General features: G+C 35.5%; 3 protein-coding genes across 7 annotated transcripts; all 3 read right to left on the reverse strand.

Annotated features, from left to right (window-relative positions):
• Positions 1–27,988: 27,988 nt before the first annotated feature.
• Positions 27,989–28,884, reverse strand: LOC127083043 (protein NOI4). The gene is made up of 3 exons (XM_051023271.1): positions 28,740–28,884; positions 28,380–28,589; positions 27,989–28,302 (listed from the first exon to the last, which is right to left on the reverse strand). The coding sequence occupies exons 1-3, from the start codon at positions 28,746–28,748 to the stop codon at positions 28,276–28,278; spliced, it is 246 nt and encodes an 81-aa protein (XP_050879228.1). The 5' UTR covers positions 28,749–28,884; the 3' UTR covers positions 27,989–28,275.
• Positions 28,885–29,193: 309 nt separating this feature from the next.
• On the reverse strand, positions 29,194–37,068 carry LOC127083044 (trans-Golgi network-localized SYP41-interacting protein 1). Of its 5 annotated transcripts, none has more exons than XM_051023276.1 (10): positions 36,902–37,068; positions 36,650–36,780; positions 36,244–36,555; positions 33,345–36,143; positions 32,397–32,882; positions 31,252–32,077; positions 30,502–31,145; positions 30,033–30,180; positions 29,876–29,957; positions 29,194–29,639 (listed from the first exon to the last, which is right to left on the reverse strand). In XM_051023276.1, exons 2-10 carry the CDS (start codon positions 36,755–36,757, stop codon positions 29,537–29,539), a joined length of 5,508 nt encoding a protein of 1,835 aa, XP_050879233.1. In that variant the 5' UTR covers positions 36,758–36,780; positions 36,902–37,068; the 3' UTR covers positions 29,194–29,536. The 5 variants fall into 5 exon arrangements, with proteins under 5 accessions (XP_050879233.1, XP_050879231.1, XP_050879232.1 ...); XM_051023274.1 differs by having other exon boundaries at positions 32,397–33,113; XM_051023275.1 differs by having other exon boundaries at positions 32,397–32,870; positions 33,102–36,143.
• Positions 37,069–45,266: 8,198 nt separating this feature from the next.
• Positions 45,267–47,503, reverse strand: LOC127083046 (E3 ubiquitin-protein ligase AIRP2). The gene is made up of 5 exons (XM_051023277.1): positions 47,008–47,503; positions 46,760–46,922; positions 46,350–46,416; positions 45,964–46,207; positions 45,267–45,842 (listed from the first exon to the last, which is right to left on the reverse strand). Exons 1-5 carry the CDS (start codon positions 47,094–47,096, stop codon positions 45,632–45,634), a joined length of 774 nt encoding a protein of 257 aa, XP_050879234.1. The 5' UTR covers positions 47,097–47,503; the 3' UTR covers positions 45,267–45,631.
• Positions 47,504–72,089: the final 24,586 nt, after the last annotated feature.

Genomic DNA, 72,089 nt, shown 5'->3' on the forward strand with positions numbered 1-72,089 from the left:
TCATGCGTTATTTTCTTGTTGATAAAATCAAGATCCCCAAGAGTCGTCAGTAAACGTCTTGTCTGATTCCATTACAAATATATCTTTGCCCCCCAAGTAGACACCATCGGTAAATGGTCCCGTTTGCTTCGATATCGGTAAATATCGAGTTCCCAGTTTTATCCGCCATCGGTAAATGGCCCCGTTTTCTTCGATATCGGTAAATATCGAGTTCCCAGTAGAGCAGCCATCGGTAAATGGTTTTGTTGAAGTTGATATCGGTAAATGTCAAGTTTCTTTGAAAGCCACCATCGGTAAATGGTCTTGCTTCCTTTTAATATCAAGATGTTTCCCAGCAGCCATCGGTAAATGGTCTCGCTGAAATTGATATCGGTAAATATCAAGTTTCCAGTATCTAGCCATCGGTAAATGGTTTTGCTTGCCTGAAGTTGTCGTGCAGCCGTCATCAGTAAATGACTTGGTTTTTCTTGTATCATATCCAGCAGAGTGCAAATTTCTACGGTTCTTTGGTATTAAATCCCTGTGTACCCTGAAAGTCTGACAGTCGTTGCTCTCATCCGTTCAGGTTCCCAGCTGATTGAATAGGGGCAGCTGTAGCACCTCAAATTTGCACCTACCATTTTGTACATACATTCTCATATTAGGTCATTAACATAACATAGTCCACTGCATAGCATTGCATTGTCCTTGGCCCAAGTGCAAGTTCAACTGATAAATTAGGTCAAACTGGTCAGGAAATCAGTCAATCAAGCAAGCAAGTACAATTTCCATTGAGACAAGGCCCCAGGGTTGGTCCAACATGTTCACATTACCTAGGGGTCCTTTTGAAGTGATTTGGTCAAAGATTGGGTGCTCAGAAGTCATCAGTCATTGTTCAGTCCATCAGAAGCCCTAGAAAGTCAACTATGGTCAACTATGGTCAACTGTGCTTGATTTTATGGATTTGAAGGTGGGAGATGGTTTGAAAGTCTTCATTCATGTCCATACAAGTCTCATTTGACATTTCAAAGATCAAGATTGGAGAAAATAAAGTCAGACAAGAAGTTTCCTAAAATAGCAGGTGACTTGTAATTGGAAATTGCCAAAAATAGAAAGTTTTTCTCCTCCAATTTACGTCATCATACAAGCTTCAAATGAAATTTTGTCCAACATGAAAGTTGAAGATCTTGTTCTCACCTTTCCAAAAAGTCCAAGAACACTCATTTCTCATTTATGGTTGGCAAGTTATGATCAAATCATTTTCAGAAATTTGTGAACTTCAAAGTGGCATATCTTCCAAACCATTTGGCCAAATTGAGTGAGGTTTTTTGCTACAAGTCACATTTGACATGCTCTATCCAAATCCTTCATCACATTTCACCAATAATCATCCATTCAAAATGGCATTTTTTAGTTGACTTGAATTAAAAAAGGAAAGGTAAAAAAGTTGACTTTCAAAATAGCCATTTGCTACACTTTCTACCAATTGAACTTGACTAAAAACCACATTTGGAGTGTGCCTAAGCCCATTTTCATGCACTGTAGCTGCACCCCCATGCATAATGATTGGTTTTAGCAATTTGTCAAAAATATCTCTTTTCACTAATTAACAAGGTTTGGCTTAAGGATGATTAGTGGAATGCATTAACAGATGGTATATATTTGAAACCCTAACAGAAAATACGGAGGGCACTCACACAAAACTCAGATCTAGACCAAAAAGCAAAACTCTCTCATTTCTTCATCTTGATTTTTCTGCGAATTCCTCCCAAAGCAGCACCATTTCTTCTTTGGATCATCATCTACTATCACATTGGAGTTGGATTAAAGCTGGAACTCGCCACTGTTGCAGCTAAATCGTGACTGTTACTTCCAAGCATCTCACATGGCAGTTGGACTGTTGAGCACAATCGAGCAAGAGTGAGCTAGGAGCATCCTTCCATTCATCATCTGAAACCTCAAGGCGCTTCTGTTTCGCACTTACACGGCCAAAGAACTCCAGAATCAGCTCTGTTCTTCAAATCAAGTAAACTTTCGAACCTCTTTATTCTTGAAATCATGCTATGTTTATCATAGAGCTTGCCATGCTGATTGTAATGAACTTTGAATCGTGAACTTTAGTTGAGTATTAAGAGAGAAATATTGATTTGAAGTCTGTTGGTCAAATGTTATCTTGCTCGTTTCTCCCATTTTAGCATGAATTAGGGTTATTGAATGCTGGATCGTGGATGTACATGATTAGATGAACACGAGGATATGTCATTTGTCCGTTTTCATGAAACTCTGTTCTTGACCTGGGTTCCATGGATGAACATGATGACTGTTGCCCAGAAACCCTAGTTTTCCAACCCAGAATTCGTGTTTGGTCTTCGTTTGCATGAGTTTACTATTCCATTGCCCATGTGACCAATCGTTGCTCTCCACACCCTTAAGTGAAACGCATAGTTTCACTTAAGGGACCGGGTTATTACGAAATTGCCACTGCCGGTTTTCATTTTATTTAAATCATTTCATTATTTTAATATTTATTTCATTTGATATGCCAATCTTCCAAAAATCATAAGTCACTCATTTTTAATCCAAATTTGGTGGGATTTTTTGTGAAATGCTCCTCATGATCTCTAGTTTTTTATGATGATTTTTCCAGATTTTTGCATGTGTGGATTCTAAAATGTGCTAGGGTTTGTTCATGTTGTCCATTTTGTGTATGCTTTGCCAAATTGCTTGTGAAATGATGATACATGATCCAATGCCTCTCAAATTTTTTGTGCTTAAACTAGACATGTTCATGGTGATTTTGGTATAGAGTTTGTAATTTTATCATTGCTGGTTGTGGAGATATGATTTTTTGAATAGGGGTGTGACAATTTGTGTCACACCATGCATGTCCAACTTCATGATTTTAATTACCCTGCTTATTGAACTCAAAATGGTCTGGATTTTTGCATGAAGACACTTGTGCATGTTGAGAATGTGTGTGAATTTTTCTGGAATTTTTGAATGCATTTCCTATTTGATTGACAATTTCTCCCCTGTTTGACCAAATTGTTGACTTTTATGACACATGATGCCATATGATTTGTGAAATTCTAATGCTTAATTGGATGGACTTGAAATTTGACATGTGGATTATAGACATCTTAAAGTTTATCATGGTTTTAGTTCCATTCATTTATCATGTGTTGTTTCTGTTTTATGATTAATTGAAGTTGGTGCATGTTTTGATGCTTTGTATGAGGATGTTTGAACTTGTTTTGACTTTCTGATTTTCATTGACCTACTTCCTTTGATCCAAATGAGCTGAAATTTGGTATGCCTATCATGTTGTGGATGATGTTTGATCATGATTTATTTGAGGATTTATTGAAATGTTTGTAATTGAATTTGAGTTGAGACATTCTGTTGACTTCTTTGAGGTTCTATATGCCATGCTTTGACCTAATTTGCTTGTAAAATGATAATGATGAATGATATGAATGTGAAACCACTTAGGTTTGCTTCTTGATTGATTTGTCTTGACTTTGGGCACTTGTCCCTTGCTGTTTTAAAGTTTTTATCTCCTTTTGACCCTAGGCTTGTCCTAGTGGTCTTGTCACTCATGTTTAAGCTTGGTTTTTCAGGTTAAGCAACAAATGCTTCAAAGAGATCAATACAAGTTGAATGAGTTTGATTGTTTATCATGAACTAACTTGTTTGTTTTGTAGGTTTCCTAGCTCACTTGTTATGAGCTTGTTGCTTTGCACATATGCTTGACTGTATTGTCTGTTGGCTTATGCTGTTTTGTTTTAACTTTGTGTCTGGTATACTAATTGTGCTTGACTGATTTCAGGTACTTTAGTTGCTATTAGTTCCTTGAGAACTTTGCTTTGCTTTGCTTGATAAGCAATTTGCATTGAGGTATAATTTCCTTACTCCATGTAGTCTGGAAGACTTGGCCTGTTACTTGGCCAGGCGCCTGTCTGAAGTCCTCCTTAAGAGGCAATGTTTGTGTTTGTTTACTTTTGTCCTTGCATTTATTCAAAGACCTCCTAAGTGAAGAGGCATTGGCAGATATAAGGGATGTGCAATCCATCCCCTGCTATTCTGTGTGTCATCTGCTTTGCTTACACCACTGTGTTGATGCATTGCAGATACTAACCCAAGATCTTGTACAGTTGTACAGTTTGAGTCAGTGTCAAATGTGTAGAAGGGTTCCCACTTTCTGAACCCACACATTCTTGTCTTAAGCTCTCCCAGGCCAGGGATAAGAGCTGTGAAGTCTCATCTTCACTCACCTTTCATCGGCTTCACCCTAACTCTCAATGTTAGGGTTAAGAGCTAACACTACCCAGTTACAGTGGTTTGTTTGTTGAGGTTGATATGACCCCTCGACTAAAACTTAACCTTGATTGAGCCCATTGCTTGCATATAGTGTGTGCTACTTGTGCTTGTATGTTTGCTTTAGCTTGCTTCCTGTGCAAGATAGGTTTAGTTCGGCTTGCTTCCTGTGCAAGTCATGTTTAGGATAGGCTTGCTTCCTATGCAAGTTAGCTAGAAACCTTAACTTAGGGATGAATTTGCATGATAACACCTAGGCTCGAGTCGTAGTCTCCCTAGTTGTGTCTCCCTCTGTTATCTGGTTAGGCTAGTCTTGTGTCCCTCCGTAGGGGAACTACGTCGCCCTGATCCTCATACCAGATGAGGTACGTAGGCAGGAGATGAGCTGATCTCTCCGGGCGCCCTTTTTCTTTTTCAACCTTTGTGTTTCAACCCCCTTGGGTTGTATTTTGGTTCGGATGCTGATGTAAGCCCAGTGATTGGCATTCAGGCTCCATGTTCGCCTTTGCCTGTGCTTGTTTGTGTGCGTGTTAGTCGAGCTACGAATGCTCTGATTCTTCTTCGTCCAAGAAGATACGTATGCATAGGATGCGACATCCTAGCGAGCATGTGTTTCCCCCAGTCCGAACTACTTTGACTCTGATGTCTATGCTTGATAGACTAAGTAGGCCCAGGATGCGATATCCTGCCGAGTCAGTCTTGTTTGTTTTCTTGTGTCTCTTTCAGCCAGTGTGTGTGTGTGTGTGTTTGAGCAGTGTTTTAGCAACCATTTTCCTTCCTATTGTGCGTGGATCCCGTCGAGTACGACGGATGCGTAGGGGTGCTAATACCTTCCCTTCGCATAACCGACTCCCGATCCCATTCTCTTTGGTCGCGAGACCATACTTTTTCCAGGTTTACTCTGAGCGTTTCCTTTCCCTCTTTCGGGATAAATAACGCACGGTGGCGGCTCTGTTGTTCTTGTTTTCCCGCCGGTTTTTTGCGTAATGCGACACTTAGGCCAACCTTTCTCTCATACGTTATTTACCTTGTCAGACCTTGTGCTTAGGTAAATGCTCCCCACATGCATTGTTTGCCTTGTCATACCTATTGCTTAGTCAAGCATCCTATTTTTTTCTTTAGCCATACCAATTATTGGTTAATGCCACACTCTTTTTATTCAGACATACTTATCCTATGGATCCAACAACTCAATCATTAGATTCGTACAGACTAAGAGCTTGGAGAAGAATAAGAAGAGATCACAAAATGGAAGAAAGAAGATTGAAGCTTACCTAATTAATCTTTGGATTCCACTGTATTCTCATTTCGGGCTTCTCAACACTTGTCAGAGCAAGCCACCGCTCTGAAGGTAGGCTCGAGTTTTATTCCTCTTGATTTTCTCTCGAATCTTGTTAGCATCTTATGGTATTGATGTTAGGGAACCATGGACCTAAGGTCTTTAGTATGAATTAGGCGTATTTGATGTTTAATTTGAACTTGTGGAGATTAGGGTTCATACTTATTTCACTTCAATTTTCAAAGGCTGGTAGAATTTAGGTTGAATTGAGGAGTGGGAGAGATGGAGGAGGTTAAGAGCATCATTTTGGTGGTCGTGGATGTTATTATGGACCGCTCCGCCGCCTCCGGTGTGGCGGAGCAACTCATTTCGGCGAAGAAGTAGGAGAGGGATAGAGCTGAACGTGAGGGATGGAAACGAGAATGAATTAAAAATATTTTTACATCCCTCAGCCTTTGCAATCCACTTTGAGATTCTCTGAATCCCTGAGCCCACATATTTACTCCCAATACACCTCTTTTTTACATCACACACCTCCCTCTGGGCTTGTGGAAAAAGGATCTTGGGCTTGCCCCTATAGGCCCAATATTTTCTGCTTAGTGTAATGTATCGAGGCCTATACACCCCCTTCCTTGAAGCTATGACTTTTAATTGGGCTTCTTGTTAAGCCCAATCACCATTGCTTTACACACACCAATTGTTGGCTCCGCACCCTGCCTCTATTTTTTCTTTTTTTCTTTTTTTACTTTTTTTGTGTTTTGTTGTTTTTAATTTTGTGTACATGTTTAGTTCATTTTTAGCATGTTTTCACATCATATTTTAACATAAAAATACTTCAAAAATGATATTAATACTTAGAATTTAAATAGACTTTGATTATTTTTCTATTTAATTCACCATTTTATGGAAATAATAAAAATAATGGTACATGTAGTCTTAATTTAAATTTTAATTGAATTTGGTCTTAGAGTTAGCTCTTTTAATTCCCAATTGAGATAATTACAGATTAAATCATTCGTCTTTACTCTTGGTTGCATGCATGAATGGTGGTTGTGAATGATGCTTGAATTATTTTACCACTTGAATGATTCTCATGTGCTTGTGATTTAATCCTTGTATGGTTTATGAGCATCCCCCCATTATGGGTAAAATATTCTCAATCCCCATGAACATGTAATAGTATAGAATTTACTTTTCTTTATTACTTTCCTTTGAGTGTTAATAAACAAGATAAAACCAAAACGATAAAAAGAACTTTTTTTCAAAGAATGAAAGTAAACTTGATCCAATGTCAAGTGCTTTTCCAAATCAAATTCAATCAAGAGCAAAGTGAGTGCTTGATTCAACATCAAGTATGTCTTCCATTTCACTCTCATTATTCTCACACCTCAATTCCATTCTCACACTATTTACATTTCAAAAACTTCAAACACTTGATCCAACATCAAGTCATCATCAAAATAATTTTATAATAAATTGGAAGACAAATGATGTTGTGTACGTACTTGTACACACCATTTCTTAAGTTTGGGTTGTCGGTTGTACTTAGCTTGTGGCTCGATGCTTGTCTTCCATTCAAAAACACTTAACAATAAAACGAATTTAATTCGGTCCTCTTAGGGCGAAAAAGAGAGGTTAGGATGAATTGTCCTCTCAACTCCCGAGTATTTTGATTGTCGAATATACTTAGCCAGTGGTTAGATGTTTGTCTCCTTCTAGGTACCAATGATTAAACTCACCTCACAAATTTCACAAATAAAACTTTTGGGATGAAAAAGAGAGGATAGGATACCACTTCCCTTTCATCTCTCGAGTACTTGAATTGTAGGTCATACCTAGCTTGTGGTTTGATACTTGTCTCCCCCTTAAAATCAATCATAACCAATCAAATGCAATTCTTATGCCTTTGGGCAACATGCAAAGCTTTCACCCTCAACACTTCAACAACACATCAACAATACACTTCCTCTTTGGACCAAATAGTATACTCTTTGAACTTCCATACCCATTTCTAAATCAAGAACTTTTCTTTCTTGTTTGCCTTGTCAGACCTCGCGCTTAGGCAAACCTCTTTCTCATACATTGTTTGTCTTGTCAGATCTTGTGCTTAGACAAACCATTTTCATCCTTGTTTGCCTTATCCGACCTCGTGCTTAGGCAAATTCATTATTCATGCATTATTTACCTTGTCATACCTTATGCTTAGGTAAACGGTTTTTTCATGCATGTTTGTCTTGTCAGGCCTTGTGCTAAGACAAACTCTTTTCTTTATTGGTTGCCTTGTCAGACATCGTGTTTAGGTCAACCTTTTTCTCATACATTGTTTACCTTATCAGGCTTTATGCTTAGGTAAATTCTCCCCTCGTGCATTATTTTCCTTGTTAGACCTAGTGCTTAGGCAAGCACCCTCTTTCCTCTTTGGACATGCCAATTATTGGTTAATGCCACACTTTTTTGATTCAGATATACTTATTCTATGGATCCAACAACTCAATCATTGGTCCAAAACAATACCTTTTCACTTCACAACTCTCTGTAATGCAAACTCTTTTCTCTGTTAATGCAATTCAATCATCTCTTTCTTTTCTTCTTATCACTTAAATCTTTTCAAAACTTTTCTTTTCTTTTCTTTTCATAAAAAACTCTTATAATACATTTCTTAACAGTCAGACTAAAAGCTTGGAGTATCCGAACTATGATCAATTCAGCTAATGTCTACATACTTCTAGGATACGATTATAACTTCCATAAAATCAACCAATAAATCTGTATTTTCTACCACGAACTACGGAGCTCTGATTTCCTTATTGCATTATGAGGATACGTAGGCACGAGGGTCCGAATCCTTGGCAAGTACACTAACTATTTAACTTTTTTCCCTTTTTGCATTTCGCAAGTAGCCTTTAGATAGTAACACTCATTCGAGCAAAGAACAACCAAAATGGTTCTCGTTGAGTATAATGGATGTAAGGTGTTAATACCTTCCCCTTGCATAACCAACTTCCTTACCCATTTCTCTTCCCTTAAATTTTATCGATGTTTTCTCTTTCTTTCGAAAGTAAATAAAGTTCGATGACGACTCTCTTGTATTTTTGAGCGTGCGATGCACTCAGATATTTTTTACAACACAACATCTACCAAGCAATATTATATATTTATCCACTTTCTCATTGTTTATTCTGCAAAAACATCTTCTCTCATTATTTAAATTGCAAATTACAACTTCTATATCTACATTAGAAGACAAATATTATGTGATGAATTTGCTAGTAATAATTAAGATTGAGATTAAATATAAAACAAATCTATACACTAATTCTGATACAACTTGAACGGTAAAATTGATGTTATCCATAACTAAATTAAACAAACATATATGCTTTTTTTCTTTTATTCGCACTTACATATATATTTTAATATTAAAAGTGTTAAGAGTGTTTTATTTCATATTTATAAGTTATAATAGATTAAAGAATATGTATATAAACTTATATTATGTCTTTTTTAATTAAATATGTATATATTACAATTTTAAAATTTTAAAATTTAATATTTTTTGGATTTAAAATGTGTATCTTTAGTTATGTATATATAATAATAATAATAATAATAATAATAATAATAATAATAATAATAATAATAATAATAATGTAAGATAATTTAGGTCGTGTCTTTTTCATTGATCTGATAATCATGCATAAACACAATACAAATATGTGGTCATGATTATATTAATCATTTACAATCAATACTAATAATAATCTTTCTATATTTACATATCTAATACACCTCGCAGTCGAAATTAGAGGTGAACGAATATTGAGACTATCACGAAAGTCATCAAAGAGTTGCAACATAATTCCCTTTGTGAAAATGTCAGCAATCTGAAAACATGAGGGAATGTGTAGAACTTGTACTTGACCGTGAGAAGCTTTCTCATGCATAAATTCTATATCCATTTCGATATGTTTGGTGCGTTGATGTTGAATAGGATTGTTGAAAAGATAAATCGTGTTGATGTTGTCACAATATACCATAGTAGCTTTTGTGACAGGACAACACTGTTCCAAGAGTAAGTTGCGTAGCCAACATGATTCAAACACAACATTGGCTACTCTTTTGTATTCGGCTTCGAAACTTCAACAAGACAAGGTATGTTGGCATTTTGCAGACCATGAGATCAAGTTGTCACCGAGATAAACACAGTAGCCAGAGATAGATTTTCTTGTGTCTGGACATCCAGCCCAATCTGCATATGTGTAAGAAATGAGTTTATCGATGGATGAAGGGTACATATGGAGGCCAAAATTTATGGTACCATGAAGGTATCGAATAATGCATTTTAAGGCAGACATGTGTTGAGTTTTTGGATTATGCATAATAAACACACATGTTGAATTGTATATGAGATGTCTGGTTGAGTGAATGTCAAGTATTGCAATGCTCCGGCAAGGCTATGATATTCGGTTGGATCATGGTAAGGGTTACCGGATGAACCATTGAGTTTCGCTTTTGTGTCTACTTGTGTAGAGGATGGTTTGCAGAAGGACATACCGACTCATTCGATAATTCCTTCTGCATACTTCTTTTGAGAAAGAAACGGACCTTCGGAATGTCGGGTGACAAAAATATCCAGAAAATAACTTAGAGGCCTCAAATCCTTCATGGAGAATTCAGAATTCAGTTATGCCATAATAGATTCTGGAAGAGTGTCAGATGATGCAGCAAGAATAGTGCCATCCACGTGCAGAAGAATATAAGCTATGTCATTCCCATGATGATATATAAAAAGAGAGTGGACATAAAATACTATGAGATAAACCCATTGTAGATACATAATCAGTAAAGCGGTGGTACCAGGAGTGAGGTGCTTGTTTGAGACCATATAGAGATTTCTTCAGTAAACAGACATGACCAGGAAATTTAGGATTACGAAATCCAGAAGGTTGATGCATGTACAATTTCATGAAGGTTCCCATTCAAGAAAGCATTTTTAACATCTCATTAATGAAGACGCCATGATTTAAATAGAGTAACATTGAGAACCGTTCTAATGGTAGCCGGTTTGACCACAGGGCTGAATGTGTCACCACAATCAACATTAGTTTATTGATTTGCACCATTACCTACAAGGCAAGCTTTATACCTCTCAAAGGATCCATCTTATTTAATTTTATGCCTAAAAATCCATAAACTTTAAATAACATTAGCATCATATGGATGAGGAACTAAGTCTCGCGCCTTATTTTCAATAAGAGCATTATATTCGTATTTCATGACCATTTTCCAATTTTGATCATTTAATGCATCAATGGGATTTGTACGTATAGGGAATATGGAGGTTGAGCTTGATGTATGGAGATTGAAGAGTTTGCGAGGTTTGACAATATCGTGTTGGGCTTTGGTTGTCATTTGAGGGGAGATGGATGGTTTTTATTGTGAAGGTGTAGGAGTCGGATGTGATATAATGGATGGGGTTGAGTATATACTTGGTAATGATAGGTTCAGAGGTGATGTTGTGGATGGGGCTGATGCTATGGTTAGTGAGGTGTGATTGTGGTAGGGGTCAGAGGCGAATTAAAATAAGATGGTGGTGGTTGGTAAATGTTTGTTTAAACTGGTGTAGTTAGGGGTAGAGTACAATTTTGATGGTTAGAGGGTGGAGCAATATATGAATAGGATGGAAGGAAGGGTGTATCATCATCCAAAAGTTATAGTCAACCGTTGTATGAACATTTAGATTAGAAAAGGGGAGCTTGGTTTCATAAAAAATGACATGCGGAGAAATAAAAAATTTACGACTAGGTAACTCATATCATTTGTATCCTCTATGATTTAAAGGATATCCTAAGAAGACACATGGTGTAGACCGGGCTTGTAACTTATTCATATATGATGAAGGGATGAGAGGATAGCAAAGACATCCAAAGGCACGAAGTTGGGTATAGGTTAGATCTTTTTGGTAGAGTATTTTAGTGGGTGATTGGAGTGAAACCTTTTTATTTGGAAGGATATTATGTAGGTAAGTGGCCATGTGTAGTGCATGATGCCACATTGATGGAGGTAAAGAGGCATGGGCAAGAATGGGTACGGATGATGTTGTTTATGGTATGAATTTTTCTTTCGACTTTTCCATTTTGTGGGGAGGTGTAAGGACACAAAAATCTAAATTACATTCCATTTTGCTCACAAAATTTATGAAAGAGTGTTATCATATTCTTTACCGTTGTCACATTGGAAACATTTAATTTTTCTTTCAAATTGTGTTTCAATGTGAGTTCTAAATTAAAGAAAAATGGAATGAACTTGAGATTTTGTATGAATTATCAAAGTCCATAAAAAAGTTGTGTAATCGTCAAGAAATAACACATGGTAAAGATGACCTTATGAACTAAGAATTGGTAAAGTCCAGAGGTTACTGTGCATAATATAAAAAGGAATAAAGATATGAGACAAAGAGCTATAAAAAGATGATTCTATTTGTTCCCAAGAGGGCATGAATTACAAAAGTAATTATTCTGAGACTTATTACATTGGATAAAATAGTCTCGGTGTAAAGAACTTAAGATAGTAGCTCCTGGATGTCCTTAACGATTGTGCCATAATTCAGTGGATAACGCGACAAAGGTGGATGGTGGCAAGGATTTATTAGGTAGTTTTATGGCAATGGGATAGAGGTCATCATAAATGTTACATCTCATTAACAATATTCATGTCTGAAAATCCTTCAAGAAAAACCAAAAGGATCAAATTCAACAGACACATCATTATCTACGGTAAATTTATGAATAAGGATAAAAAAAATTATGAGTTTTTGTGCACGTAAAACATTTGGTAATTTTAGAGGATGAGGATAGTTTGGTAATGATGCATATCCATATCCAATTATAGGAATATTTTGACCACTACCAACAGTAATATTATTACTCATATTGAAGTAGGACGTGAGATTACCTCCATTGGCTGTCATATGTGAAGTTGCTCTGATGTCCATATACCACTGATCATCAGGAGGAGAAAGTGAGAGAATATGCATAGCATCTTGAATGTTTGTTGGTGCATATGAGGAGGTTGGCACTGCATTGGAGACATAAGCTTGGTGAGATGGCTAGGGGCCAAGGATGTCGAGTTGTTCCTTTGAATTTCTTGATGTTGGATACGAACAAGGTAGTGTAGCCCGTGGTTGCCATGGCGGGGAGCTCCACTACTGATATTGATTTGGGTATGATGAACAAGCCCACTGCTGATGCGGGTAATATGGTTAAAGCCAATGTTGTTGCGGAGCAAGACCTCCGTCACATCCATTCTTTCGCCCTCGTCCACGTTATCCTCTGCCATTGCTTTGGCCACCATGAATATGGTTGTTATTTTCGGTGTTGTCGCGGTTAGGATGGGATAACGATGAATTCGTTGATGCATCATTGTGAGACGTCATGAAAGATGAATTTTTGGCTGAGCTTGACACCTTTTTCTGCAGTGTTGTTTCTTCCGATTGATCTGATAATCATGTATATACATAATACAAATATATGGGCATGATTCTATTAATCATTTGCAATCAATACTAACAATAATCTTTCTATGTTTGCATATATAATAAATAATAATAATAAAATTATTATTATTATTAATATTATTATTATTATTATTATTATTATTATTATTTAAGTATGTTAGATTTCCTAGGCTAATATTCTGACTCCGCCACTGCCAATAAGATTCATAACTTTTATAACAAGCTTTGATGAACATGTTTTTCTTACATGCATGCATGAACCTGACAACTCTTGGAAGGTGAACTTAAATTTTATTTTATTTGTGTTTGCTTTAACTTTTGATGTTGAAGACACAAATAGACAATTAGAAATTACAACAAAAAATAGAGTTTTCGTGTAAAACGTGACTTGACAAAAATGTTGTGTTAAAACTTAAAAAACGTGTAAACATAGACACTATTGTATGATGAGTTTGTTTACTAATATTGAAGTGATTAACGACCCTCAAAAGGTAGCACAGTAGCGTAATTTTAGTGTTGTGCTCTTCGTGAATCTTAGATTTGATATATTTATATAATTGTTCAAATGTTTGTATTCTTCATATAAATGATTTATTTTAATTGTTAATCAATGATTATTGAATAAAAAAGGAATTTTAAATTTGGAGAAATGTGTGTTTTAAAAAGAGTTTCATTTTTTCAAAATATTCTTACAACCCATTAAAATGTTTAAAATTGATTTCACTATACACCCCAAATTTAATTATAATTTTTTTATCCATTTCAAATGAAAAATATCATATTTTTTTATGAGAACAATGTCAAAATTATTGAATGATGCCAATTGGTATATCTAATAATATTGTAATCTGGATTGTCGTTTAGAGTGGAAGAATGGGTGTTCATTGATTCGGGCAAATCCGAATCAAACCGGAATCTAAATCAAATTATGGTGTTTGGGTTGGACATTTTTTTAGTTAGGGCAAAAACCGAACCAACCCAATAAAACTCGATGTTAATTGATTCGGACAACAGATTTCCAAAATTTTATCGATGATACTGTTTACCCGAATCAACCATAGTTAATTTGTATAATTTATATTATCTTTATCATGGAAACTAGTATAAAGTATTCAACTTCAAGAAGAAGAGAATGAAACGTTATTTTTTACATTCACAACCTATATAGAAAAAGAAAAAAATTGGAATTTTATAATATTATGGAAAATTAGTTTACGTGAATGAGATGTTTTTCAAAAGTATTTTTGCACATTTGTTTCTAATGTATCCTGGCAATCCTACCTAAACCAACTTAATGTTTCTCGGTTCGATTTGGTTTGGACTTTATCGCAAAAATGTGAAAATACAATCCAATCTAATCCATATATTTTGTATCGATTTGAGCATTGGATTCTCTTAAAACCAAACCAAATTGGGCGAGCACCCCAATGAAAAAGATCATAGTGCCTTTAGTGCATTTTACGGGAAAAATAAATAAACTGATAATTAAGATGATATAAAATAATATTATATAAATAAATAGAAATATATCATATTTATCTCTTCTTAAAACCAAATGCAATGAAAGTTTTTAATTTGTTTTTCACGCTAATGTGTATAAAAATGAAAATAACTAGTCAAGTTGGCCAGCTTGGTCAACTGTTACTTCACAAAGAAACGCTATTTTGATTATAATAATTATTAGACAATGTTATTATTGAAAAAAAATAGCTAAAAGTTATTATATTTTATTCCTCGGTCTTACACTGGTTTATATAGTGAAGATACAATTATTACAATTGATTTTTTCCTTAATGGAGAATAAAGAAAAATAAATATAGTATTAAAGGCAATAATAAAACCGGAAATAATATATTTTCCAACACTCCCTCAAGTTGGTGCATGGATATCTATCATGCCCAACTTGTCTATCAAATGCTCAAAAGTAGGTCTTGCCAAAGTTTTGGTCAGGATATCCGCAGTTTGCAGACTTGAAGTCACGAAGGGTAGACATATGATTCACGCATCTAACTTCTCCTTTATGAAGTGTCGATCAATCTCGATATGCTTGGTTCTGTCATGTTGAACTGGATTATGAGCTATGTTAATAGCAGCTTTAATGTCAGAGTACAATTTCAATTGAAGCTCAATTTTCATCTTAAGTTCTTTTAAGACTCTAAGGATCCATAATCTTTCACAAATACCTTGAGACATAGCTCTAAACCCGGCCTCTGCATAACTCCTTGCTATAACACCTTGTTTCTTGCTCCTTTATGTCATAAGATTACCCCAAAAATATGTATAATATCCAGAGGTTGATCTTCTATCTTTGACTGAACCTGCCCAATCGGCATCGGTGAAGATAGACACATTTCTTTCACTAGTCTTCTTAAAAAATAATCCTTTTCCAGGATTTCCCTTCAAATATCTCAGTATCCTATAGACTGCCTCAAGATGTTCCTCAAAAGGAGAATGTATAAATTGACTCACTATACTAAATGAGAAAGCAATATCAGGTCGGGTGTGTGACAAATAAATCAGTTTCCCAACCAATCTCTGATATCTTCCAGTATCAACAGAAACATTACCTTATCCCCAAAGTTCAGCATTAGGATCCATATGGATATCTGCAGGACGACATCCATTCATTCATGTTTCTTTCAACAAGTCTAGAATGTATTTCTGCTGTGAAACCATAATATCATTCTTTGACCGAGTAACCTCCATACCTAGAAAATATCTCATGAATCTCAGATCCTTGATTTCAAAGTCTACTGTCAATTTCTCTTTTACTCTTGCCATTTCCATTGTATCGTCTTTAGTAAGGACAATATCATCAACATAAACAATTAAGACATCAATTTTCCCATCATGGGAGAACTTTGTGAACAAGGTGTGGTCAGCCTGTCATTGGATGTACCCTTGTTTCTTCATGGACTGGGTGGATTTTTCGAACCAAGCTCTAGGGGACTCCTTTACTCCATACAAAGACTTATTTAGTTTTCACACATTTGATCCAAATTTGTTTTCAAATCCAGGAGGAATGTCCATATATATACTTCTTCTTCTTCTAGATTGTCATTAAGAAAGGCATTCTTAACATATAACTGATGCAAAGGTCAATCCATGTTAGCAGCAAGAGACAAAAGAATTCTGACAGTGTTCAATTTTGCAACAGGAGCAAATGTCTCTTAGTAATCTATACCATAGGTCTGACTAAAGCCTTTATCCACCAAGCGAGCCTTATACCTTTTAATTGACCCATATGAGTTATACTTCATAGTAAACACCCATTTACATCCAACTGTCTTCTTACCATCTGGTAGTGACGTAGCACTCCAAGTTTTGTTCTTTTCAAGAGCTTTCATCTCCTCAAGTACAACTTCCCTCCACTTTAGAATTTCTAGAGCAACCAATACATTTTTTGGAATTTATACACTAGACAATTTTGAGGTGAAGGCAGACATAGATGAAGACAAATTTGAATATAATATAAAATCAGACATAAGATGTTTAGTGCAAGATCTGATAGGTTTTCTAATGGCAACGGGATCATCTATATCAGGATACAAAATACGACTCTCAGAAACAAAGATAGACTTACCTTTCCTTTTGTTAGGAAGTTGATCATTCACCGGTTCAGATTCCTGGTAGTGTTGAGATGTGGATTGATCCCTTCCTTTATGGTGCTTTTTTATATAAACATTTCCTTTCCAAGTCTTGTTTCCTAATTCAAATTTGTTTTGTTGAAGTGACTCATTATTTTGTGGCATTTCAATTAGATCATCATCGTTTTCAGGATTCTCATTGTTTTCTACAAGAGAAAATGTAGGCTCGAATTCACAGGGTTCCTTACTCATAACAGGGGTAGGATCAGATAAAGAATCATGGTCATTTTCTGTTGGTGCAGGTGTAAAAATCTCATAATTTTGTGATACTGACAAAGATAAGTTATTCAAAAAACTCATGTCCTCAATTTGAAACGAGTCTTTGTTTATCTCCCCCCCCCCCCCCCCCCCCCTTGAAGATGAGTGTCATAAAAAAAAGTTTATTTTTAAAGAATGTAACATCCATAGTGACAAACATTTTCTTATTTTTTGGATCAAAATATTTATATCCTTTTTGGGTTGGGGAGTATCCAACAAAGACACATTTTATACCACGTGGCTCAAGTTTTCCAACATTTTTATGTTCATGAACAAAGGTTGTGTAACCAAATGTTTTTAAAGTCAAATAAGTTAAAACACGAATATTAGCAAAATATTCTTTGAAGATATTAATAGGTGTTTTAAAATTGAGAATTTTGGAGGGCATTCTGTTAATTAAATACGTAGCTGTTAAAATAGCTTCGCCCCACAAATAACTTGGTACTTTATTTGAAAAAAGTAGAGCTCTAGCAACCTCTAGTAAATGTCTATTTTTTCTTTCGGTCACTCCATTTTGTTAATGAGTCTTAGGACATGAACTTTGATGTACAATCCCATTTTTTAGAAAAAAAATCATCCAGGATAGTGTTAAAATATTATTTGCCATTATCACTTCTAAAGACTTGGATATTTGTTTGAAGTTGGTTATGCACCAATGGAAAAAAATTCTTTACAACTTGACAAACATGTGATTTCTCCTTTAACAAGTACACCCAACATACTCTTGTATGGTCATCTATAAATATAATAAACCATTTTTTGAGAGAGAGTGTACTTGTACGATTAGGGTCCTAAACATCACTGTGAATAATAGAAAAAGATTTTGATGGTTTATAAGACTGTATTGAAAACTGGAAATGATGATGCTTTGCAAACTCACATGCTTCATATTTAAGCGAAGAAAAGTTCTTATTGTGAAATATTTTAGGAAACAAGTGTTTTAAGTAACGAAAACTAGGATGACCTAATCTTAAATGACATACCATAATGTTTTCATCTTTATTATTCAAAACAGAAAAAGACTCAAAGCAGGAACTTATTATTTTTGAAGGTAGTTGGGATGCATATCCAATATCAAGGTAGTAGAGTCCTTTTGTGATGCATATCTAATGACCTTAAAGTACTCAAAAATACTCAATTGAAAACTCTTGCATAATTGAAAATGACTCAAAATAGTCAACTTAATCATAAATTCATCAATAGAGTAACTCACTATTATTATTACTTGTGTCAAGTCATTAAAAGGGTAATAACCCTTAACACCAAGGAATATCAATACAACTCTAAAACATATCAGAGTTACTCAAATAGTAACTCTGACAACTCTAAATTAACAAATCTCTCTCTTAAACTTATCAAGATAACTCTAAAACTTATCAGAGTTGCTCAAATGCAACTCTAAAATATATCAAATTATCAATTACACTCTCACAACTCTAAACAGCTCAAGACTACTCAATAATAACTCTAAACTCATCATACAACACTAAAATTATGTTTCCTACTAGTCATACATCATATTTGAATAATTATTTAAAATATTAAACAAGATCGGAATCAAGGAAATGAATATGTTCTGGAAAGCTTAGAGAATATATTTTAAGAATATGACTTTTATTTTAGGACTTAATACACTAACGAGTACTAGTATCGGGAAGATTGTTTCGCCTGACTTTAAAATGGCACCAAAAATTATATACTTATGAGAAAATAATGAAACCATTTTTCCAACGCACTTAACTGCACCTCAAAAGGAGTTACAACACTTCAATTCTATTTGTTTCAGTTCAACTCTATAGTAAATATTTTCTACAAAACTCTAAACCAGAATGTCTGACTTCAAAATAGCATGAAAAATTATATATTCATGATAAAATTGTGAAACTCTCCAGTTTGAATATCTTTCTAACGCAACTGAAGGCATCCGAAAAGGACTTACGAAACTCAAATTATGTTTGAAATAAGATGATCAATACTCTCCTGCGTTTTTCTGCAATTCCCTTACGGAAACTTCACTCCTAAATCCAATTTCTTCGACCCAAATATATCTTCACTTTATTATATACATGGATTATCATAAAATCATATTATTCTCAAAACTTTTAAAACATCAACAATGGCATAATCATGAAAATAACTCATACCATAATATTTAGCACATATTAGTACATGAATTAGATCATCAAATTCATCACATAACAAAACATCATCACCAATTTCATAATTCAAAGCAATCAAACAACATCCAATCAGATGTTAAGGACTCCTTAATTCTACCCCTTATGCATATACATGTTATTGAATTAATTCTCCCCCTTATCTGGTTATCCTAGCAGCGATTGAAAAATTATTGCTTGATGTTCTTTTCTCCTAACATCTTTGCCTTCTCTTTCTCAATCCCTTATTCTATCATAGAAAACTCTTTCTAGCCTCTCAACTTCCTTTTTATAATAACAAAAACTCTTAAATTTGACATCTCCCTTCTACCCTCGCCTATTCACAAAATTCTCATCTTGTCCTTTCTCTTCAAATTCTATTGACTCCTATTATTTTAATACTAATAATAAAATAATAATATATAATAATAATATACTTATGGTAATTCTATTAATAATTATAATTATTACCCAATCTTAATCCTCTCTTACTTCTTCCTCCTCTCTACTTCTCACAATCCTACTTTTGACCCACCCTCTCTATTTCTCATATTAAATTAAACAAATCACTAAATAATATTATTTTATTTATTAAATAATTATAAAATAACTCCAATCAAGTTCTACAAACCTCTACTCACTCTTTACACCCTCATCTCATGAACATACACACCTTCATCGCCCAAATTAAATTAATCAATACCACATCTAATTAAATAAATACGAGTAATTCACAAATAATTTAAATAAATAGAATAATTTTAATCGGGGTGTTACAACATGGGCCCATCCCGAGCCTCCATCGTTAGACACCAGGAGCTGGTAAGGAAAATTGTGCAGCAGTTCGCATCCATTTGACATAAGAAGATGTCCACCACCTACTTGTTTAAGATTCACTTAGGTCCCTCAGAATCGCAGAGGAAATACTTCACCTATTTTATTGAAGCTACCATAAGAGTCATCCATCCAAATTGAGGAATGTTCGTGGGGGAATTCCATAATGGTCTCAAAGCAGGGCACTTCAATAAGTCTCTTGCTCAAAGGCCAACATCTTCGTTAGCAAAGGTGGTCACCAGGATGAAGGCTACATAAAACGCGAGAAGAGCATTGGCGAGGAAAAAGACCAAGACGTGACTGAACGTGTGCATAACGCTGAAGGCTCGCAACATCCGCCAAAGAATAACTACACCTCGTCCATCAAGGACAAAATTGAGTTCATACGAGTTGGAAAGACAATGAAGAACTCCACGCCCCTGAACACTCTTCGTAAATAAATCTAGCTTGAGATTCTCCAGTTATATGATATCTTTGTGTAGATGTTTTTGATTAGCTGCATTTTGTGTTAAAACACTTACTGTACTTAGATGTCTTGACTGATGTCATGACATGCTTAAGTAGTATGCTGCAGGATTAGCTAATACAGGATTTATTGAATGTCAAATTGAATATTATGACATTCATCCCTGACAGCAGATACTGAATTATAGGCCAGTTAGTTTTTCTGGTATAGTTCAGTATTTATTTCAGGCTGCTGTTTCAGGTAACCAACAGTTGAGCTAGAATTAAGAGACCTAGCATATGGCCTATGTTCTGGACGTCAAACTTAATGTTATGACATTCCAGCAGATACTGAATTATAGGCCAGTTAGTTTTCTGGTATAGTTCAGTATTTATTACAGGCTGCTGTTTTAGGAAACCAACAACTGAGATAGAATTAAAGTTGTCTAGCATATGGCCTATGTTCTGGACGTCAAACTGAATGTTATGACATTCATTCCTGACAGCATAAGCTAAAGTGTAGGCTAGTTAGTTTTTCTGTTATGATTCAGTATTTATCTCAGACTATTTTTCAGGAATCTAACAGTTGTGCTAAAATCAGGAAACTAACAACTGTGCTAAAATTAAGAGGCCTAACATATAGCCTATTTGTTAGCACCCTAATATGTGGAAATTAGGTTAACTTGCTTAACCTTAATTTTAGGAAATTCAAGTACAAGGCCCAAGTGCTGCATTATAAAAGGATGGCAATCCTACTTTCAACAACTCAGGGGTTTGAAGCGTGAAGAATTTATTATACCATCATATTTCACTGTTGTACTTTATTTGTGTCTTGTATTAGGTTTAACTTGTGACCCAAGCAATTATCACCTAGATGATTGCATTGGACTAGGATGTTCATTGAGTTGTAAGTGTTGTGTCACTCTAAGCTTTTAAGCGTGAGTGTTGTGTTTCTTGATTAAATCTGTTAAGCACAATCAAAAGTTGTTTGAAGTATAACTTCACCATTGACTTTAAACTAATTAAAGGTTGTAATCACTGTGGTGATTGAGGGGGAGTGAGTAGGAACTCTGGTCTTAGTTTAGATTGAAATTGCATTTGGTAGGTATTAAGTGATAGGATTAAACAGTTGGTTTAAGGCCTGAATTAATACTGCTTATAGTGAATTTCCTCCCTGGCTTGGTAGCCCCCAGACGTAGGTGTGTTTGTCACCGAACTGGGTAAACAATTCTTTGTGTTATTTACTGTCCTTTACATTTACCTTCTGTATACATTCCTGTCTGCGTAGAATTGGATGTCATAACATCCAGTGTGACATCGATAGTCTGTTACTAGAATTTCAATTGGCATCAGAGCAGGCACCCTGCCTGTTAATTTCTGGGTGAGATCTAGGGACGTTACTTTCTAGTACCATGGACAAGGATGTAGGATTCTCAAATAGACCACCCATGCTGGATGGTTCTAACTATGATGACTGGAAACCTCGTATGATAGCCTTCTTAAGGTCTCTGGATAGCAAGGTCTGAAGAGCTGTCAACAAAGGATGGGAACATCCAACGAAGACAGGTAAAGATGGAATCATTATGCAAATTCCTGAAGAAGAGTGGGACAAGGAGCAAGAGGCATTAGCCCTTGGAAACTCTAAGGCCTTGAATGCACTGTTCAATGGGATAAATAAGAACATCTTCAGACTGGTGCATCACTGTGAGCTGGCTAAAGAAGTGTGGGATACTCTCAAAACAACTCATGAAGGTACCTCCAAGGTAAGGATGTCTAAACTCCAGATGCTGACTACTAAGTTTGAAAATCTGAGGATGAAAGAGGATGAGACAATTCATGACTTCCACATGAATGTTCTTGAAATTGCCAACACTTCTGGAGGCTTAGGAGAGAAAATGTCTGAAGAAAAACTTGTAAGAAATATTCTCAGATCATTGCCCAAGAGATTTTCCATGAAGGTTACTGCTATAGAAGAGGCTCAAGATATCTGCAATATGAAGGTTGATGAGCTTATTGGTTCTCTCCAAACTTTTGAAATGGGCTTGTGTGAGAATGTTGAAAAGAAAAACAAAAGCATAGATTTTGTATCAAATACTGAAGAGGATTCAGAAGAAGGAAATATTGGAGGTGATGAAAGCATATCAGAAGCTATAGCCATGCTTGGAAGACAGTTCAACAAGTTCATAAAGAAGGTTGATCAAAAAGGTAGACCAAATGTCAAGAACTCTTCATCTGACATCAGTAGAAGATCAAAATCTGAAGAAAAGTTCAACCAAGACAAGGGAATCCAGTGTCATGGATGTGAAGGTTTTGGACACATTAGAGATGAATGTCCTACCTTCCTCAAGATGCAAAAGAAGGGACTATCTGTCACCTGGTCTGAGGGAGACTCTGAGAGTGAATCTGAAGGAGAATCTGCTAAACATGTCATTGCACTAACTAGTGTCTGTGCCTCTGATGATGACTCAAGTGGAGATGAACTTACATTTGATGAACTTGCTGCTTCATATAAAGAGTTATGTGTCAAAAGTGCAGAAGTGTGTATACAAGGAGAAAAGCAGAAGAAACTCATCAAGGAGCTGGAAGCTGAGAAGAAGAAGCATCTGACAGTCATAGATGGTCTAAATGGTGAGATAACCTTGCTGACCACTAAGCTAGATCAAATGACAAAATCCATCAGAATGCTAAATAAAGGAATTGACACTTTGGAAGAGATTCTAAAGGTGGGACAGAAATCAGGAACCATGTCTGGTTTAGGCTTTGTTAAGGAATCCTCAACTGAACCCAAAAGCTCAAAGGCTGAAGTTCAGAAAATCAAACAGAAGTCACAACCAATGTCACAACATCAGGGAAACAGGAGGATTAACCATCAAAAGAAGAAATTTCAAAGATGGAGATGTCACTACTGTGGTAGATTTGGTCACATAAAACCCTTCTGTTACAGGTTGCATGGTTATCCTAACCAGACCCCTCAAGTCAGACCTAAGCAGAAGGCATCTAAGCATAATGCCCCCATCAAGAAACAACAATGGGTTGCTAGATTAGCTCACACATCTCTAAGGGCATCTACCAGAGAAGACTGGTATTTTGATAGTGGTTGCTCAAGACATATGACTGGGATGGAGAACTTATTGGTAGATATACAACCTCATACTACCAGTTATGTGACCTTTAGTGATGGAGCTAAAGGAAAAATCAAAGGAGTTGGTAAGCTGGACAATCCTGGAGTTCCAGAACTGAATAATGTGCTATTAGTAAAAGGACTAACTGTTAATCTCATCAGTATAAGCCAGCTATGTGATCAAGGCTTCAATGTATAGTTCACTAAGGAAGAATGTGTTGTGAAGAATGGAGAAAATAAGGAAGTTATGAGAGGATCCAGATCCAAAGATAACTGCTATCTATGGGAACCTGAAGTCTCAAACTACTCCTCAATGTGCTCCTTAGCCATGGAAGAACAGGAAGTGAAGTTGTGGCATAGAAGACTTGGACATCTACATTTAAGAGGAATGAAGAAGATCATATCCAAGGAAGCAGGTAGAGGAATCCCAAAGCTGCTTATGGATGAAAGAAAAGTCTGTGGAGAATGTCAGGTGGGCAAGCTAACCAAGATGTCACATCCTAAGCTTGGACATCCTAAAACATCCAAAACTCTGGAACTTTTGCACATGGACTTAATGGGACCTATGCAGATTGAAAGTCATGAGTTGTCCTCATCTATTATTCCTCATCAAAATGGTGCAGTTGAAAGGAAGAAACAGAATTGTGTATCATTATCCACTGCAGAAGCTAAGTACATAGCATCTGGTAGCAGTTGTTCCCAACTGGTATGGATGAAACAGATGCAGACTGAGTACAATGTCACTCAGAATGTCATGACATTGGATGCTACTCAGTTTGAAAATTTAAGGGGCAAAGTGGGAACATGTCTTTCTGAGGAATTATAGCAACTAGTGATGTTAGGAATTTACTGTTTAATATTTCAGATTATTAAACAATTGAAAGTGTGCTCTGATTGGTCAACAGATACTAGTTATTTCACTTGCAACAAGTGTTATGAGATGTTGGTAAAGGAATTTATTGTTAATTTGTGTGAAGATTGTGATGTGGCAAAAGATGTGGTGCTGATGGTTGGATGCTGGCAGTCCTCATTGGTGCCTGTTTGTAATTTTTTGGGCTCTTAATGAGTTCCTTGGAGTTGTTCATTATCTCAGCTATCACAGTTGTGTATGATGATGGTTTGCACTGCTTAACTATTATGTTTTAACATGTTTAATGTTATAACATCTGTCCTAACATTCTCTGATAGACTAATTGACATTTATTTTGTCTAATTTGTCACCTTTGGTCAATTTTGACTAAAAGGGGGGGAGAAGGGTTGATAAGTGTTGATGTGGAATGTGGAAGCAGTTATGTATGTAGCTGAACTGAAGGACAACTATTGTTGAAGGAAGTGCACAGGTGTTAAAACAAGAATGTTGTTCTGTTTACAGATGTCAAAGAGGATGTCTGATATGGTGCACAAGTGTTAATGTTGAAGCAGATGTCAGACTGACATTCTGGCTGGTACAGGTACTGGAGTTACAGTATGTCAAAGAGGATGTTTGATATGGTGCATAGGTGTTGATGTTGAAGCAGATGTCAGAATGACATTCTGGCTGGTACAGGTGCTGGAGTTACTAGTATCTGATGTATGCACAGATTTAGGAGGAGAAGGAGTACCCTTGTGCATTTGTGTGTCTTACTAGTTGTATCCTTAACTAGTAATTCTGTTTTTGTTGCACAGATTTAGGGGGAGGAGAAGTACCCTTGTGCATGTGTGTATTACTAGTAACTATAAAGCTAGTAATTGTGTTGCTTCTGCTGCTGTTTAAACTACTGTTATGTTGTTTAACTGCTGATAGTTTACCTTGTGAACAAAAATGACAGATATATGTTTTAGCCAAAATTTGCCAAAGGGGGAGCAATTTTCGTAAAACAAAGAGTGTTCACAAGATGTTATGTGTGATGTCTTAACATAAGGTATCCTATGTACCTGCTGGAGTTCAAGAACATGTTCATGCAGGATTGTTTCAGAATGTCATACACAAAGTCATGGCATCTGATATGGTTGTACCTGCTGGAAGTTATAAAAGGAATTATGAAATTATGCAGGATTTTTCCAGGCTGTCAGACCCGATGTCATGACATCCTGTACACAGAACATTCAGTGTGAATGTCTGGTGTTTTGTGATTGTACACTTAATGGCAATCTATGTATGATTGAAGATCTGATTTGTGGTTATAATTTGTGTGTCTACTTGATCAAAGTTGTGAAGCAAGATCAAGTGGGTGTCGTCTTGATCAAAGTTGTAATGCAAGATCAAGAGTATGTCTTCTTGATTGAAACTGTGAAGTAAAATCAAGAGTGTGTTTCTGAAATTTGCTTGTTATTCTGTTTATTTTGGTCTGTAATATTAAGTGTTGCTTTGGCAACATTTTTGACAAAAAGGGGGAGTAACTAATGTACCCCAGGACAACAAATTCTTGAAGTTGAAGGTCCTCTAAACAAGAGGTCATGTTACTGTGTGCTATCTACTTGTGTTGCTGTTGTTTGAAGTTTAACTTCTATGGGTGATGGGTGTATTAGCTAATTTGATTCTCTGCTTGGATGTGTGCTTTCCGCTGTTGTGAACTCTGTTGTGATGCCAAGTTGTTTTAGCCAAAAATTTGCCAAAGGGAGAGTTTGTAGATGTTTTTGATTGGCTACATTTTGTGTTAAAACACTTACTGTACTTAGATGTCTTGACTGATGTCATGACATGCTTAAGTAGTATGTTGTAGGATTAGCTAATACATGATTTACTAAATGTCAAACTGAATGTTATGACATTCATCCCTGACATCAGATACTGAATTATAGGCCAGTTAGTTTTTCTGGTATAGTTTAGTATTTATTTCAGGTTGCTGTTTCAGGAAACCAACAGCTGAGCTAGAATTAAGAGACCTAGCATATGGCCTATGTTCTGGACGTCAAACTGAATGTTATGACATTCCAGCAGATACTGAATTATAGGTCAGTTAGTTTTTCTGGTATAGTTCAGTATTTATTACAGGCTGCTGTTTCAGGAAACCAACAACTGAGCTAGAATTAAAGTTGTCTAGCATATGGCATATGTTCTAGACGTCAAACTGAATGTTATGACATTCATTCCTGATAGCATAAGCTAAAGTGTAGGCTAGTTAGTTTTTCTGTTATGATTCAGTATTTATCTCAGACTATTTTTCAGGAATCTAACAGTTGTGCTAAAATCAGGAAACTAACAACTGTGCTAAAATTAAGAGGCCTAACATATAGCCTATTTGTTAGCACCCTAATATGTGGAAATTAGGTTAACTTGCTTAACCTTAATTTTAGGAAATTCAAGTACAAGGCCCAAGTGTTGCATTATAAAAGGATGGCAATCCTACTTTCAGCAACTCAGGGGTTTGAAGCGTGAAGAATTTATTATACCATCATATTTCACTGTTGTACTTTATTTGTGTCTTGTATTAGGTTTAACTTGTGAGTCAAGCAATTATCACCTAGATGATTGCATTGGACTAGGGTGTTCATTGAGTTGTAAGTGTTGTGTCACTCTAAGCTTTTAAGCGTGAGTGTTGTGTTTCTTGATTAAAGCTGTTAAGCACAATCAAGAGTTGTTTGAAGTATAACTTCACCATTGACTTTAAACTAATTAAAGGTTGTAATCACTATGGTGATTGAGGGGGAGTGAGTAGGAATTCTGGTCTTAGTTTATATTGAAATTGCATTTGATAGGTATTAAGTTATAGGATTAAACAGTTGGTTTAAGGCCTGAATTAATACTGCTTATAGTGGATTTCCTCCCTGGCTTGGTAGCCCCCAGACGTAGGTGTGTTTGTCATCGAACTGGGTAAACAATTCTTTGTGTTATTTCCTGTCCTTTACATTTACCTTCTGTATACATTCCTGTCTGCGCAGAATTGGATGTCATAACATTCAGTGTGACATCGATAGTCTATTACTAGAATTTCACTTTGCATCTTAAATCTCAAAAATAAACATTATGAGACATGAGTCAAGCCGATGATGTAAGTTCCACAAAATTGTGATGATAATCCTGATATATTAAAAAAAATGAAAGTAAGGGGTGATATTGTCCGTTCAAATTAGTTAATTATAATCCGTTACTAAGAGTCTCTTAGTACTTCTATAAATATGTACGAGACTTTTCATTTTATAATTTTAAATGAATGACAAATATGATGTGGCACGATAGAAACTAATTTGTGTTTTTTTTATCATGAGCCGTTTCTTATTACTAATCTCTAAAGGTATTTTCTTTTGATTCATTAGTGTCTCTTTTTTTTAGTTTTTATCTTGTCTTAAAGGCATTAAGCATGAAATGACATCTATCACCTCTCGATGTCTTCAAGTTTGACAGATCATCTAAGATGAATATAATACATCTCAAGTCCTAATTTCAAAGAATTACACAAAAGACCCAAAACCCGCAATACTTGAAAAAGTTGTGTGAAAGAATTGAGATCGAAACAATTACATTACATTACAATATGATCAGCAATATTATAAATAAAAAAATAAAGACATGCTTTCTTGCTTTATATATCTATTTACAATAAAATCTTGGATGTTATAATTATAATTAAGTAGCTTGATGCATCAAATGAACACCTAGAAGCTACTACACCAATCAATTATTTCAGCAAGTTGAACCATTCTTCTTCATTTATTTGTTTCTTCTTCATCCATCTATTATCTCATATGAATGAGATTAATTTATCATCACAGATATATATGCATATCCTTGTATCCATCTTTCTCTAAGCACTAAAGCAAAACCATTTTTTCTGCAAGCAAAACCATAAATCATTCATCAACAAATAAACCAACACAATATTTATCATCATCAACAACAATAGAGTACCTTTGATGAGGTCTTTGTGTTTTTATTATTATTCTTGTTGCGACCGCGAGAGTCGTATCTTCGTTGCGAAGGAAAGCGTCCAGAAGCGGATGCGATTTTCTTGTCGTCTCTCGCCTTGTTGAATATAACAGTAAACCCTTCAGCCGAGGCTGGATCGTTTACATCCCAGTCTCCGAATTTTGGCAGAGGTTTTCCATCTTGTTCGGAATACTGCACATTGATAAAAACAGCACCATTGTATCATATTTTTCAAAAGAATTTATGATTGAATATGGCATTATTTAGAAATGACATAGTAAAATAAAAAACACATGCATCGCATGATGATAATTGAAAAGATGGAGAGGGATGAGACGATACCGAAGCCATGAGGTTGAAGCTGAATAATTTGTGATGATGATGATATTGAAGAACACCAGAAATTGTTTAGAAGATAGGAATTATGAGGAAAAGGAATGAAGACTAAATAGAAAAGAAATTAAAGGGATGAGGTGGAATGAAATGAATAAAAAGGTAAAATACAGAAACTTTTGTAACAGAATCAGAAACAGAGTGCTAAGAAATCTAGCTGTCCAAATTTTTGTAATGCTTTTTTTTTTGACAAATGCTTTATTAATATATATATACTATTATGGGAATTTTTGTTATATTTTTTTTTTCAATATTACCCTTCGAATAACTACTTTTGGGTTACAAAATAACTGGTTAACTATTTATGGTAAATATATTGATATATTAGAGTATAATGTTCATATAATTAGAACAACAAACAGAACAAAAGACGACAGATAAACATAGTTCAAAATGCTTCAACTGGTATTAATATAATATATTTTATTCATTGCTTGAAAAACAATTTAGTCACTATAATAATCTTTCTACATTTTTATTATACTACTAACAAGTGCAAAAAATTCATCTACCTATTTTCTATCTAACACATTCCTTAATATTGAAACAAATGTAGGGCTAATACAGTGTAAGAAACTGAGGCCAAACATGAAAACTAAAATCTCTGAATCCCTAAAATGTGATTGCAGAGAACTAATGGAGAACTTGATGAGGCAAATGGACATTGATACTATATCTACATTAGAATTTGCAGATGCAGGCCATTATGTGTTGAGCATTCTATATTTGGATAGATCACAGTTTTTCTACAATACTGTCCCCAGTAGCCATATATGCATGATTAGCAGATAGCCGATGAGTCCTAATCTTGCTCTCGGCCGACTCATGAGAACACCGCTACCAGATACCCTGTGTAAAGAAATCAAACCCAACATAAGCGTGTGTTTGGTTGGTAAAATATTTGTCTTGAAATTTTTGTGATAAATAGAACAATGAATTTTTACCGTCTAAAAATATTTTTCATTTGAATTTTGAAGTATTGAAATTGAATTAATGGAACTATCAACTTTGATTGATATAATAAAGATGGAATTACTCCGGCTTTACCATAGGTAAAAATGATATGCTGAAAATAAACAGCTTACCATATTCCGTCAATACGATCGGCAATGAGCTTTCCTTGTTTCGGTACGAATCCAGAAGTGTTCAGAGACTTGAATACATGACCTGCAAAGTAATCTATTATTAAGTATTCGAGTTTTAAAATCAAACCGTTTACAGTAAAGAGAAACTAGGAATCACCTTTATCGTCGTCAGTATCAGTACTGTTGATTAAATGATCAGACTCCACACTAATATCAAGTGCAAGATGTTCAGTAGATCCTTTTCTCATAACACGTGAGTGAGCAGCCGGTGGGACAGGAGATAATGCTTTCTTGCCACGAGATCCCTGTGTAAATAAGAAAACACTTTAAAAATGCACTCCCTTAACCACTTACACATTAGTTTTTGGCAGCTAGAGGAAAAGCATTTCAATAATAAATTGACAGATAAAACGAGATGATCAACAAGGAAACAAATAAAGTTCCAATATGCATAAACAAAAGCCTTAAAATAAATTACGAAGTCATCAGCTTGAGTGCAAGAATAAAACAAAGCACTGGAAGACACATATCTTTATGCTGTGTTTCTATCACCTAATAATCATTTGGAACCAGATATTGCATCATGTAAGAAATTTAAGCTTAAGAAAACTGTTAAAATATAACACCTCTTCAACTTCAGTTATCTCGGAGCTAGCAGGTAATAAGGGTGCTTCATATATGCTCCTTTCCTGGACGATTTCTGGCTGAGAGTTCCTATCTTGAATTGAATCTTCAAGTAACTTAATCTTGGTCGTTAACTCATCAATAACCTTCTGACTTCCAACTAATTTAATACCAAGTTCCTGGGCCTTAGATTTTGAATTTTCAGATTCCGAAATAATGGCAATGATATGCTTTTCCAACGCTGGCAATAATTCTCTAACACCTTTAGATTTTCTATCTACAACCCAGTCGTCGTTGGCTCCCAAAATATCTATAATTTTTTCCAAGACAGAGGTTAGTTCAAAAAGTTCGCTTTTAACCATTTTTGAGTCTTCACAGTGTCTATTGAGTTGTTTGACTTCCTCCTCTAAATCATTAATTTCAAGAACCTTAGTATCAAGGATTGTTTGCATCTCTTTTTTATCATGAGACAGAGAATTTATTTCATGATGCAACCTAGTAACACTATCAATAATATAAGAGAGCTTCTTCACAGGGTCTGAAGTATGTAGCTCCAAATCGTCTCCAGACTCTACAATAGGAATATCGATCCTATCTAACTTGTCAAAGATATCTTTTAACTGAGATGCCGAGAGGATGGAGCTTTCTGCAAATGCAAAAAGGAAAATCTAGTCATAACAAAGTAATCAATACATGCATGTTTAAAATAAATTCAATATGGTTAGGTCCATGCAGATTTTGACACTGCATACCTTCTTCTTTTGCCACCAAAGCACTGTGCATTGATGAAATCTCTTCCTCTTTCTCCTTTAATTTTTCTTCTAGGACGTGATAACCTTCTACCTTATCCTTAAGCTCACTGCAAGCAATTTCGAGTGATTGAATATCAGACTCCAACTGCAAAACTCTGTTCTTATTGAAGTCTTTCTCCTCTGTAGCCAATTCAAAAGCAACTGTTGTTTCATTTAATTTGGCCTGCAAATCTCTAACTGTTGTATCTACTTGCTCACTTTTCAATTTGAACTGTCTAATCAAAGTTTGAACTTTTCCAGAAGCATTTATCAACTTTCTTGATGCATCTGCATATTTACTGTTTCTATGATGTTCTACTTGTTCATCTGCTTCATGGTTGAACTTCTCATCCTCAAAAGTGGAGCCAAGTTGCCCAAGATTTTGGTCAACTTCATTCTGAAGTTCACTGGTAGAATCAGTGCATGACGACAGCAATAAACTGATATCATTCTCTAAAGTGGCGATAATATTATCCTTTTCTTCGTTCAACTTTGCCACGCTATTTGCCTCTTCTTTCATAATTTTCATGTGCTCAACAATAGCCATTATATTTGACTCGGTTTCCAGTAGTTTTCCAGGGAGAGGAGAAAGAAATTCATCAATAGAATCCGAATATTCATCAAACGCATCTGCAATATGTTTGCTTCTCAACGTTAATTCGTCTGCAATTTTTCCAATTGATGAGATTATGGTCTCCATAGTAATGCCATTAGTCTCTCCTTTGTCCATTTCAACTTCAAAATTTTCAAGGCTGCCAGTAAATGATTTTCTTACGGGTGGATCTTCCTGGAATAAACATTGTCACATATACAATCAAAATATTTAGAGGAGACAGAGAGAGGATAATTTAACACAACCAAGAGCATTGGAAATAACACATTTGATCCCAAAAACCCGGTACAATTTTTCATGGTATTGATGACACAGTTCAGTTATTTTGTATTGATCCCCACGGAATTTTCAATTATATATGGATACATATATCTTAATGGTTGGAAGACTTAGATGGAGAATATTAGTAGATTAAATCAAAACAGTATCAAATGCACAGTGTACAGAACCTGAGAAAATGTCGACGGCCTAAAAAGGATGGTAAGAATATTACCTCCATCTCGAGGTGCCCTTCGGAATCCTTAGCAGCCAGGGTAAGATAGTTATTTACTTTGTTCACAGTGAGATCCACTTTCTTCAAGGTCTCACATTTCCTCTCAAAGCATTGTTTTATCTTGAGAAATAGAGTATCATCTCTAATAAGCACTTGAAGATAATTAAAGGATGTAAGGAGCGCTAGGGATTTGGTACCTAAGCAGCCATTCTTTCCTGATAAGTCAACCATGTATGAACTTAACTTTGAACTGAGCGAAGATATTTCCTGTTTGGCAATTTCATTTGCATTTTCTAGGGTAGAAATATCATCTCGAGCCTTCAACAATTCATCTTCCAGTGATCTTATAGGTGCAGAGGAACCTACTGAATTGCTAGCATTATCTGCTGCTTCATCTTGCAGCTTCTTCAATTCATTTTCCAAATCAGTCTTGACGACTTGATCAGCATTATACTTTTCAGTCAAAATATCGACCTTACTCTCAACCTGAGATAGTTCAACTTCTAGATCCTTTATGGTTTTGATGGCCTCTGCTAGTTCTCCTGTCTGCCTGACTGCTTCAGCTCTAACTCTCTCTAACTCTGTCTCTGCAGCAACTGATTTGCTAGCATTATTTGCTGCTTCATCTTGCAGCTTCTTCAATTCATTTTCCAGATCAGTCTTGACAACTTGATCAGCATTATACTTTTCAGTCAAAATATCGACCTTACTCTCAACCTGAGATAGTTCAACTTCTAGATCCTTTATGGTTTTTATGGCCTCTGCTAGTTCTCCTGTCTGCCTGACTGCTTCAGCTCTAGCTCTCTCTAACTCTGTCTCTGCAGCAACTGATTTGCTAGCATCATTTGCTGCTTCATCTTGCAGCTTCTTCAATTCATTTTCCAGATCAGTCTTGACAACTTGATCAGCATTACACTTTTCAGTCAAAATATCGACCTTACTCTTAACCTGAGATAGTTCAACTTCTAGATCCTTTATGGTTTTGATGGCCTCTGCTAGTTCTCCTGTCTGCCTGACTGCTTCAGCTCTAACTCTCTCTAACTCTGTCTCTGCAGCAACTGATTTGCTAGCATCATTTGCTGCTTCATCTTGCAGCTTCTTCAATTCATTTTCCAGATCAGTCTTGACAACTTGATCAGCATTATACTTTTCAGTCAACAAATTGACCTTACTCTCAACCTGAGATAGTTCAACTTCTAGATCCTTTATTGTTCTGCTGGCCTCTGCTAGTTCTCCTGTCTGCCTGACTGCTTCGTCTCTAAATCTCTCTAACTCTGTCTCTGCAGCAACTCTAGATACTTGAGCCTGCTCTTTCTCTTCAGAAAGCACAGAAATATCTTTTTCTGCCTGTGATAAAGCATCTTCAAGTAGCTTATTAGTACTGCGAGCTTCAGCAACTTTTTCTTTAACACTCTGCAACTCTTCCACAACTTTTTCTCCCTCGCGTTCTAACTCTGTCTTTTCTTCAGCAAGTTGAGAAACAGTATCCTCTGAAGAAGATAATCTTTGCTCAAGGGAGTTCACAGTTTCTTGGGCTTCTGCCAATTTAACTTCAAGTATACTGGCTTCCTCCTTAACTAACTGCAACTGTTGCTCTACATGCACCTTAGCATCTTGGCAATCATTGACAAAACCAGCAAGCCACTTCACCTTTTCTATAGGTTCGCCAAAAACTGGATCAACTGGAAGAACGATGCCATCAATGCATTCCATCACTCTCTGCAACATGTTATTGCTCTCCATCAAAAACTGTTCAAACCGAGTCCTTTCCTTTTTTATTTCGAGAAGATCATTCTCTAGTTTAGGAATGCTTTCCAAATCACTGGACAATCTCTTGATCTCATCCTTGTATTCAGAAACTGCAGATTCATGCTTCTGCAAATCAACCTTCAACTGCTCAATCTCTGAGTTCTTTTCATTTATAAGACCTTTTAGATTGTCCCTATCTTGAACTAATCCCTTTCCTTTCTTAACTGCCATGGACAACTTGTCCCTAAGCATGCCAGTCTTTTCCTCTGATCGTTCAAGATCTTTCAGCAGAGAATTCCTTTCTTCTTTCAGTGCTATAACTTCCTCAGATACCATTTTTAACTCATTTGACAGCTTATTCACATCAGATCTAATTAGCAAATCTTCTTCAAGTATGTCTTCATACAGCGTTAAGCTCTGATCCCTGACATACAGGAGACTTTGAATTTCCTCTGATCGTTCAAGATCTTTCAGCAGAGAACGCCTTTCTTCTTTCAGTGCTATAACTTCCTCAGATACCACTTTTAACTCGTTTGACAGCTTATTCACATCAGATCTAATTAGAAAATCTTCTTCAAGTATGTCTTCGTACAGCATTAAGCTCTGATCCCTGACATACAGGAGACTTTGAATCTTTTCAAACAATGCGGAATCAATATGAGATGCTTTGGAGAGAGAACCACTCTGTCCTTTCAATTTTTGAAAACATAAGTCAATGATCATCAAAGTGGTGGAAGAGAATTGATCAATTCCTTCATCATTCATGTTTAGACCGGAAAAATCAATTAACATTTTCACTATCTGATCCTTCTCCAAAGAAATCTGATGGTTCTTGCCAACAAGCTCTCCATATTCAAACCTCATATCTGCTAATTCAGCCTGAAGGTAATCTTTTTCTTGTGAGTCCACCAAAAGTGAAATACTCATCTGATCAATATGATTTATGGATGCTTCCTTGATTGTAGAAACTTCTTCATGTAGAGCATAAATATTATTGTGGGCCTTACGAAAAGAATCTATAAACCAGTTCATTTGTGATTCCAGATCAGATGATGAAACAGACTCTGGTAGGTCTAATAGAGATAGAGAATCCTTCAATTTGCGTAGTTCCAAGAAGGTGCCCTTAAGTTTATTTCTGTCATCCACAAGCCATCTTAGTCTCTCTGGCAAATCAAGCATTTCAGGCTGATCAAGTTCGGCATGAGACAAGATTTCTTCTACTTGCTCAAAAATTGTATGATTTTGCTGTAATGAATTATTCAGGGATGCAACCATATTTTCAGTCCGGGCCAACTCTTCTTTAGTAAGTTCAGCAGCTTCTAGTGAAGCTGATTTCTCCTGCAGTTCAATTAGACATTTCTCAAGCTCACTGGATTTACCAGCCAGCGATGCCTTTAGTGAATCTCGCTGCTGGACCAAGGCCTTTCCTTTTGTCACAGCCATACTAAGCTTTTCTTTGGTATTAGCACATTTAACCTTTTCCTGCTCTAGTTCTACCTTTACATTTCCAAGCTGAGTAGTCAATGTCCCTATTATCACCTTTTCCTTGTCAAGCTCTTCAACCAGCTTGTGATTTTCATCTTCTAAATGAGACAGTTTTTGAACCAATTCTTCTTCCTTTCTCTTGAGCTCTAGCAACCCACCCCGAGCATCAACAAGTATGTTCCCATATTCATTCGCTATAGTACCCAAGCCAACTTCAGAAAACGACTGTCCGAGTTGATAAATTTCAGAAAGAAACTGATTATACTTTTCAATCAGAAGTGCAGTACTTTCCTCGATATAAAATATTTTCCCACTTCTAGAATTATCCGATACTCGCTCTCGATTAACAACAGTTGCAAGAGAATATATCATCTTATCCACCACAACATCAATATTACCATCTTTTTCAAACTGAGCTTGTGACGAAACTTGCAAGCTCTCATTGGATAGCACTAATTCAGAAACCTTCGCATTTAGATTCTCTATCTCACGGTCCCTCGCAGATAAAAGTTCCTATGAATCACCAAAACAAATAAATAAACAATTTTTTTCTCAGCAACAAAATTGAATCTGCAATAACCAAACCAAAACTTATCATTCATAAACAACACACCTGGTATTCCTCCACAACACTTTCTTTCTCAGCAACAGCATTCTCCAACTTTATACGCAGCTGTTCCAGCTCCCCCGCTGCACCATTGTCAAATTCAACAAAACGACTCTCTTGTTGATGAAGAATTGGACTTTCCTCTTCCTTCTCATCTTCATGTTCATCAGCTACAGCTTCTTCTTCCTTTATCCTACCATCGAGCGTAATTAGCTCGTCAGGGCAATCTTCAAACATGTCCTCTTTGGCAGTATCTGTGGATATTCCATCTTCAGGTTCTTCCAAAACTTCATCTTTGAGATCAACATGAGTTACCTGCTTCACTCATTCCCATTAATTAATTAATTAATTAAAAATCAAAACTTTTTATCAACCCCATTTCAATTACATATAGACTATTGGGAATTTATACCTGATCTTGATAAGTATCAATGGTTGATTCCGCATCCCCATTTGATTGGGTTCTCAAATGAGGATCCGAATCCGAATCTTGCTCTGCTACGTGATTATTCTCAGACATTGCTAAACTAGATTCATTCGGATCTGCAATTTCAATTTTTTTGTTATGAAATTTGCAAAAACAGGATTAAAAAAACCTATATAAGCATTAATTTGAATTGAATCCAAAATCGAATCGAATGAATATGAAATGAAGCAAACGAACCCTAACAAAAAGATTATTATGGAGAAAAAAAACGAAACCCTAAGATGTAAATTGACTTCGAAAATCTGAAATAGCTACAGAGAGTGAGTGCCAAGCAAGACGACGAAAATCGGATTGTAAGAAACATAAATAAATAAATGAAAATGTTAAATTATTTCTAAGCACAAGTTAAATATAGAAAATATTATCTTTCTCATAAATATAAAGTTTTGAAGATATTGATTTCTAAAGAAAATTGAAGGTATTTGTTTGTTTTAAAATAATTAATATTATATTAAAATATTAAAGTAAATAATTTATTTTATTATTATTTTTACAATATGTATTTATAATTGACAAAGCGACAAGGCTATGAGTTTCGTTGTTGACCTTTCTTGTGTTTCTTTATTATACTAAAAAACTAAAACGATGTCATATATATACTTCTCATTGAATTATTAGTCGGCCAAACCTTTTCGTGCATCTATTACTTTATGGGTCATGTCAATCAGTCCCCTAAAATATTATTTAAAGATTTTAAATTTAAAAAAATATTTGTTTGAAATATTAATTATTTTAATTTTTAATATATTGAATATATGATTTTTATTTAAAAAATCATTTTATTAAATATTTAAAGAAACACTTGTTAGCATTTACTTACATAATTTTATCGATGTCGTTATTTTTGTTTAAGGATAAAGATAGTAAAGAAATATTTATGTTAGGGATGATAATTATACTCATCACTAGCGGGTATCCACGAAAATCACTCACAACGAGTAGGATAAAAACTGCAAAATGGATACGGGCATAAATATAAACAATTACCCGTTAAAATAAACGGATACGGGTACCTTAGTACCCAGTCTGCCTCATATCCGCACTATATATATTTATTTGTTTTTATTTTCATTATTATATACACATGTTAATCTAAATTTTTTATTAAATACACCACTATTAAATTTCTATGTGTTTTAATATAGATACTTGTTTATTTCTTATCTCAATGATAGCATCCTCAAAAAATTTTAAATATTGTTAAAAAATTAAAATGATAAGAAAAATTATAATTGATCAATCATTTTTTATTAGAGATGTGGGTATTAGGTATGGATATGGATACTTAGGTATCCATAAAGTACGAGTACGGGTACAAACATTGATGTCCACGCAGGTATGGACTCAGGTACGATAATTTTTTTAAATTGCGGGTTTGGGAACGGGAACTATAGTACCTGGCGCAAACCATGTGCATTGTCATCCCTAATTTATCTCCTCTTTACATCCTTCAAAAAATAAAATGTGTGGATGCGATTTTAAAATTGTCTTGCAAAAAATGAGGGTCGATGGGTATGACGATTCCGCATTCCTAAAATTTAAAAATTGCAAAATTTATGTAAGGCTATAAAAACATTAAAAAAAGTTAAAATAGACGTAGTAGAGAGTGTGCAGGTCTAAAATCTTGTGACCCCTTCCATTTCAACTTCAATAAAAAAATTAATAAGAATGGTGTTTCTTTTTAGAAAAATAACTTTTTTTTAGTTTTATGAAAGTGTTTTTAAGTTTGTGAAGTGTAATTTTTTGTTTGATTATTTAATTTTTCAAAACTGATTTTTAAAACTATTTTGTATTTAAAAAAATTGAAAACTAAAATAAATTTTAAAAGTTTTGATTTTTATTTTTGAAAAATGGAAAGAGAAAAAGAAAAAAGAAAAATGATTTGTCTTCCATATTTTATTATATATCTGTTAGCTCCTAATTTAGACGCCCATATTTGAATTAAGAAATGGAATTTCCTATGAGGATGTTTCGACTAAATCAGGTATTGGGAGTTCTAGTCGAATATTCCTTTATGAGAGGGTCAAGATGCTTCAAGGACTTAGAAATATTTCTAAGTAGTTTAAGACGTTTTTTCAACAGAAGCGTCACATGATACGGTTCGACGAGAGATTCAAATTCAAATAAAGGAGGGAACTTTTGTTCTTATTTGGATTGCTAAAGATACACGTGGAGCATAGTGGATAGTTGCATCAATGGAAAGCGTCATTTGTCTCGATATGGTAAAAAGGCCGTTAGAAGCGGTTATTTTGATTAGTATAAATAAAAGGTCTTAGTGCTAGGATCGTGTGTGTTCAAAGTGTGTACAAAATCTGTAAAATTTACCAAGTATCCGTGTGTAGAGAAACAGTAAATTGAGAAATGTACGTTTGATTTACACCATTGTCATTTACTTTGAAGTAATTAAATTCATGTTTTATTTCCAGAAATATCTCTTTATTTAAAAGATTTATATTTGTTGTCATTTACCTTCGTCTTTACAACACTTTCTTCACTTTACGTTGTTCGTCTTTCTTTATTTGAGTATTTTTATGAATTACTATTATTTCAAACGTTGTCGAAGTGTTTATGTTTATTAGAATTCACTTTAACAAATAATTAGCATATGTCCTAGAATCAATCTGGTTGATCATGTAAGTCACCAAATTTAGTAATTTGGAAGATCAACGATTGTTTACCAATTTTCACGGTAAACAAATTGGCACGTCCAGTGGGACAGTGCTAACGATTTTAGAAAAATTGGAGTTTCCTTTTTTAATTCTGGTTATTCAATCATCTTCTCCCTTTCGAAAGAATTCATTGTATGTTATTAAGGAGTGGTAAAGTAGCCACAATCAACGAACACAGATTGGAAATGTTCTAAACAGGCCTTCAATCCCCCCTGGTTTCTCTATACCCTTTGGTGGTTGAGAACAGCCATATGGAATGCCAACTTCAGTGATGGCAAGTTTACATAACGCTGCTTCGACATTTTCAGAACCAGTGGTTAACATAACCTCCCCATTACAAGGGTCAGGATCTGGGGTTAACGTGGGTCGAAATAACCAATCTTCAGGCTTGGGATACCAAACACAAATACCCAACCTTACCAATAATTCCGCAGCAGTGTGGAGACAACAGATGGACGAAAGCAACCATGATATGGTCCAAATGCTCACCCAAACATTGTCCACCGTATTGAATCCTTTGATTCAAAATACAGCACAATCGAATCAACAGATGACAACACAGATGGCGCGAATGTATGACTTCTTGGGTGTACCACAGCCTCGTCGACACCCTACGAGGGATTGGATAAGGGAAAACCAGGGGGTAACCTTCGAAGAAGACCCTATTATTAACCAAATTCCATAAAATCAACTGCAACCAGAGATGGTAAATCAGGGAGTAAGAGTCGAACCCCCTAGGGCTGAACCATAAATCCCCAGGGAGAGAGAGCCAATGATAGTAATGGTAAATAGAAACCAAAATGTTGATAATGTCATACGGCAAATTCGACATGATGATATGACAGTAGATAACAATATGGCAACCATGGTCGAGAGGATTATGGTTCGAAATGGGGTAAACTTTGGCCTTCGAAGGCCAAATTATACATCACATTTGTCGGAATATATCCTACAGGCAGAAACACCCTCTAGAACAAAAATCCCCAAATTCATTAAGTTTTCTAGGGATACTACTGAATCCACTATCGAACATGTGGCTAGATATTTAATAGAGGCAAGAGACATTTCGAACAACGAAAACCTTAGGATAAAATATTTCCCAAGTTCTCTCACAAAGAATGCCTTCACGTGGTTCACCACCTTGCCACCAAATTCGATTCATACTTGGAATCAGTTAGAGAGAATGTTCCATGAGCAGTTTTACATGGGGCAAATAGATAAGTCTGAAGGAATTGGTCAGTATTAAACGAAAGTTCACTAAGCCAATTGATGACTATCTAGATAGATTTCGATTACTCAAAGCTAGGTGTTTTACACGGGTACTAAAGCATGAATTGGTCGAAATGGTCGCTGGGGGCCTTGACTATTCTATCAGGAAAAAGTTAGACACATAGTATTTGAGAGATATGGCCCAACTGGCTGATGGGGTTCGACAGTTAGAATGCTTGAAGGAAGAAAAGGCTAGAGCAAATAATAATAAAAGAGTAGCCTACGTCGATTTCAGTAATGATGACGAAGGATCCTATAATGGGCCTTTAGACTTCGACGAAAATGAAATCGACCTTGTTGAGTTGAAGCAAGGACCACCTTACGCTTGTAAGGTCTTGGTTCCATCGAATGGAAAAAAACCCTATTGAACCAGAAAAGAATGATAAATTTCCTAAGAAAACTTACACTTTCGATGTTACAGAATGTGACGAAATCTTCGATTTGTTAGTTAAGGATGGTTAAATGATAGTGCCTCCGGGTGCTAAAGTGTCTCCTTTAGAACAAAGAAAGAAAAGAGGGTTTTGTAAGTACCATAGTTTTCTGGGTCATAAAACATCTCAATATTTTCTTTTCAGGGATTTTGTTCAGAATGCTATCCAAGAATGCAGACTCAAGTTTGGAGACAAACCTAGGAGCCAGATGAAGATCGACTACAATCCTCTGCAAATGGTTGATGCCCACTACATGGAACTAGAGGAAGTAAACATGGTCGAAGTCACTGATGATTTCGACATGACCGAAGTTAATGAGGACTTCGTCAACGAACCTGTCATGGTTAGGGTCTCTGAGCACCTTGATCAGGGATTCTTCAAGAACTTCGATCAGGAAACTATGGGCAATACCACCAATGGAAACACTGATGTTTTCGACACCAGAATCACTGAAGATTCCAACCTGATGATAGTAACCAAAGAAACTACTGATGGTTTCGTGCAAATAGATAAGGCTATTGAGGGTCTTCAATTGAAATTCCAGAATTTGGACATCACTAAAGACGTCGACATGGAGATTAATATGGTCAAAGTATCGTAAGAAACCTTCATGGAGGTTGACAACGAGTGTCAACAAGAAGAGTATAATAAAATAGCATTCCCCCAAGAAGACAAAACTCTGACTTGTTTACGCAAAAGGTTCCAGAATAAGCAATCAGAGGTTATGTTGTTCCCCCGATGCAACATCGTGTTCGACAAGAAAACGGCCTAAAACCTCGAGGGAGTAAGAAGGGTAAAACACCAAGGGTGCCAGAAATCCCCTCAAGATCAACAGGCGTCCAACCCATAAGGGCTTTCAACCCAAGAAGGTATTATGATCCAGAAAGGCCTATGGTGAAGCTTGGTGAAACAAAACGAATGGGTCATGCTGCCAAACCCATCTCTTTCAAACCCAACATGAGGCTTCAAATGGAAAATGGGTGAAGCCAGTCGATGGCAGGAAACGCGGCTAGGGAAAATGGCAGAACTTCGAGGTGGATAGGGGTTCGTCATTAACATACTGTAAGGAGTTCCAAGCTGACAGAAAAACCTCCCACATCTCTGAGAACTACAAAGGGAAAAATCTCATGACAAGGTCCCAATGGAGAAGGGAACAGAGAAGGAGGAAAGCACAGAGGGATGTTAGGGAAAAGGAAAAAGTTGAATTCAACACCGATGTGCCTGTAAGAAAGAAAGAGGACTCAAGCCTTGACAAAGGAAAGTTTAATACTCCAACAGAGGCGGCCAAAGCGAAATATGGTTGAATGGTTGCAGAAGACGAAATGTTGACGGATGACTTCGACTCTGAGTCAGAAGCTTCATTAGATATCTTAGTTGGTGTGGTATCAGTGATGCCCAGGGAGTTCGACCAAATAACAGAGGTCGAAGACACTGACAACAATACAGAAAGAGAAATGGTTGCTCACAAGCCAGTTTGCTATTATGTGATGAACAATGGCTGCGTAGAGGAGTAAAATGCCTTCTTCGAGAAACCCGATGAGGCTGTGCAGAGTCATCTTAAGCCTCTCTTTATTACTGGGAAGATCGAAGATGTCCAAATTAATAAAATCTTAGTGGATTGTGGTACAACGGTGAATTTGATGTCGCATCATATGCTGAGGAAAATTGGCAAATACAATACAGATGTCAAACCACACAACATGATACTTTTCAATTATGAGGGAAATATGGGTTCCACTCTTGGTGCAATCCAGGTTGAGTTAACTTTAGGAACTGTCACCAGATCAACAATGTTTATGATTGTGGAGACGAAGGCCAATTATAACTTGTTACTTGGAAGAGAATGGATACATGGGGTTAGGGATGTGCCATCTTCCATGCACCAACGAATCATCATATGGCATCTCCTAACCAATTATCAAACCAAAAACTAATAAAAATCCCATCACCAACAAGCCATATGGAGTTACCCTTCACATATGCAATTTTGCTTTTAATTCCTACCCAAATAGAGGAGTGTATGTGGTATTGAATAAAACTCGTTTTCCTAATGAATCTAATTATAATAAATCAAGCAAATGGTTTTTGAAACTAAGGAACTCCCGCCCAAGCTTAACCGTTGTTGCTTAATTGATGTCTCTAAGGAGCCTAATGACCAAGCCTTATTCAAGAGTAGGATTACAAATCTTATTCCAAGCCATATTGACAATTTTCATGCTATTAATAACATCCTCCTATATGAAATTCCTTATCCATTTGTTAATTGTTTTGATGAGGTTAATTGGGCCAAAATAGATAAGAAAAGATTAAATCAACATGCTCTAGATGACACTCTTGGCAATTTTAATTCTTCTACCAAGAGAAAGAAGATAAGCCTTCCAAACACTCAATTTGAATTTGATCTTGTCATCGGTAGGTTAAAGATAATTGAATTTAGGTTTTCCTTTTAAAGATGGGAACCCTAAGATAATTAAATAGGTAAATATCTCATTGAAACCAAGAATATCAACAAGTTTGTTTGATCTTTCATGGTTGATGGATCCTTTGAAGAAAATATATTTAGTTGGATTAATAAGTTGTCCTAGGATTGCACCTTACTTTGTAAACAAGTCAAGGAGATTTCTTACATTATTGATAATAACATTGCAAAAAGAACATGACATCATACATGTATAACACATATGAATGGACTTGACTACCTCTAGTGCTATTAATTAGAATTAACCTCCCATCATTGACAAATTTTATAATGCATCTACTGAACACATCATCAACAAGACAAAATAAGACAAGGGACAATGGATCATCTTGCCCAACTCCCTTTTTAAAAGGGAAAAACTTGCATTTTCCCATTAACAGAGATAAAGATCATGGAAGATTGAAGAATCGTATGAATCAAAGAATAAAAAGTCTGATTAAAGTTAAATCTTTGAAGAACTCTAAGAAGAAATTTCCAATGAGCAATATCTAAAAGCCTTCCTGATGTCAATCTTAAGGATCATATTTCCTCCAAAGGTTTTTTAAGCTCCATAACATTGATAGCCTTAGAGGCAAGGCAAATGCAATTTGATATTTTCCCACCATGAATGAAACACATTTGATGAATAGAAATTGTAGAGGGAGTTATAGTAGCCAATTTGTCAGCAATAATTTGAGTGATAATTTAAAATTTAAATTAACAAGAGCTATAAGGTTATGGTGGTCAACAAGATGATTCTCAAGGCATTTGGGAATGACTACCACATTGTTAGAATTCCAATTAGGATGGATCCAACCATTAAAAAAAATCCACAAATTTAATCACATCATCATTAGTAATCTCCCAATCAATTTGGAATAAATGAGCTCCAAAACCACGAGGACCAGGAGAACTAATACTATTATGGCAAAGACTACACCATGCACTTCATTAGGAGTGTGAATACTAATATGCATAATATTCACTTGGTCATCCACAACATTGGAGACCACATCCTCTATCAATCTATTATCAAAATAGTTACTATCAACATTAAAAATAAAATTGATATGAGTAACAAATTGGTTTTTAATCTCAGCAGAATCAATAATAACCTCATCACCATTAGTAAGAGAAGACAAACTTTTAGTAGCATGTCTAACTTTAGCAATTATGTGAAAGAGCTGTGCGTTGCAATCACTTTCAACATGCCATTTGATTCTATCCTTTTCTTGCTAAAAGCTCCTCTTAACCTTGAAAACCTCATCATAATCAATCATGTCATTTTTCTCTTGCTCCATCAAAACATCATTGTAGTTATAAGCATCAATTTGATCATGTATATCATGAAGCAGATAGGCCGAAAAATTTGAACTTGTCAATGTAACGTACCCTTTGACCGTTAAAATTTAAACTCTCATTTAAGACTTGAAGTTGAATTCATGAAAATTAAGCAACAAATTTATTAAGAAACTAAAAAAAAAAACATATTTCTTCATACAACAAACCTAAAGTTGTTTACCAACCTTTATAACACCTATGAACCTAACAACATTGTATACAAATAAATTTCAGAATATTCAAACAAATTCATATTTCTTCATACCATTAAACAATGGTTATGTTTGACAAAGTCTACTCTTGACAGCATATAAATACTCCACAACTTCATAAACTTGGTTGACCAATATATCTAATCTAATCACATAAACTCATCATCTCAACATCAATCTATTTCAACAAGTAATATACAACAAGATTCTGCTCAATAAATTAATATCTTAATTACAACTTGTTGAAAATACTAGCATCACAGAACTAAGAAAAGTGATTTTCGTGGTCTAAAATTCCAAGAAACTTCTCTCCCAAGTAAAATGATGAAATGACAATAATATTTTTTTTTACCAGACTCTATTCACATTTGCGGTCCGGATTTTTCTGTATATGTACATATTTTCTTATTTAGCGAAATAATATCGAATAAACCACTGTGATCTAACAAGTGGTTGATGCGTGGTGTGTGTGTGAGTGTTGTAAATTTCAGAGTACCGTGTTTGATTTCTACTCATTCAAAAGAAAATCAAATCAGGTATTCGTAATACATTAGGAAAAGTGCGTCGGGGTTATCTTTGGGAAGCTTGTTTATGTAGAGGTAAAACCGCAATAAGTCTTCTTTAGAAACTGTTTCAGCGTCGACAACATCTTCATCGCAAGTTAATACCCATAGATCCTCCGAATTAACCCTCCTCAAGCTACCGCGACAAAAAGGACACGACTCGGACTTTCTGTTCCTGCAAATTGAACAAGTCCAGCACAAGAAGATTGTCACACTGTCAGAAATTTTTATGACGGGCAATAAGCTCAAATAAGTCAAATGCTCGACAAAGAATGCACACGAATGTGAGTAATTACCACTTGCGGTAGCATTTGATGCACATGGCGTGACAACAATTCGGCAAAACCATTTTAGTACAAGGCTCTAAGCAAATCCCACATTCATCTTCTCTTTGTAAATCAACATCGGTTAGTTTCCCATCTCCTTCAATCACCTTCTTGCCACAAACCGAACCTTCAAAATGCGTGTTCATTTCTTCACAAGTCTCCAACTTGTCGTCGAAACTACCGTGAAGCCGCTGAAGAGACGGCAATATAACCGCTGAAAGTTCAATTTTTTTTCAATGGCATAAAGCCAAAGTAAACAATAATCAGTCAATGCAGCCATACAAGATGATACATTTTAGGATAAGAAAAAAAGTGGTTTATACAAAATTGCAAAGTCAAATTTAATTCACACATACCATAAAAATCCTTAATGGTTGCTTTCCTTCCACGACTAGACAAGATTGATCTACCATCATTTGGTTCCTATGTTAAAACAAGATAGGATCAACAACAACATAACAATCATATATAATAAGGGTCAGTGTCGACTTCGAGTGCGTGCAAGAATAACTATTGCACTGAATCCAAAATTTGACACATTTAAACCGTAGGACCTCATAAAACATTTTTTTTCCGAATATGACAATATAGGATTCCTATTTGATTCTCCACACTTCAACCGTGATTAACCTCCACAGGGTTTCCAAAAACTTAAGACTAGCCTATAATAAGTGTTTTTGTGAATATGTTCAAATCAAACAGAAAAACAACAAGACAAGACAAATTATATAGAATCAAGAGGTAAGAAAGAAACAAATGAACTCACTTTGTATATAAGTATATGGAAGAGGTTAAGATAACTATGCAAAAAGCCAGCACAAGACCAATCCATCCATTGAAGAAACAACAAAACAAGAGGAGCCAATTGATTGCAAACCAATTTCATTTTAATAAGATTTCCTCCTTTTGCTCTTGGAATTTCAGCAGCCCTAGAAACCAGAATCACAAACCCATAATTCAATTTCAATTTTCACACCTCAAAAAAGTAAGAATTGAAAAATTGATGAAACTTACAAAGAATTAGCTTGTTGAATATCAGCCTCAAGAATTTGAAGGGAATCATGATAAGGTAACCTAGAGAGGTAGTATGGCATCATTGCCATAACTTTGAGGAAAGTTAAGTTGAAGCAGAAGAGAATCAACTAAGGCAAAGTTAAAAATCAAAACTTTATGTGAAATAGGTGAAGATGATGAGGTTTATTGGATGACCCTTTATTCAAATTGGAATGAAAAGCGAAAAGGAAGAAAAGGGTGATGAATTTATGGAGGAAGAGAAGTAAAGGTGTTAGCTTTTTTGGTTGAAAGTTTGAAGCTTTAAGAGGTGATTTGATAAATTAATTATGAATGAAATGAAATGGATATTATTATTTAGAGGATGAAATGAGTGTGGTTGGGTTTTGGTTTAAGAGGGTGGGTGAGGTAAGGAATGCCGTAAGAAAAAAGATGCGTCAAATTAAGAGTATTGATTGATGAGACATACGACATTAGGAAACATAAGATATATGCGATAAAAGACAAGAGCTTATGTATTATGTATATGTATATGTTATGTTATGAAATGAGACTCCACCTTTTATTTTTCCGTTTCTTTCAAAAAGAAATATGTAAAATCTATATTTGCTTCTCTTTCCTCATGGCTTATCCCACTATGGCCATTATCTTAGTGGGTTTTCATATTCCCTATTTTGTCGTATATTGGTTTCATTTGCTTTTCAATTTTAGATATTGGTAAAATATAATCATGGTGCCAAATAACAAGTTATTTTTAATAAAACAAAATCTTGAGATAATATATAGACTTACTTATTACTTAAATATAGAAAGACTTTGAAAATACCTTTTTTCCTGATTCAATCACTTCATCTCACATCACTTTATCTCACATGTCTTATGTTTAAGCGACGATAAATTAGATTGTCATTTGTCATATCTTAATAATGTAGTTCATCAACTCTTTCATCCGTAAATACAAAAAAGATATTTGAATGTTAAGAGGGTAAATTCAGGTGACAAGCGTGTGATCTTACATAATATAATACTTCTTTATTGTGTCTCATGAAAGAACGTGTCAAATCACAAATTAAATGAGTAAATAAAATATCTCAAATTTGAAATTCAGGACCTACAACATACTTTGTAGGTATATATTTACTTTTTACATATCAAAATATAAAGTAAGGTATTTTGTGCTCTCTAACATAGGGGCATCCTTACTTCTTAATTTGAATGTAGACATCACCACAAAGACTTTTAGCATATCAACTATTTCACATTAAAAGATAGATATCAATGTATCATGGAATCCAAAGTTCAAGATCTCTTGGAGGAGGAACATTTGTTGGAGGGTTTTCTTAAATAAATTGGCCTCGAAAGATCAATTGAAAAAAAAGAGATTTGTGTCTTTTGAATAACGACGACGTTTGTGTTTTTTGTTTACAATCGAAAGAAGACTTGAGTCATCTTCTTTTTTATTGCTCTTTGTTTTTGAAAGTTTGAAAACTTATGGGAGTTTGGATTGATTTTTCAGTGTCTTTTGTAGGATCTTCTTGGAAGCTCTGTTTAGCTTGATGTAGATTTTGCAAAAGTTATTTTAGGAGTGGAAAAGTGAGAATCATTTGGTTGACATGTATGTGAAAATTAATAAATGATATCATTTTCAACGGTGTTGTTTATAACCTGAATGATATTGTTTGGACTATAAAATTGTTAACTTGGAGATGATCAACTATAGGAGAAATTTCTTATTCCAACTTTAATTTTTTAGATTTTATGATAACCCATTTATATTACTTAGTCTAGTTTTTGTTGGTAAGAAAATTTTCCTTTTCTTCAATTCTTTTAATTCGTATATGGGTAAGAGTATCCCTTGTGTTGAAATACTATCTTGCTTTTAGAAAAAAAAAGATTAATTGTTATGCACCGTTAGTGGAAAAAGTTTTATATTATCAATGTATCGCAATCATCCGTTTGTGTTACTTTTTAAATGTTTAAAATAAAAGTCAAACATTTCAAATAAAATAGTGATTGTGATTAACTGATAGTGTAAAAAATATTTATACTGTCAGTTTATATCAATTAAATTGTTTCTAAAAAAAATTATTTATTGATGGATGATTATGTTATTTATATAGTTTAAACTTTGATTTTTTTGGTATCGGTTAATTTAATTCCATATATCATGTTCAAAAAGTGTTGAACAATAATCACTTATTTTGTTTTCAGTTTTCCTATATGAAAAAGATTAATGTCTATCTGATATTATATTTTTCAACGTAGATTTTGTTTTGTCTCAATTTTGCTATAAGAATGATATCAGACACTATTAAAAATATTATTTAAATTTTATTTATTAAAATTATTTAAATATGGTATATGCTAATAACTTTTTATAAAGGATATATGCTTAGAAAATATAGTCATTGCAATAAAAAGATATATAATTAAATGCCCAATCGTAATGACACATGCATTCAAATAAGCACGTAGACGTCATACACATTGATGCATGCACTCAATAAGTAGTAGATGTCACACACAGTGGGCATGCACCACTAATGCATCAATGGGTCTGATGCATGTGTTGTAAGTCAAATAGGAGACGCTAGTAGGTCTGATGCCTATGTGTATTTGATTTTTATTTTATTTTTCTAATTAAATTAACAACTAAATAATAAAAAAAAATTGTGAAATAAAAAGATTAAAAACTTATATTATTTAATTAAAATAGAATTACAGAAGGGAAAGTTGTGTACACATATTTTAACGACCCATTTGATCATAACGGTCACCGGTTCCACACTCCAACGTTGTCCTTTGCCGTTGAGGCCTCCCACGATTCCCCTAAGGTGTTTGGAGCCTCCCAGTATTCACTTGAGGTGTTTGGTAAGAGGTCTATGGGATATTAGTGTTATCTATCAAATCTAGCATCTATCCCCAGTTTATTTGGGACACATTGTCGTAATCGAGCTCGATGCTCATGTTGTCGTAGTTTGGTCGTGTTTGTTGGATTATAGGTGGGTTTGATGATCGGTTGAATTTAGACATTGATTCATTTTGAAAATGAAGTAATGATTGTCGTGGTGTATGATAGGCATGTGTTGGTTGGGTGCCTTGTGTAACACCCTTCTACCCAATCGACATATTTAAATAAGTTATCAGAGTACCACATGTAGAAGAGTTTACATTTCTTACAACATACACTTATCGCATCACAACACATAACACATTATTTATTATATTTAAAACTTCGCAGCGGACAACAACATAATTATTATTTTTCATCATATAATAATTCATAAAAATGTTTCAACATTGTCTCGACAAAACATCTCAACATTTTAATCCTCATGAACAACGTAAATAAAATATAATTATCTATCGAATCCCATAACCCCGGTGTCACATGACCAGAGCATTTGACCCGACTCCGTAGAATAGCTCTACATTTATTCTTCAAACCTCAACGAAAGCTACTCCTCTTTATCTGCACATTGCTCATCATAGATGAACATAAACACATGCAGAAGGGGTGAGAATTACATTATTAAATAATAATATAACGACATAAATATAAACATAATTATATATTTCACATATGCCAACACAGCTCATCATCATCATCATAATCAACAAACTCATGAACATCAACGAAACAACATATCAAATGTAATGCACACACCCATGCATGACTCAACACGACTCGGTATACCCATCTTGTGACCACTACAGGATCACCACTCCCAGATTCATCACCATAGAATCCGAGTTCCCCGTAAGGAACCAAGCCTCTCAACAAGCCCGGAGTCAACAACATCATTGGAACTCAGTCCGTTCATCACTAGGCATCGGCCTTTCATGAATGCATGCACACCAAACATGCATCATAATCAACATCGCAAAACATCGCAACAACAACATCATATGATCATGTTATCTTCATCATTAATAGCATGACATACAACTCAACAAAACAACAACGACATTACATCTTAACACATGGATTCATCACAATCAACCACAATAGGCCAAATCACCATTTCAACATAAAAATTAGTCATTTTTCAATACTGGAACAGTGTTAACCGGTTAACGCCACAGGTTAACCGGTTAACGCAGGCAAAACTCACTTCTGGGCAAAACGCAACAATGTTAACCGGTTAACGCTATAGGTTAACCGGTTAACGCAGGCAAAACTCAACATATTCACAAATTGTAACAGTGTTAACCGGTTAACACCCTGGGTTAACCGGTTAACGCAGACAAAACAGCAGTTCCTGCGCTAACACAAGGCAGAATGCAGAGTTCTCCGCATTTTCCGCCGTCGGAGGACTTCCGGACCTCCGATTCAACTTCCGTAAAAAGCTACGCGTTCGGGAAACGCGACTCACCCAACTACGGATTCAATTTCAACTTAATTCGACTTATTCATCATAGTACTAAACGACGGTAAACCCCAACTTCCCCAATCTTCCTAAATCCCCAAAATCCATCAACAATCCCACTTAAATCATGAAATGCTCGCATGTTATCATTTAATAAGGTTCAGACCCCTTACCTGAGATAATTCGGCAACTCAACGCTTCCGCTTTTCCGCTCTTCAGCCTTTGCTCTACAGCTTCTCCCTTCTCTGCAGCTTCTCAACTTCCACGTAAAACTCTTCTGTTCCAAATGAGAAACTTTTTCTCTTATCCCAACTTATATATTTTCCAATTATTATTATTCCAAATAATAATAATAATAACAATAATAATAATAATAATCCAATTTATTTAATTAAATTAATAAAATAATATTATCAACTTAATTAAATAATTCTTTTACTTTATTTGGGGTGTTACAACTCTCCCCCACTTTAGAAGTTTTCGTCCTCGAAAACATACCTCAAGCAAATAGAGCCGGATACGACTCCTTCATCTGATCTTCACGCTCCCAAGTCAAGCTCTCACCAGCTGGACCTCCCCAAACAACTTTCACCAGAGCAATCTTCTTACCTCTCAGGGTCTTCTCTTCTCGGCCATCTATCCGAATTGGCAACACCTCAACGGTCAAATTATCCCTCACCTGGATATCATCCAACTGAACAACATGCGAAGGATCCGCAATATATTTTCTCAACTGAGATACATGAAACACATCATGCAGATTAGAAAGCGACGGCGGTAAAGCTATCCGATACGCCACTTCCCCAACTCTCTTCAAAATCTGATACGGACCCACAAACCTCGGAGTAAGCTTTTTAGACTTTAAAGCTCTACCCACACCTGTCGTCGGAGTAACTCTCAAGAACACATGATCTCCCTCTTGGAACTCAAGTGCCTTTCTCCTATTATCATGATAACTCTTCTGACGACTCTGAGAAATCTTCATTTTCTCCTGAATCATCTTAACCCTTTCAGTCGTCTGCTGCACCATCTCAGGTCCGAGTACAGCACTCTCACCTGATTCATACCAACACAATGGAGTTCTACACCTCCTACCATACAATGCTTCATATGGAGCCATACCGATACTAGCATGAAAACTATTATTATAAGTAAACTCCACCAACGGCAAATAACTATCCCAAGAACCACTCTGCTCCAACACACAAGCTCTCAACAAATCCTCCAAGGATTGGATAGTTCTTTCAGTCTGACCATCAGTCTGAGGATGATAAGCTGAACTCAACCTCAACTTGGTCCCCAATGCTTTCTGCAAACTTTCCCAAAATCTAGAAGTAAATCTGGGATCTCTATCAGACACAATACTGGATGGAATACCATGCAGCCTCACTATCTCCTCAATATACAACTCTGCCAACTTCTCTAAAGAGTGATTAATCTTCATCGGCAAGAAATGCGCCGACTTAGTCAATCGATCCACAATCACCCAAATAGAATCATTACCTTTCACCGTCTTCGGCAATCCCGTCACAAAATCCATGGAAATGCTATCCCACTTCCATTCAGGAATCTTCAAAGGTTGCATCATACCTGCCGGTTTCTGATGTTCAATCTTTGACTTCTGACAAGTCAAACAGGCATACACAAACTTAGCAACATCTCTTTTCATACCAGCCCACCAAAACAACTTCTTCAAATCCTGATACATTTTAGTTGCACCTGGATGGATACTCAATCCACTCCTATGGCCCTCTTCAAGAATACTCTTTCTCAATTCAGACACCTCAGGAACACAAACTCTACCTTTAAATCGCAGGATGCCATTCTCATCAATCTCAAAATTACCACCATTACCCTGGTTAACCATAGTAATATGATCAACTAGAGCGACATCAACTTGCTGACCATTCCGAATATCTTCCAGAATTCCACTATTCAACTTCAGCATACCCAACTTTACACTATCAGCGGAAACTTCACAACCCAAACTCATATCACGGAACTGTTCAATTAACTCAAGCTCCCGAACCATCATCATAGACATATGTAGAGACTTTCTACTCAGCGCATCTGCAACTACATTAGCCTTACCGGGATGATAACTCAATTCGAAGTCAAAATCCTTCAGTAATTCTAACCACCTTCTCTGTCTCATATTTAACTCTTTCTGATCAAACAGATACTTCAGACTCTTGTGATCACTGAACACTTCGAATCTGGAACCATACAGATAATGCCTCCACATTTTCAACACAAATACAACAGCTGCAAGTTCTAGATCATGCGTAGGATAATTCCTCTCATGAACTTTCAACTGTCTAGAAGCATAAGCTACAACTTTACCATTCTGCATCAAAACACCACCAAGACCCATCAAAGAAGCATCACAATAAACAACGAAGGACTCACCAGGATTAGGCAAGATCAACACTGGAGCACTGGTCAACCGCCTCTTCAACTCAACAAAACTCGCTTCACAAGCTGCATCCCACACATACACTTGACCCTTCTTAGTCAACTGCGTCAACGGCAATGCCAACTTAGAGAAGCCTTCAATAAATCTGCGATAATAACCAGCTAACCCCAGAAAACTGCGTATCTCAGTAGCAGACTTCGGAGTCTCCCACTGTAATACAGCATCAACTTTAGCAGGATCAACAGAAATTCCACCACTCGAAATCACATGGCCAAGGAAACTCACTTCCTTCAACCAGAACTCACATTTAGATAACTTTGCATATAATTTCTTTTCTCTTAACACCTGCAAAACAACTCTCAGATGTCCTGCATGCTCTTCTTCCGTCTTAGAATATATCAATATATCATCTATGAACACCACAACAAAATCATCAAGGTACGGATGAAATATACGATTCATATATTCCATAAACACACCTGGAGCATTAGACACACCGAACGGCATCACAGTGTATTCATAATGACCATACCTCGTACGGAAAGCAGTCTTCGCAATATCATCTGACTTCACTCGGATCTGATGATAACCCGACCGCAAATCAATCTTACTGAAAACATGAGCTCCAATCAACTGGTCCATCAAATCATCAATCCTCGGTAATGGATACCGATTCTTGATAGTCACCTTATTCAACTGCCGATAATCGACACACAACCTCATCGTACCTTCTTTCTTCTTCACTAACAATACTGGTGCACCCCAAGGAGAAACACTTGGACGCACAAACTTCTTCTCAAGCAATTCTTCAAGTTGTTTCTTCAATTCAACTAATTCAGTTGCCGACATTCTATAAGGAGACATCGACACTGGACTCGTACCTGGCACTAAGTCAATGGCAAATTCGACTTCACGTTCTGGAGGTAAATCACTTACATCCCCCGGAAACACATCCTGAAATTCACAAACAACGGGCAAATCTACACTCACCACTTTCTTATCCGCTTGCAGAGACGCAAATAAAGCGAATATCTGAGCTTCATCTTTCACAAAATCCCCCACCTGCCTAGCAGATAGAAATCTTGCCTCATCATTCTCACCAACTTCAGAAAACCGCACCGTCTTCCTGTAGCAGTTGATAAACACGCCATAGAATTCTAGCCAATTCATTCCCAGAATAATATCAATTTGGTGCAAGGGTAAGCACACCAAATCAACCACGAACTCTCTTTCAAAGATCGTCAAATGACAACCTCGACAGACAACAGAAGTCTTCACAGAACCATTAGCAGGAGTATCTATCACCATACTTCCGCCTAGGGACGACATAGTCACACCAATCCTAGTTGCACACTCATATGAAATAAACGAATGAGTAGCACCAGTGTCAACAATAGCAAGCAATTCAACATTATTAATCAAGCAAGTACCTTTAATCAGATTATCTTCTTTAGGAGCTTCAACCCCACTCAGAGCAAACACCCTACCAGTAGTATGAGCTGCAGTAGCTGCCTTCTTCGGTTTCGAGCACTGCGAACTGATATGGCCTTTCTCGCCACAATTAAAACATGTCGGACCAGCATCCTTACATTCCGTAACTCTATGACCAGTCTGACCGCATCGGAAACATCTCAGCACTTTCTTGGTACAGCTATCAGCACGGTGGCCCGGCTCGCCACACTTGAAACATTTACCAACTATGGAAGATCCTCCCCCACTTGGCTTCTTCTCATCTACCATTTTCTGCTTACCTTTACCATTCGGAGATGCATAAGGACTACCACGATCCTTATTCTTCTTCTCACTAAGACTTTTGTAATGAGCAGTCCTAGCCTTGCTATCTTCCTCAAATATCCTGCACTTATTAACCAATGTAGGAAACCTACGAATCTCCTGGTAACCAATGCCTTGTTTGATCTCGGGACGCAACCCGTTCTCAAACTTGACACACTTGGATCCCTCAGCATCAGCATTATTATAGTGAGGACAATACTGCACCAGCTCCTCAAACTTCGAAGCGTAGTCAGCAACAGACAGGTTACCCTGCTTCAGTTCTAGAAATTCCATCTCCTTCTTACATCGCACATCAGCAGGAAAATATTTCTCCAGAAAGGCCGTCTTGAACCTTTCCCAAGTCATCTCAGCACCTGGTACTTCAATTCTCTGGCGAGTGTTATCCCACCAGTTTTCAGCCTCTTCAGATAACATATGCGTACCAAACTGCACCTTCTGTGCTTCAGTACACGTCATCACCCGGAAAATCTTCTCAATCTCCTTCAGCCAAATCTGAGCACCATCTGGATCATAGCGCCCTTTGAATGTAGGAGGGTTATTCTTCAGAAACCTTCCCAAATTCTTAAACTCGTCGACCGGCGGATTCTGCTGCGCCTGCATAGCCTGCGCCATAGCAGCCAAAGCCTCAGCAATCGCACGGTCATTTTCTCCAGCCATACTCTGCACAACACAACCACAACCGTTAAATATCGACAGTGTCATTTACACTAATCGACCAACAGGGAAAACATCACATTATGACTCGACTGGACTGACCATGCTCTGATACCACTAATGTAACACCCTTCTACCCAATCGACATATTTAAATAAGTTATCAGAGTACCACATGTAGAAGAGTTTACATTTCTTACAACATACACTTATCGCATCACAACACATAACACATTATTTATTATATTTAAAACTTCGCAGCGGACAACAACATAATTATTATTTTTCATCATATAATAATTCATAAAAATGTTTCAACATTGTCTCGACAAAACATCTCAACATTTTAATCCTCATGAACAACGTAAATAAAATATAATTATCTATCGAATCCCATAACCCCGGTGTCACATGACCAGAGCATTTGACCCGACTCCGTAGAATAGCTCTACATTTATTCTTCAAACCTCAACGAAAGCTACTCCTCTTTATCTGCACATTGCTCATCATAGATGAACATAAACACATGCAGAAGGGGTGAGAATTACATTATTAAATAATAATATAACGACATAAATATAAACATAATTATATATTTCACATATGCCAACACAGCTCATCATCATCATCATAATCAACAAACTCATGAACATCAACGAAACAACATATCAAATGCAATGCACACACCCATGCATGACTCAACACGACTCGGTATACCCATCTTGTGACCACTACAGGATCACCACTCCCAGATTCATCACCATAGAATCCGAGTTCCCCGTAAGGAACCAAGCCTCTCAACAAGCCCGGAGTCAACAACATCATTGGAACTCAGTCCGTTCATCACTAGGCATCGGCCTTTCATGAATGCATGCACACCAAACATGCATCATAATCAACATCGCAAAACATCGCAACAACAACATCATATGATCATGTTATCTTCATCATTAATAGCATGACATACAACTCAACAAAACAACAACGACATTACATCTTAACACATGGATTCATCACAATCAACCACAATAGGCCAAATCACCATTTCAACATAAAAATTAGTCATTTTTCAATACTGGAACAGTGTTAACCGGTTAACGCCACAGGTTAACCGGTTAACGCAGGCAAAACTCACTTCTGGGCAAAACGCAACAGTGTTAACCGGTTAACGCTATAGGTTAACCGGTTAACGCAGGCAAAACTCAACATATTCACAAATTGTAACAGTGTTAACCGGTTAACACCCTGGGTTAACCGGTTAACGCAGACAAAACAGCAGTTCCTGCGCTAACACAAGGCAGAATGCAGAGTTCTCCGCATTTTCCGCCGTCGGAGGACTTCCGGACCTCCGATTCAACTTCCGTAAAAAGCTACGCGTTCGGGAAACGCGACTCACCCAACTACGGATTCAATTTCAACTTAATTCGACTTATTCATCATAGTACTAAACGACGGTAAACCCCAACTTCCCCAATCTTCCTAAATCCCCAAAATCCATCAACAATCCCACTTAAATCATGAAATGCTCGCATGTTATCATTTAATAAGGTTCAGACCCCTTACCTGAGATAATTCGGCAACTCAACGCTTCCGCTTTTCCGCTCTTCAGCCTTTGCTCTACAGCTTCTCCCTTCTCTGCAGCTTCTCAACTTCCACGTAAAACTCTTCTGTTCCAAATGAGAAACTTTTTCTCTTATCCCAACTTATATATTTTCCAATTATTATTATTCCAAATAATAATAATAATAACAATAATAATAATAATAATCCAATTTATTTAATTAAATTAATAAAATAATATTATCAACTTAATTAAATAATTCTTTTACTTTATTTGGGGTGTTACACCTTGACGGTGTGATGTTTGAGTACATTGGGGGAAAGATGTTTGGGTGTATGTTGGTTGGGTGATATGGTAAGATGTGGTGGCATCATATGCCTCATCGGTGCTATGGTAAGATGTGGTGGTGACATATGTTTGTTGGTGGTATAGATCATGTTCTTGGTTCTGTTGTGTGGCATGAATTGCTCGAGGTTTGAGTGTATGTGGTTTGGTAATTATGTTTAGTTGGTTGTTGGATGCATGTGGGTTGGTAATATTGTTGGGCTGGTTATTGGGTGCAGGTGTGTTGGTAATCATGTTAGGTTGGTTGTTGGGTGTAAGTGGGTTGACAATTTTGTTGGGTTGATTATTGGGTGTAGGTGTGTTGGTAATCATATTGGGTGTTTGATGATGAATCTCGTATGCATGGATCGATCAAATACCTCGAGTCAGACACAAACTGAGTTGTTGTAACATATCCATGCCAATTCATATAGTTTTGAGTTGATTTAGATTCGTATGGCATGACATATTTGTTTATGACCCGTTGATGACGACGCTTCTACTGAAGACACGCATCCTTAGCAAAATCTATCTAATCGGTACAATTTCATTGGGTGTCGACTCTAAGTTGATGTCATTATCCCAAACACATCGGGGAATCTGGGTTTATTACTACATGTCAAACTACAATTTGACACGGTAACTACATCATAACACCAACATCACTATGAGTTTTAACTGTCTCTCATGCACGTTGTGCTTCAGTATTCTCATTCGCAATGTTGAACATCGAAACAAGCCTATCAATTCTTCTAATTTTTCACTGTCTTTAATCTCTTTGTCTAACCAACAAATCATGCTTCTCTCAAGATGCTAGAAAGTCTGAGTGTTCTAATGTCGAATCTTCATAGGAAGCTTGAGAGTTGAATAACAAACATGAGCATTTAGTTTAATAATCATGTTAGAAAGTTTGAAGAAAAACTTAAGAATGAAATGAGAAGATGTGTGAAAAATGGTGGGGAATGAAATACTTATTTATAAAAAAAAGCCAATACACGTAGGCGTCAGACCTACTAGTGTCTCCTCTTTAGCCAACAACACATGCGTCAGGCCTATTGACACATTGATAATGCATACGCCAGTGAGATAGACGCCTATGTTCATTTTTTAGTGCATGCACCATTACCAGTGACGTCTCCTCTTTAGTGCAAAAATATTTTGTTTGTAACATGAATAGTTTGATTAATAATATGAAAATATGATTATTGTGATATTTTAATTAAAAAATATGGTTATTTAAAAAAATGCCAATTGATGGTAAGTGTTTGAATAATATTAATTTATTTAAGTCAACTAATTTATGAGTGAAAAATTAATTAATTAATTAATTAATTAATTCTTAGTTTAATTAAAAATATTATACATATGCATAAACTATAACTCAAAATAATATGATAATTGGTTTTTTTTTACATAAATGATAAATTATTACTTGAAAAAAAACTCATGTATCTCTAACAATATATAAGGGCAAAATATTTTTTTGGTATAACCTATTTTATTTTTCCTTTTGCCCTTCAAAAATGTTTAAAAGTTAAAAAATAAATTAACTTCTCCTCTTATTTTATATTTGAAGTACACAAATAAAAGTAATTGTTTGAAAATAAAATTAACGTTAATTTTCTATTATAAATTATAATCAAAAGTTATTATATTCAAATATACATATCACAAATTCAAATACACAAATAAGTTTAATTAAAATTAAAATTAAAAAATTGACATTTATATTTTTATGTGTGTGTTCACTTAAAAAAGCGGACAAATTGGCACGGTTGGGCGCTGCTATTAAATATGATATAACAAAATAACGAGCTACATACTTAATTACAATAGATAGATTTCTCTATTTAGATGAACAAAACAATTGGATAAGTAATCTTAACTAACTCTATGCTGAAAATAGCAAAAGCTAACAAATTTGGTAACCAACTAACCAATCAATACAAAGCCTAACCAACTAATTTGTTCAACAACTATCAAACTAATTTTGACTTTAACATCTCCCCTCATGTTGGACTATAGATATCCCATAGACCTAACTTGTACAAATTTGAAAGAGAAGGATGTAGATGAAGAGGCTTTGTAAAAGCATCAACCATTTGTGCATTGTTGCTGACAAGAAGAAGATGAATGAGTTTGCCCTGAATTTTCTCAATATATTTGCTTTTTTCATGGAAGGTTGGATTAGGAGCAAGAAAGATGACAAATTTGTTATCACAAAAAATAGAAGTGAGATCATTAATTAGAACTCCAAGATCTTTAAGTAATAGATGCAACCATTGAATCTCACATGTCATGGAAGACAATGCCTGATATTCAACTTTAGTGGATGATCTGGACACAATGTTTTGCTTCTTAGATTTCAAGAAATCAATGAATATCCAAGTAAGATTCCTATGCTAGAAGAGGATTTCAGATACCTCAAAATATGAGTGGGTGCAACATAATAAGGAACAAGAGGCTTAAATATAAATTGGATCAAATGCTGAACCGAAAAGGATATGTCAGATCATGTGTTGGTAAGGTAAATCAATCTTCCAATGAATATTCTATAAGAGGTAGAATCTTTTAGAGACGTGCCAACAATGACAGAAATTTTTTTTGTTGGATTTATAGTAATGGCATATGGCTTGGCACTCAAGTAATCAATGTCTTTAAGTAACTCAATGGTATACTTCCTTTAATTAAGAATGATGCCTTTGTCTGGCCATGCAAGCCAAGGAAAAAATCTTAATTTGCAGAGAAACTATGAGAATTAAGATCATATAGAATGTATCCTTTTATACCATTTTTGAATCCAAGTAAAATGGGTTTTCTGACTCTATAATCAAATTTGGTGTTATGAGTTTGTAATGCGGCTGCATAACGCAAGCAACCAAATACTTTAGGGTGAACAAAGGAAGGTGGTTATTTATATAATAGTTTTTGTATTTAAGTAATGGATTAGGTAACCTATTGATGATGTGGACAACATGTTGAGTTCTAAAATTCCACATAAACAATGAGATATTAGAATTAAAAGAAATGAACCTAGCCTTATTAAAAATATGCTAATATTTTATTTCCACCCCACCATTTTATTGTGGAGTCTCTACATAGATCTCTGATGAATTATGCCTTTAGATTTAAATAAATCATCCATAGAGAATTGAGTTCCATTGTCAGACATAAAACACTTTAAAGTGGTATGTAATTGTTTTTCGATGTACACGACCAAGTTCATTAGATTTATTTTGGTTTCAACTTTGGTTTTATGAAAAATTATCCAAGTGAACCTGCTAAAGTCATCCATAAAAAAACTATGTAATAGATCAAAAGGTGTAGAGGAAGAAAAATCAATATAAAGTAAAGATAATTTATTTTACTTAGCATAATGTCATGAATCACAAGGTGACATAGTATTTGTGCTAGATACAAAAGGAAAGAGTCTTGAAATGGCATGCAAGAAAATAATAGAAGTATGTCCTAGTCAAAAAGTACATGTGTTCATGGTGTCCCTACAAGGGCAGGGGATACTCATAGGTATTAGTAGGTTTATTATGGCTAGGGCTTTCCCGTGACGGTGAAAAGCTCTATATGGTGATGTTACGATGGCTTTAGAGAACCTATTAACATGAGGTGAGAGGCTCTGTGTATAGAAATTGTGATTTGGGGGTATTATGTGTAAGTTATATCTCATATTCTCATGTTAGGGAAGAAGTATTTATAGAGGCCTTCGGGGACTAGGATTTTGGAAACCCTATGAGGCAGTTAACTGCTCCCCTTGACTAGGGAATACTGATGACTACCTACTTTTCAGGAAGTTGTGGTATGACCCATTCTCATTTAACTAATGGGAGATAATAGTACTATACATGTAACCTCCCCTAAAGGCAATCCCCCACGCTCTATGAAGATGTCTCTCGAGCGATGTCATGCTAGGCGAGTGTCGCAGCCTAAAAAATATAGTATGCGAAAAAACAACCGGCGAGAAAGAAATGACAGAAGAGTCGCCACCGTGCGTTATTTATCCCAAAGGAGGGAAAGGAAACGCTCGAAGTAAACCTGGAGAAAGGAAAAGAAAAGACAAGGTCTCGCAACCAAATCTTGGGTTCGGGAGTCGATTATGCGAAGGGAAGGTATTAGCACCCCTACGCATCCGTAGTACTCTACGGGATCCACTCTTGTTGTTCTTGTCTAAAAGGTGTGTGTAATATCTAATGTATTATTTACTAAAAGAGGGGTCAAAGAAAATGACTCGCATGGATGTTGCATCCACTGCATACGTATCTCATCTGAATATGAGAATCAGAGTCTTCATAGCTCAGCTACCTAAGGGTTAAGGATAAGTGTGCTCGCTAAGACAACGCGTCTTATGCCTACGTATCTCACCGGGAATGAGAATCAGAGCAAAACGTAGTTCAAACTAAACTTCGAGAACAAGGGTCTCGATTGCAACTAGGGCAAGAGAAAAGGAAAGTCTCGATCGCAACGAGGGCGAGAGAAAGGATCGCAACGAGGGCGAAAGCAAACAAAGATTAGTTGTTAGTTGTTAGTCAAACTCGGCAAGACATCACATCTTGTGCCTATGTATCTCATCTGAACATGAGAATCAGAGTTGCCGTAGTTCGGCTACATAGGGATTACCATCTGAACATGGACTTACGAAGGAGGACACCAGTTGTGTCAAAGGAGAGTGGGCAATGTGTTCACATCCTAGCAGCAGGTGTCGCAGCTCGCTGAATCGAGTCTTAGGCAGTTACCTCTTTGCAATAGGACGGACTACATGCCACAAGATCGGAGACGCTCTGAAAGGTCTAAAGATGGGGAAGCTCTTCCCTAGAGTTATCATGCAATATGTACTTAAGTGTTAGGATTTACAAATGGGACTATCTACCTAATGTTAGCATGCAAAGAATATGGGAATTCTACCTATGTTATCGTACAAAAGAATAAGGGAATCCTACCTATGTTATCATACAAAAGGATATGGGAATCCTACCTATGTTATCATACAAAAGGTTCTATCTAATGGGTGCTACCTAATCGGAACAAGAATCGACGAATGGAGCAAGGAGAAGTGTTAGGGATAAGGGTAGATGGCGATGCATGAAGCAATCGACTTACAAGGTTGATGGCGATGCATAAAGCAATCGACTTACAAGGTTGATGGCGATGCATAAAGCAATCGACTTACAAAAGGGTGGATGAATACGTGCTGGTTCTGTTAGGTTTTAAAAAATGATTACTCGACGTTGGATCGAGGTTTTGATCTTGTTTTGAAATGGTTATCGAATGTTCATTTTAATTCTTGTATTAACAGATGAATAAAGAATGAAAGAATAAATATTATACATTTCATGGGAGAGGGATACATTTGTTATGAATGGGGGTTGTCATGGCAATCAAGCAATATAAATATATGCCTCATACACCATACAAGTAGGCAACAGTCAATCAACAATAAGATGTTTAAACAGGTATATGATCAAATCAAATAATCAAAGAATGAAATGAATGAGCATTAAATAATGTATGAGAAGTATAAACATGTTAATCAATTAAATAAATAGAAGCATGGATGAAAGAAACAAGTATAGAAAATATCAGGTTAATCAGACAAGTGAAACTATGCACACAAAGAATCAATGAATAATTTAATCGGGAAATGATGCAAGGATCAAACAAAATTGAGATGAAAGGCCTCTAATACATGGCATATTAGATGAACAAGGGATGATCAAAAGATCTCTTCAATTGCCTTAAGCAATCCCTAAGTCAAACATCAATCATACAAAAGTCAACCGAAAAGCCAAGTCAACTTAAAAAATGCCAAATAAATAGTAAATTAATCACAAAAATTATGAAAAATTAAATTAAGTTAGGTGGGGTCAGGACATCATCATCCCCCAAAAATGTTTTAAAAATAATGTGAATTAGTGTATAAATTAATTGAAATAAAACAAAGGTCAAACCAAAAGTCAAACAACAATACTAGGTTAGAAACAAATCAAAAATAAATTGAAAATGGAAAATAAAAATTCAATAAAAGGTCAAGTTGACCATGAGACATTGGTCAACCATCATCCCAAAAATCAGAATCTAAAAATAATTTTAAGTTATGGTAATAAAATAAATGAAAAAAAGTGTGTTAAAATGGCCTATTTGACACAAATAATTAAAATAAAATACTTGCATTAAATAAAAACGAAAATAAAAATTAAAATAAATTAAATGAAACAATTAAGAATGTAAAAAAATATTTTTGGTATTTTTTATAAATGAATAAAATAATGTATTAATTTAAAATGAAAACAATAAAAATTGAATTAAAAAAAAAAACAAGACAAATGAATTGGGCTTGGCTAATAGGGGTGTGGATAGCCAAAGGGGCGTTAAAGCCCAGTCCATGATGAGGGCTCCAGCGTGACAGCCAACATAAATGAAATGTTGTACATTTATTTTTTGAAGAAAATCACATGTGACATCAACCGGTCCACTACACTTAAGTCACTACACGTCAAAACTGGACCAATGGACAAGATTAAACTACATACGCGTGATCTAATGGCTACCATGGCGACACGACGTCGTCTCTCTCATGCAGCGTAAAGCCCTAGCGACATGCAGCAGGTAAACGCGTGAATCACAGAAAATTTCTCCAAACTTCCTCTCCAAAATGCAAGCTCAAAAATGCATCAAATGACACAATACAAAAAACAGTGTTCAAGTATGGAACGTGAGGTTTAACATGGTGTCTTATTTCATGAACAATGATGCCTTTAACATGAAGAAAAATGGACAGTAGGGTGTACACATGAGCACGGATATGAATGATATGAACTTAGCAACATGAACCATGCCTCATATTGAGGGCTTCAACAACAAACATGGCATATGGAGAACAACAACAAAAATAAGGCAAGCATGGTTGTGACATGATAACAGCTATGGAATGGTATGAACACATATGGAGTAATCATGGCAGGCAACAACAAAACAGTAATGAGCAAAATCATGGAGTGCTTACCTAGTGGAAGTCAATCCCTTACTCCTTGCTGGTGGAGAAAAATGGAGGAAAGTGTGTTGCTCCTTGTGCTGCAATCTTAAAAAAAAAGGAGGCTACCTTGTGTTGCCCTTACTTGCTTGCAGCCAGAATTTTTCTTAATCTCCTCTCTCAGATTAGGGTTTTTAGGTTTATGTATGTTGGTTCCAAGTGTTCTTAATGGGCTTAGGTCCAATTGGATTTGATTGTGTGCATTTGAAACAAAGTTGGCAATGTGAGGTGGTATTAGGAAATGACTTATTTGGCATGGTTTAAGTGAGTTGCACCAAAAGTACATGAACAAATGAGGAAAGACATGTGGCTGGTCGAATTTGTGGTCTGGCTACAGCAGGGCAAGGCTTGAAAATAAGTTCAAATGAGTGACTTTTGGACCATGTATCTTGATGATTGTGTGACCAAATGGCAAGGTAATGAAAGCAGTAGCAAGAAGGTATGGAACTTAACATTTTCTATGTTGAACATATCTTGAAATGATGAATGGAAAGGGATGGAAAATAGCCATGAAGTTCAAGTTTCCAGGCTGCCAAAACAGTTGGGCCAGTTTGGCCTAAGTGCTGTCCAAAAGTTAGGTTCATGATGCCAACTTTAGATGCATGCATCTCTCCAACCAAAAATCCAAATGAGGTGATTCCAAAAGGATGTGGAAGAGGGAATAATAAGGTACAATTGTCATGAAGAAAGTGTTTCCATAAGGTGCCTTGAAGTGCAAGAAATCTGGCCCATAAGTCTTGACAAATTTTACAATTTTTGGACTTGAAAATTTTTCTAAGTGTCTTAAAATAAAGTCCTACTTTGACCAAGCATAACTTTCTCGATTTGAATCCAAATGAAACAAACTATATACCTCTAGAAAGCTTGGAACAAGAGGAACAACTTTCATGTTGGAGAAATTTTCAAATGGAGATTGCATCTTGGTGGGAAATTGGCTTAAAGTGGATGCAAAAACCATGAAAACTTGCCTTAAATGGGAAGTCAAACATTTCCATATTTAGTAACTTTTCCAACTCTTGATTAAATGGTGAATCCATGATCCAATCTTGGTCAAATTTCATATGTGGGATTCCTTGGGCATGAATTTTGAGATCCCACCTTCAAAATGTCAGGAGTTGACTTTTTTGACCCCACAGTTGACTTTTCCCAAACCGTCTAATTCCCGATTCCATTGATCAATTGAGGCACCTCTGGCTCAAATAAAGAGCTGATTTTTTGCACGTAGACCCTTGTGGACATGTGGAGGGCCATGGAAATGAGTTTCATTCAAGGAATCAGAAATAAACCGATTTTATACCAAACCCTAATTTTAGGGCAAAAATGACTAGGATCTGATTGCACTGATTGCCAATGGATCTTTCTGTGATAATTGTGGATCTTCTTAGGCCAAGATGCCTCTCTAATCATGACATGGATGAGACCTTCTACTTCCAATCAAATATTGCCTGTTGCAGATGACCTTGAAACCCTGATTTCTGATTAAATTCATATGCACATTCCGAGAGCTCTGAATCTTCTACTGGTGAAACTGAGGACCAAATAGGACACTTGGACCACCTTGAAACCCTTGAGACTTTTATAATTGGAGAATGAAGTCCAATGCTCAAACTTGCTCTGTGTAGGCCCCTTCTGTTAAGGAGTGATCAATAAAACCCTGATTTCTAAGTCACTAATGCAGTATGCAATGAGTATGACCTAATATGATGCTAATGCAGTGTGAAACAAAATCCCATGCTTCCAAGAAAAATGAAGGGTAAATTTTGGGGTATTACAGCGAGAGCCTTGAAGTCGCCCTTATTTGAGACTTTTACAAATATAACACTACATATATAATGATATACGGTTGGATCTATATTAGAAACAAAAATATACCCAAAATGATCAAACCTGGTATTTGTAGTGTTAATAAAATATAATCCATTTTTGAAGCTTAGCTATACCAATCACTACCTTGGTATAATTCTACAAAATTTCACAAGAATTGGATGTTAACCTCACACAAAAGCCATTAGTGCTAGCTAATTTAGTGATAGAAATAAGGTTAACATGAAAAGATGGTTAATACAAAACATTAAACAACGTGAGGGCAGATGAAAGCATAATGGTGCCAGAGATGTTAGCTAAAATTTTGGAGCCATTTGTAAACGAAATATAAATTGACTTAATAGATGTATATTTCAAAAAAGATGTGATACTGAATGCATTATGATAAGTGGAACCATTGTCCAAATTTCAAAATGTAATTGTTTACCATCATTATTGGATGACTTCAAGGTCATGACAAAGGGAGAACTAGAAACTGAATTAGTTATAATGTCTTGATTGGGTTTTTATTATTGAATCATGCCAAGAATACTTTGATATTGTTCTTGAATAAAACCAAAAGACTTGGAATTTAAGGAATATTGACATGAAGAATCATCATTGGATCTTTAAGGCTCAATTGTTGTGGCTTGAGATGGTTTTCCCTTTAGTTTTAAACCAAATGGGTATCCATGTTTAATAAAATATGTCTCAATGGTGTGTTTAGTCCTTACATAATGATCATAAACTATTGTTGCCTTTAGAAGAACCTTGTCATTTTCATATGTTGTCTTGATTGGATTTTCCCTACTAAGAGTTGCCTAATAGAATTGTGGAAGATTGAGAGGAATCTTAGGCATTATTGGTATTAAGATTGTTGTGATAAGTTCTTAACTCTCTTTTATTGTTCCTTTTATTGGTTGCTTTAGGTAAAATAACATTGGAAACACAAGATGTAAGTAGTGAAAAGACATCATGTGAGACAAAATGTTCCAACATTAGTGCATCATCTGAACTCAATCTATAATCCATGTTTCGTGAGTAAATATGAGCGTGATTATGTTTGATTCTAAGGAGATTTTTCAATTATGAGTTGTATCTTTTAGCAATATGCTATTTAGGAAGATTTTCTAAAAATATTGTCTAATACCAAATCAAATTAAATGATATTTAATTTGCATAATGATAAAATCTTTTGGTGGAAATTTATGGAAAGCAAATCAAATATGCGTCAAATCGAATCGGTTTGTTCTCAAATGAGAAGCCCATTGGAGAAATGCCTAGCAGATGATTTGCTATATAAGAAGACTTATTCCTAACAACGAAGGACAAAGTAATACTTCAAGATCTATTATGTTAGGATTTGTTATTTAAGTATTTGTACTTGTTGTTATTTGTGCACCTCTATAACTCCTAAGTTCCATATCAAAATCATAGAGGTTGTTTATTATAGTTGAGTTGTAATTCAAGAATCACTGATCTATTTTATGTATTGATTACTAGGGTTAGTGATTAAGAGATAGTGAGAGGGGTTCTCATATTTAGGGAGAGTCCTAAATAGAAAGACACGAGTAGCATTAGAAAGAGAGGCATTGAGAAAGGCTTGTTCATCTAAGATAATTTATACTAATACTATTGAGAGTGACTTTTCTTTCTTGGGTTGGGAGCACCCTAGACATAGGTGGCGTTGCTCTGAACTGGATTAACAATCTTGTATGTTCTTTATTGCTTTGTGATTTATTTCCTTTTATCTATTAATCTGTTATAAACATGTTATATACATTGCCCCATACATTGTGCCATACATCTGTCATGCGAACGAACCAAAATTTCATCTTTATTGCTGAAGGATCAAGGAGAAAACAATTTAAATACCAAGTAAGCAAGTCATAAGCATGATATATACTTTAGTGGTGGTAAACTTCTCATTCAGACCCTTAAGAAAACAAATGACATAATCTTGATCTGTATAGTTTTTTAGAGATGCAGTTGCATTACAACTACAAGGAATGAAGAATTTGTAATAAGGAAGTTGTCTATAATTTTCTAATTCATCGAACAAGACTTCATCTTGGTAAAATAATATGCAATATCAATATTGTCTTAATGAGTCTTATACAATTCTTCATGTGTATAAAAAATTCTGAAAACATCACTTTGTGAAAAATGAGTCATTATATTTTTCCATACATCGTCTGCTTTTTCAATCCAAATAACATATTGGGAAATGGATTCACTGGTGAATCAAAGATAAAACCATTGTATTTCATCAAATACAAGTGGAGTAGTGAGAATTAGATGCATTGGGTTTTAGAAGTATATCATCAACACACTTTTCTTTGTTCTTCGAGATCAAGTAATATGTGTATATCTTTTCCAAGAGTGATAATTTTTGTGATCTAAAAGAGGTTTAACAAGAACAAGGGCATGACTTTCTTTATGTTGTAGATATTTGAGATTGGATGAATTGGTGAAGGAAATTGTATAATTGACAAGTGTCATTGAAGAAGGATTAAGAAGAAAGGAAACAAAGAATCAAGAGTTTAGTATATGCATGATATTTGCTAGTGATACCATGTTAATCTTGGTAACTTTCCATTAAAAAAACTCATGTTCATTGAATATGGTAGAATAAAAGAATGAGTTTCATACTCAATTAAAATTGATAGATTTCTCTTAATAGATGAACATAATATGATAACTAATTGTAACTAATTATATGCTAAAAGTAGAAAACATTAAATAACTTGATAATCAACTAACTAATCATTACAAAGCCTAACCAAGTAACTTGTTCAACAAATAACACATTAATTTTTACTTTAACATAAGTGGTGTTATATATGATTTGATTTGAATTCTAGATACAAATACTAATTCAAGATAATTGTTTTTTATGTTGAAAAATTGAACGATAGTTGGAATTTTGCGAGAAAAAATAATGAACAAGATGGTGACAAGCAAAATTTGTCTAATGTTAAAAATGGTTAGTTTTCACCATTGAAGGACTTAATTGAACCCTCACCTTAGAAGTCACCTTAAAGGAATACTTATTACACTAATATGAATGTTAAAAGAGCATAATAGATAACAAATTCTTCGTAAAAGAATTTAAGACTATTGCATTTTAAAATTAAATTTGAATTTAGGATCTCTAGTTAAACTGAAACAAATTCTTACAATATCAACAAAAAACGCATGATTTTTTATTACAATATCAACAAAATACTCAAGAGTTCGGTTTTGGCCCGTCTTTGGCCCCTCATTAAATATAGGGATTCCCATATTTTTGTAGAGGTTTATGCATAAGTGGCTTAGGGAAGAAACTGTTAATGTGAGGTACTTTCACACGTGTCGTAAGAAACTATTTAGAAGAAAAATTATTTTGGCTATTTAGGTTGAAGATGTTTGAATTGAAAGGTCAACAAAGTTTCAACATCTCTTTATGGATTATGTGGGGATTATTTTATCCTCAGAGTTCTTTCTTGTTGAGATTGAGTTGGTGGTGGCCCAAACTATTGGAGATAAAATTTGAGTTTGGATGACTTCACTTTCTCATTCTTCAAGAAGTATCGACATATCTTTATGGATTATATGGGGATTATGGTTGACCAATTCTCTTGTACAACTTCCTTACCTTGTAACTTTGTCCTACTTTGTCACTATTATCCTTAAAGTAGATTCTCCAAGTACATTGAGACTTTTCATCCTATCTAGATTATCAGTTTCCTTTATAAGATGATGGCTATGGTTATGGAGAATAGATCGACCTCAGTTATTGATAATGTATTTATCCTGATCATTCCACCTTTATTAAAGGTAGAAAATTTGTGGATGGGGAGACGATATTGAATGATTGTGTGAGTATTGATAAAAATAATAAGAATGATTTCCTTTATCTTAAAATTTGATTTTGAAAAGGCTTATGATTATATTAGTTATGGTTTCCTTGAGTATATGTATGCTTTGGGTTTAGTGATCAATGATGTGCATGGATGTGTGTGTGTGTGTGTGCACGCGTGTGTACGTGTGTGTATGTGTGTATTCTATGGTATCTTTGTCATCCTTATTAATGGTAGTTCCACTCAAGAAGTTAATATTCAGGGGATGTCTTAAGCAAGATGATCTCTTTCCCTTTTATTGGTTTCTTTTGCTGGTTGAGGGTTTGAGTGGTTTGTTGGGTAAGGCGGTACCCCTTGATCTCTTTTTAGGTTTTAAGGTTGGCTCCTCTAATCTTGTGCTTTATCATTTACAGTATATTGATGATACACTGATCTTGAGAAAAGAATTTTTTTAGAATACTTGGGCAATTAATCTAACCTTCATAGTTTTACTTTAGCTTCCAACCTTTGGATGAACTTCTATAAAAGTAAGATGCTATGGATTAATGTCATCCCTGATTTTATGAATATGTTTGATGGTTTCTTGTTGTGTAAGAAAGAGATATTTCCTTTCAAGTATCTAATCCTTCATGTAGGAGTGAACCCCCGTAAATGATCTACTTGGGAGCCCCTTATAAATCGTATCTCTGAAAGGCTTAATTTATGGAGAAATAGATATGTTAGTTTGGGTGTGAGAGTGGTCCTGATGAACTTGCTCCTCAATAATTCTCCATATTCTATTTTTCTTTTTAGAAAATGTCAGTTAAGGTTTGGAAGTTGATTATGAGACTGTAGAGAAAAATTATTTGGGAAAAAGGTTAAAGGTTTATTTGAAATTTATTGGGTATAGTGGACACAGGTCTGTAAACCTAATAGTCAATGGGGGCCAGGTGTTAAAGATCTTCGTATGACCAATCTGATGCTTCTTGGAAAATGGAGGTGGAGGTTGATTTATGAGTAACATGGTTATTGGTATGGAATTTTAGCGACTAAATATGGTTATCATGTTGTATCTTTCAACAATAGAGGAGACATGTTGGTTTTAGAGGAATCTCCAGGAAGTTTGGTGATGGTCTCCCATGTTTTTTTTGAAAACCTTTGGATGAGTCAATTTCATTTGAGAGCTTGGTATCTAATATTGTTCTGAATCTTGGTGAAAAAAGACAATTATGGGGCTTGTTTGGAAGTTTCTTGGGTTTTGGGATATTAGTTTGCATAAAGGTATGTTTGTCTAGGAGCTAGAC

Source organism: Lathyrus oleraceus, chromosome 5 (assembly GCF_024323335.1).
Source record: "Lathyrus oleraceus cultivar Zhongwan6 chromosome 5, CAAS_Psat_ZW6_1.0, whole genome shotgun sequence".
Taxonomy (NCBI): Eukaryota; Viridiplantae; Streptophyta; class Magnoliopsida; order Fabales; family Fabaceae; genus Lathyrus; species Lathyrus oleraceus.

What these genes read in the sequence shown, in the direction of transcription:
- LOC127083043 (XM_051023271.1), bottom strand. An exon ending in ACACAAAGACCTCATCAAAG is followed by an intron (nt 28,303 to 28,379) that starts GTACTCTATTGT and finishes TTTTGCTTGCAG; the next exon opens with AAAAAATGGTTTTGCTTTAG.
- LOC127083044 (XM_051023272.1), bottom strand. Translation starts at nt 36,757, where the DNA reads ATGTCTGAGAATAATCACGTAGCAGAGCAAGATTCGGATTCGGATCCT. An exon ending in TTGATACTTATCAAGATCAG is followed by an intron (nt 36,556 to 36,649) that starts GTATAAATTCCC and finishes GAATGAGTGAAG; the next exon opens with CAGGTAACTCATGTTGATCT. An exon ending in AAGGGCACCTCGAGATGGAG is followed by an intron (nt 32,078 to 32,396) that starts GTAATATTCTTA and finishes TGTTTATTCCAG; the next exon opens with GAAGATCCACCCGTAAGAAA.
- LOC127083046 (XM_051023277.1), bottom strand. Translation starts at nt 47,096, where the DNA reads ATGGCAATGATGCCATACTACCTCTCTAGGTTACCTTATCATGATTCC. An exon ending in AACCATTAAGGATTTTTATG is followed by an intron (nt 46,208 to 46,349) that starts GTATGTGTGAAT and finishes TTGAACTTTCAG; the next exon opens with CGGTTATATTGCCGTCTCTT. An exon ending in ATCAAATGCTACCGCAAGTG is followed by an intron (nt 45,843 to 45,963) that starts GTAATTACTCAC and finishes TTCAATTTGCAG; the next exon opens with GAACAGAAAGTCCGAGTCGT.